General features: G+C 50.0%; 2 protein-coding genes and 2 long non-coding RNA genes across 4 annotated transcripts in view; all 4 read left to right on the forward strand.

Annotated features, from left to right (window-relative positions):
• Window positions 1-1,927: 1,927 nt before the first annotated feature.
• On the forward strand, window positions 1,928-8,447 carry LOC122375805 (the record flags this gene model as incomplete). The annotated part of the gene is made up of 7 exons (XM_043355345.1): window positions 1,928-2,052; window positions 3,697-3,829; window positions 4,145-4,237; window positions 4,421-4,587; window positions 5,633-5,753; window positions 6,112-6,240; window positions 6,802-8,447. Coding segments are annotated over 7 exons (1,068 nt in total), but the record flags the coding sequence as incomplete, so codon positions are not given.
• Window positions 8,448-9,025: 578 nt separating this feature from the next.
• On the forward strand, window positions 9,026-17,339 carry LOC122375807. The gene is made up of 4 exons (XR_006255462.1): window positions 9,026-9,788; window positions 14,737-14,864; window positions 16,580-17,030; window positions 17,213-17,339. It is a non-coding gene; the product is annotated as an uncharacterized LOC122375807 (long non-coding RNA).
• Window positions 17,340-26,394: 9,055 nt separating this feature from the next.
• Window positions 26,395-45,083, forward strand: LOC122375808 (zinc finger CCCH domain-containing protein 18-like). Its single transcript, XM_043355347.1, has 5 exons — window positions 26,395-26,541; window positions 26,789-26,879; window positions 31,303-31,582; window positions 31,759-31,885; window positions 43,427-45,083. Exons 1-5 carry the CDS (start codon window positions 26,395-26,397, stop codon window positions 43,721-43,723), a joined length of 942 nt encoding a protein of 313 aa, XP_043211282.1. The 3' UTR covers window positions 43,724-45,083.
• Window positions 45,084-46,268: 1,185 nt separating this feature from the next.
• LOC122375806 overlaps window positions 46,269-71,467 on the forward strand; it is a 25,347-nt gene continuing 148 nt past the window's right edge. The window contains exons 1-5 of the long non-coding RNA XR_006255461.1: window positions 46,269-46,465; window positions 67,562-67,735; window positions 68,444-68,537; window positions 70,494-70,620; window positions 71,162-71,265. This is a non-coding gene — a long non-coding RNA (uncharacterized LOC122375806). The remainder of the gene's footprint in view (window positions 46,466-67,561; window positions 67,736-68,443; window positions 68,538-70,493; window positions 70,621-71,161; window positions 71,266-71,467) is intronic.

Consider the following 71,467-nt stretch of genomic DNA (forward strand, 5'->3'; position numbering starts at 1 on the left):
ATCCACTTCAAAAGTAGTATTTGTATCATTTTCGGTATGACTTTTGTGCTTACTTGATAGCTCCACATTTATGCTGTCTTGTGTGAGGATAGTCATCATTCCTGGATATCAATATATAGTTGAAAGCAGGAAATAACGATGAAGTCTTGTAAAAAGTTGCAGTGTTTGCATGTATCATTTAAGGGGACTATCCCACCCTTAGCATGGGGTTTGAGTTGAGATAGCCAAGTTTGCGGCGAGGTTCAGAAACCACTATCTATCTAGGTTGCAACCCCCGCGGCCTCTTGGTGTTGAAGAAATTTGTTCCCTTCATTTGAAAATCAAAATGGGCCTTGCGCAAGGCCCTATCTTCAACATGGAGCGACCGTTAGTGTGATGTCACCTCGTTTAGTCACTCTGATTTAAATGAGTTTGTTCATTGAAAAATCGCTTAAAACTTGGTCTGAACTTTGTTGTGGTGCCTACAGAGTAAAAAGAATCAGCTTTATGACAGTAATGTGGCCTGGGGAAGGAGGTATTTTTGGGCTGTGACGTCACATATTTGAAAGTTTGTGTTTTGAGTATGGGAAGCCTAACATGTTTAATGAAAAATAAATGCCAGAACTGTGTTCCTGGTCATCCAATCTATAAAGTCGGGCACAATTTAACTGCTTTTAACAACATGAGAATATCGCCCAGGCTCCACTACACAATTTTCTGTGATTTTGCGATTTGCCATAATGCGATATCGCAATAATGCAAAAATAATCAACGTTCTGAACTTTCTGCGATAATGCGTGAGCGATATTGTGACATTTAGCAATGAGACTTCGGCAGTGTGGCTTAGTGCATCAGTTTGCACTAGATATACATTTTCTGGCATTGTGAATTGCATCTCATTCTCACGTTATTGTAAAAACGCAGGGAAAATTGTTAAGTGGAGCCTCAGCTTACGTTAATCCCGCACTGCCTCATGGGGAATAGGTATATGCCGTCACATACCTGGGGTTAACAAAAGATTGAGTGCTCTGATCGGCTACTTGAGTGTCAGCTTTGGAAATTGATTACTTCCCTGAAGTGTTCCCAACTGATATTGCATGAATATCAATGACCTTATTTGATTAACATTCTGATCCATGAGTTCTGTCTGTGTCCGACTGTCTGGCCCCTGCCTGATTTTGGGTCCGTGTCTGATAAGTGATACCCAGTCCGAGTCTGCTGTGTCTGCTGCCCGGACTGTCTGGTGTGTGCTGTCTCCACTGACTGTGCTGCTCGGTACTGACCAGTGCCCTGTTCTGCCAATCTGCAGGCTCTTACTCTGATGCTGGAGCAGCTCAAGTTTCCTGTTGAGCTCAGCCAGCTGAAGCCTCCAGGCTCACATCCGCCTTTGGATGGTGGGCCTTGCCTGGGCTGGCATGTGGACTGTAGTGCCAATGCCGGAGTGTGAGACGACTAGGAGAGGATTGGCCGCGTCACCTAGTCCCCAGGTGGACGGCCTGCTCATGCTCTCAGGTACTGTCGCCAGTAGTCCAGTGTGTTCCTTCATGCCCTTTCATTTCCAGTCAATCCCTTGCAGTGAAATATGTTTTATTGTAAATGGCCTAAAGGGAAGGCATGGCTTTGAACATTTACTCCTATTACAACAGGATTTCCAAAGCATACAACCTGAAGGCTGAATCTCATTGTCATAACCTTGTAGTGAATGTCTGCTTACACAAAACTTTTGTTGTCTTAACCACATATATGAGTGGAGCATTGAGCAGGGCATGGCAGATGTAATGATTGATGGTTGCTGGCTTAAGCTCGGCATTTATCCTGGCATAGTCTGTCATAACAGACTATGTGTAACCCCGTACAAGCACCTCAACCAGTTGTTACTCACGTGTTTGTTATCCCCTGCATTGCCCAACAAGAGCGTCTTATGACCCCCCCCCCCCCGTGTTCCCAGGTGGTCAGCGCTGTGGCCCGGCACCAGACAGCACCTGAACACGCCGTGGACGAGCCGGTCGCCGTGCGCCAACTGGGCGTGCTCGGCAGCCTCCAGTTCGTAGAGCAGGCGCGGGCGGCAGCTCAGTGAGTCGCCTGCTCAGGGGCACAGGGGAGCCGGCGCGACCACGGCCCGCCGCCGTACCCGCCGCCGCGCCGACCGCCCAACGAGCGCGCGATGGCGAGGCCGGCCACACCGGCGACGTTGAGGCCGATGACGGCGACGTCGATGGCCAGCGCGGTGCCGGCAGAGATGCCCTCGGCGGCGGAGCTTTCGTAGGCCATCGAGGTCAGCAGGGCGATCAGCAGCACTGCAGGTGAGGGTTCATGGCTGCCGGCGGGGGGGGGGGGGGGAGGAGGGTAGACGGACGGCCGAGGGACCGAGCGCAGACGACTGACGGCAGCGACACGTAGAAACCGACGGCTGACCTTACGAACCAGGATATCTCATAATTTCATTAAATAGTTCATACAACACCATCCATTTTAAACTGCCGTTATGATGAAAGACGGGACAGTGAAAATCCGTTTGGAGCCAATTCAGATTGATTTCACTTTTATCGGTAGGGTAGAACCCAGAGCGGCGTTTCTGCTGCGCGCCGTGGCTCAGCTGGTCGAACTGAGTGGGCGCTGAGCGGGGAGCAGAGCGGACGAGAGGACGGCACTGGGGAGGGCAGGCGGCGCCGCTCTGTAAATGCCGACCGGTGATCCCCCGCGGGACGCCTCCGCCCGCTGCCCAGGGCCGGGCTCGGCACCGTGGGGGCGCTGCGCCCCCGGCGGCCGCCAGGTGACGGCGCCGGCCGGTGTTGGGGTAGGACCGGCCGGCGGGGCGTGACGTCCCACACGCCCGGGTCAGACCCGCCGCCCGGAGACGTGCTCAGGACACGGACACTTGGATATCACGGACCCAGTTGGACACGGACACGGACACGGACTGGCTTCTGATCCTGTTGCACTCAGGCAGGCAGTGAAGTCCATTGTGAGTGTTCTACGTCCCTGCATTGATCGTTCCCGCATCTGATGCTTACACCCTGCGACACAGGGCCGGGTGATGTTTGGAGCTGTTCGGACTCCAAACTGATGACTGATGACCGGGCCGGCGGCGCGCGCAGCATATCTCGGGTCAGGACGGCGACGTCCCACCGAAAACGGGCGGAGACTGTGAGTTATGAAAAGTAGCGGGATATGAATTTTCTTTTTTGTCTGGTGGTGGGACACCTGTGTGGCAATTTTGAACGAAATCGAGAGGGGCTCCCAATGTACCAAAATAATTAAGATGGAAATTGATAATCTCCATGGAGTGTTCCCGACTGATTTAGCATGAATATCAATGAACTGACTTGATAAGCATTCACATTCAGACCCTTGAAGTATTGTCTGTTCTGTATCCACTGTCTGGCCCCTGTCTGATTTTGGGTCCGTGTCTGATACCCAGTCCGAGTCTGCTGTCCTGTCCGAGTCCGCTCACCGCCGCCCGGACTGTCCGGTATGTGCTGTCTCCACTGACTGCTGTTCGGTACTGACCTGTGGAGCAGCCCAAGCTTCCCATCGAGCTCTGCCAACTGAAGTTGCGCAAATGAAGTCGCTGTTAATGGCTCGTTTTCAGTGCGATCTCCCACCCGTTAAGAAGTTATCGTTGTCATCTGCATTAGAGCCCGAACGGGCGGCCTGTGAGGATCTGTCTGCATTTCTCAGAGGCTGTGACTGTCTGTCTGTGTGTGTCTGCTGCAGAGGGATGGTGTCGCGGCTCTGGATGGTGTCGACGGCGCTAGACTCGGCCGTGCCCGCTGGCTCGCTGTCCGGCGCCGCGGGCCGCTGGGCCAGCCGGAGCTCAGCGGTTCACCTCAGCAGGCCGGCAGGACACGTCTGTCAGTCAGTCACCAGACGTCTGGCCAGAAGCGGCCAACTCCGGCGGTGCCCTGGCGTGTCAACCGAGCCGCGGCCGGACGGCCGTCGCCCCTCGCCGCCAGTGCCGTCCAAGTTTGTCTGCAAGGAGATACGGGAACCGACTACGAGAGCGCCCTAGAGGGCGGCACCGGCGCGCCGGGCTCCCGGCGGGTGGAGTACCGCGCCGGCAGCGCCGGGTCCATCGCCGGCCGCGCCCGCTCGCCCACGCCGCCGTCCCGGTTCGAGTCGCCGGCGGCGGCCGGTCCCAGCCGGCTGACGGGGGACGCTCCAGACGGAGCCCGACTGTGAACCGGGGGGGGGGGGGGGGCGGCAGACGGCCGGCCCGAGCAGCCAGCTAGGCCGGCGGACCACCGCCGCCGCCAGGGTACGTGACTGGGTGGTAGCCGCAGTACGTAACCAGTGCTCCTAGTAGTTCTGAATGGAGACAGAACAGATCAATAATACTTTGCTACCTACTTGATGAGCATTTTGACGTTATTAATCTATGGTTCTCGCACTTATTCATCGATTGGAAAGCTCAATCATATGCCTGATCTAACGTTTTCAGATTCCCTCGCCAACGCCTCCGCGGCCCACATCGACGACCTCTAGCCAGCTGTGCCAGCAGGTCCAGCGGCAGCAGCTAACAGCAGCAGGAGCTACTGCAGCGGCAGCAGCAGCTGCTGCAGCAGCGGGGCACGGCGCCGGCGGGGAGCCAGCTCATCGAAGCGACCGGTGAGCGTGATCTCAGCTCAGCCCCCCCCCCCTCCCATTCGTTAGTGGCTGCAGAACCATCTGGTCATGTGGAGGACTGGGCGCTGAGCCGGCGACAGACGCATTACTCAGTCCGTTCTACACCTTTTCGCGTTGTTCGATGGCCAATTAGCCTAAACCAATTCGTCCGATCAGCACATAGGTGGCGCCAGTGAGAGGCATTTCGGCAAAACCTTCAGCATATGGGGCAAAATGGAATGCTGATCCCACTCCACAGCTCGTCAGTTGGTACTACCTTCGCTATTCGCCATAACTGATTGAGTTGCGGCAGAACCTTTGACTATTTGGATAAATGCTTCGTCATTCGTTAATATCCCTTCGTCGTCGTTCATCAAAACATCCCCATGCCAATTTCGGCATTTCTCATAACATTTCGTCAAAATTAAAAACAGATCGCCCCTTTACAGAGATATACATATAAATATGAGTTATGACCACGTTTATACAGTTAAGTGCGAGGCATAGGTGGCGAAACTCGTAGACCATTGATCCACATAAAAATCGGTAGCGTTCATGAGCGCCATAGGTGCAATGTAGATGGACGTAGCTGACATGTTATCGGCTGATTGGTGGACAGGCGACAGAACAACAGCTACACTTGGGGCCCAGACGGGCTGCCCAATCGCTGCCCAGCGTATGGCCGACTGGGGCCCATTCGTTGGCCAGCGTAAATGCTGGCTGCGTAAACTTCTATGGACTCGGGTCACGACCGAAGGTAGCTATTTCAGCCTATCGAGCTTGGATCGCGTTCGGATGTGTATGCCTTCGAAGTGCTTTGCATCATGTCAAAAATAGTATCATTTTTCATATGCCAGGATATTTGGCTACATTGTAAAACATCGTTTGTTTATATATTAATTTATGTATCCTTAGTTCCTGAAGCGCTAGAGCCTACACATGTTGTAGAACACATGGATCGCCTACTGTGTGATGGTGGGAGCATTTGCGCAGCTCTAGTTCCGATTGCGGCCGTCAGGTGTCACTGCTGTCTGTCGGCTGTTCGCAGGAGTATCAGTTGCCGCCTGGTGTACATACATACATACGGGCACTGCGGCCGTGGGCGGCGGGTCAGCCCCAGGCCCTATATACCGGTCAGCCGCGGCCACCCCGGTCAGCGCCGCCGGCCGGTATGTGTGGCAGCGCGTGATCCGTGCTATTACGGGGAGGCGAACATTGTAAAACCACACGCTACACCGCTGTGTAACGTGCCGGTACGGTGCCGGGTATTTTTTTTAGCAATGCTGGCAACACAGCTAATATTGCAAATGGCTAAATCTTCCATAGAGACAATGACTTGTACGTGTTCTGAATCGCCGTTTGAATCGCCAGCTAATTTTGCTCCGGGTCTATGAGATCTTTATGATTTTGCTGAGAGGTAGCCCTTCCAGAACCCATTGTGGACGGCAGTATCACCCCCTTCGCGTGAGTGTTTCACGTCCCTGCATTGATCGTTCCCGCATCTGATGCTTACATCCTGCGATACAGAGCCGGACAGTGTTTGGAGCTGTTCGGACACTGGCGTCAGCGGCGGCGGCGACTGATGACCGGGCCGGCGGCGCGCGCAGCATATCTCGGGTCAGGGCGGCGACGTCCCATCGAGACCGGGCGGAGACTGTGAGCTATGAAAAGTAGCGGGATATGAAAAGTTTTTTGTCTGGTGGTGGGACACCTGTGTGGCGATTTTGAACGAAATCGAGAGGGGCTCCCAATATACCAAAATAATTAAAATGGGAATTGATTATTTCACTGAGTGTTCCCGACTGATTCAGCATGAATATCAATGAATTGACTTGATAAGCATTCACATTCAGGCCGTTGAAGTATTGTCTGTATCCGTTGTCTAACCCCTGTCTGATTTTGAGTCTATGTCTGATACCCAGTCCGAGTCTGCTGTCCTGTGTGAGTCCGCTGCCCGGACTGTCCGGTGTGTGCGGCGTCCACTGAATGCTGCTCAGTACTGACACCTGTGGAGCAGCCCAAGTTTCCCATCGAGCTCTGCCAACAGACGTTGCGCAAATGAAGTCGCTGTTAATGGCTCTTTTTCAGTGCGAGCTCCCACCCATTAAGAAGTTATCGTTGTCATCTGCATTAGAGCCCGAACGGGTGGCCTGTGAGGACATGTCTGCATCTCTCAGAGGCTGTGACTGTGTGTCTGTCTGTGTGTGTCTGCTGCAGAGGGATGGTGTCGCGGCTCTGGATGGTGTCGGCGGCGCTAGACTCGGCCGCGCCCGCTGGCTCACTGTCCGGCGCCGCGGGCCGCTGAGCCAGCCGGAGCTCAGCGGTTCACCTCAGCAGGCCAGCAGGACACGTCTGTCAGTCAGTCACCAGACGTCTGGCCAGAAGCGGCCGACTCCGGCGGTGCCCTGGCGTGTCAACCGAGCCGTGGCCGGACGGCCGTCGCTCCCTCGCCGCCAGTGCCGTCTGCCAGAGTTTGTCTGCCATGAGATACGGGAACCGACTACGAGAGCGCCCTAGAGTGCGGCACCGGCGCGCTGGCAGCCCGGCGGGTGGAGTACCGCGCCGGCAGCGCCGGGCCGCCGCCGCCGGCCGAGGCCGCTCTCACACGCCGCCGTCCCGGTTCGAGTCGCCGGCGGCGGCCCGGTCCCAGCCGGCTGACGGGGGGCGCTCCAGACGGAGTCCGACTGTGAGCCGGGGCGGGTTGCGTGCGGCAGACGACCAGCCCGAGCAGCCAGCTGAGCCGGCGGACCGCCGCCGCCGCCAGGCACGGAGTGAGCCACCGATCCAGGGAACGAGTCTGTCGGTGGCGGTGGAATATAGAGAGGATCCGGACGGATGAAGGGTGGCCACGGAAGACTGGAGAGCCGCGGTGACGGCGCGCGGCGCTGGTTCACCGTGGGGGGGGGGGGGGGCTCGAGGGCGCCGATCGGGGGCACGTATTCCCGAGGACCTGCAGTGTGGCCACAGCTGGTACGACGGTCCGTGTCTTGTGCACTGCCACGGTGGGGATGCTCGCATTTCCTATTGTGCCGAACAGGTAGCACTGCAGGATCAAAGTGATGAACTCAACACAGGCCCTAGTACCGTAGGTATAGCCGACTGTTCGTACCACCTGATTAGAGTTAGCCTGCCGGCATTGATCGCAGAATATTGCGCATTGCATATCTAACTACATCGCTCAATAGCCCATTGAAGGCGACCGCTGGCCGCTGCCAGACCCGGGCTCGTGTCTTGCGGCACAGCGGGAGTTCAGGCGCTGTACTACTAGAGCCATCTAGGGAGAGGAGCGGCTACTCTGGCCGCTTCGAGTTCGACTTGTGGCGCAGCCGGCAGCTGGGTGCCGGAGTTGATACATAACCGTTTGAAGCAGGTTGATCAAGACTGCATGCATTTTCTTTGTTAGGTCCGATGCCTGGCTTTTGCATTGCTTCACATACAGAGTGAAACAGTAAAGACTTAAAGCCCTATCCGCTTACGTGCTCATCGTGTTTACGCTCATGGGCGGAGAATTGTCATAATCCCAGGGGGTGCTTTTCCAGCACCTGTCGAATGGAAGCGTCGAATTCTTGCATAGAAAAGCACATAACAGGGACGCTTTCCCAACAGTATCACTCTCCTCGCGAGTTACGCAAAGCAGTTCGGTCTCAGACGTAATTTAAGCAACCACTGGAGTGCTATTATATGGTGACCTTTGAATTTCAGGGGTTGCTCGAGCACCCCCAAAATTCCTAATATTCCACCCCTGTTTACGCTCCGTATGTGAAGCGGTCTTTAGGCAAACAATGCCGGCAGGCGGCTATTTTTCTGTTGGTAAAACTGGCCTCTGATCTATATATAAAACGACAATATATTAAAATATTTTTTAACATTTAAAAAAGCAGAGCTTTCGGTAATAAATACTTTGATCAAGGTAGGTATTTATTACCGAAAGCTCTGTTTTTTAACTGTGTATTTGAATAAATGGCCTCTGATCTTAGATCACCGATATCAAAATTCCGATATGTTTGTCCCAATCCATAGTTTTGTGGCACTAATTGACGTAGAAACACTTGGAAACTTGGTTTCAAATTTTGTGCATGGTGGGATCCACTCAGATCATAGTTGCATATTCTTGATTCCTATCATCAGATCCTATGAGATCATAGATCTAGGACAGACTTTTCATACCGGATCCGGTCGCCTGATAGATCCTAATCTGCAGTTTGTTTCGAGATCCACTGAGGTCTGAGATCATAGATCCATCACTGGAATCCATGCACATGTCTGCCGAAGAGCGAGGGCTGACTGACCGAGTGAAAAACTGGATTCTGAATTCGAACGAAGCTACCCTTTGGGCGTTTTCGTTCGGTCTTCTTATCTAATTTGCTTTTCGACATAAACTGGCGCGGCCAAATACGCTCTTCCCTCCCGCTGCCCCGCCCCCCCCGGCCGCCGCCCCCCCCCCGCCGGCCGCCCGACGCGTATCCACCAGCTGTGGCGTATAGGTATGGCCGGCTGAGAGACCGGCCGACCGAGTTTGGTTGTTCATCGGGTGTCCGTGTTTTGGCAACTGCTGATTATTAGCATAGGTTTGCAGCCAATTGTTCGGCCTAATTGTGTCTTAATCGTACACTGGCTGATGCTGAAAGGGAGTACTGCACATTGCAGGGCATTCTCTCCCAAAAAATCGTCCCAAATTATCCAGACTCCTCCAATTTGGGTACCTCATGCGTCGCTGAGATCGTGAAAGCAAGACCCTTTCTTCTAAAAATTGCTGTTTTGTTGTCAATTAACGGAAAGCGACAAATTTTGAACGATTTAGGAGGCTACCGAAGGGGTGAATGCACTAGATACCCCCTCCCTGTGAGATAATCAGATATTTTTGCAATCGATTTATCACACATTTCACTGTACTTTGACGGCGCGTATTCTGAAGCGGCCCGGTCGGCGGCGACCTATCAGGGGGCCGCCCGGTCACCGCTCCGCCAATCAGGTGGCCGCTTATTCTGACCAATCAGCGGCCGCCCCCGGTCGGCCCACAGCCGCCTGACCTCGAAATGGGCAACGGAGCGGAGACGTCACGTGCATTGTTTACGTTCATTGACCCGGCGGGCTATCAACGATGGAATTTTTCTGTTTTGATATTCCATGACTGACTGAAGAGTCGTGATAGAATCAAATACGAGCAACAAGCTAACCTTCATAAGCGTGCCTGCAATTTATAGGTAAGTTTAAAGTTATGCCTATGAGTGAAATTTTCCGCTAATGATGATTCGACTGGTGCATTCATGTGTAGTTTTGGTATCATGATGTTGCGAAGTGCCTACCGTGATAGCAGATTTTCGTCTTGCGCTTGCATAGGTGTCCGATTTTTTTTTGTGGTGGTTTCAACTTGCTTTACACGAAGACAATTAACAAATATGACGTTTTTCTGCCGAGTTAACCCTCGCCCTGGCAGGGGGGGGGGTCGATGCGACCCCCCCTAAGGTTTTTCGAAGATAGCGTAAAAACGGCGGCGCGCAGCGCCGCCAAATTTGGCACAGCCTATGGGGCAACCTTTTTACATATGACCTGAAAATTTCAGGTCCGGGTAACCTTAGGTCAGGTCACCAGGTCAGAAAAACCGGTACAAGGTCATGGTCAAATTTCTTTTTGCACCTGTCCAACTCACAGTTTTGCACTGATTTCCTTCAAACTTTCAGGATGTGCTAAGTTCACCGAGTTGTATAACATATAGTTCGGGTTTTTTGAGGTCACTGACCTGAGGTCAGTTAGAGGTCATTACGTCGTAATGTTAAGCCTATGGGAAAATACTAAATTCGGAAAATACTGGAGATATCCGCTTCGTTCTATCACTTTTGTGCTTTGAAACCACAGTACTCAACAGCAGGTCACTTGGTGCTTCTTTGTTTGGTGTACTTATCCATGGGTCAGGTCAAATGAGGTCAACTGAGGTCAAATGACGTTTTTGCCAATAACTTGGCACATAATGACGCTAGAGCTTAAAAAATGGTACCATTGTGTTCCTGGTGATCAGCCGAATCGAATGATATGCTATATGATGCAATTTGGTTAACTTTAACTTAATTTATTAATTTAAGTTTACTTAAAATTTAACAAAAACTTTAAGTACACTTAAGCAAGCTAAAAAGCATATCATTCGACGCGCCTTGACGTGCTGAGTTCACTGGTGCTTTTCCTTTTGCTCTATCTTAAGTAGATCAAAAGTTATAAGCGAAAAACTTTTGACCTGTTTTTAGCGAAATTTTTACATTTATACCCCCCAAAACCCCCCTAAATATTGACCTAGAGCAACCAAATTTGCACAGGGGCGAGAACTCCAGGGGGCCCACCTACCTACCGAATTTGGTGTTTCTAGGTGCCATAGGAGCCAATCGCGAGGGGGGGTCGCATCGACCCCCCCCCCGCCAGGCCGTGTTATGAAAAATGCCCTGCCAGGGCGAGGGTTAAAGGAAATAGTTCACTTTCCTGAAATTAGTATTTTGCTATGGATTTATGTTTTTTATGCTCAAAATGATCAGAAAATAAAACAAAACGCTTTTGTAAAAAGGATTATTTTCTATATTTTAGTATAAGAAGAACTATATTCTATATAAAATAATGTTTGACGCGGAAGCTTATTACGCGTTGACCAATCATATTGCGTAGGACAAACCCATCGGCTGTAAGCAGCATTCTGATTGGCTGACGATGACGTGACTGCATTCCTCAGCAAGGCACGCATTCCTCTGCAAGGCACTCTTTTCGGAACGAAAAATGGAATATCTTCGTCTAGGGTGATCGTTGGGCCGTAAAAGCTTCTGATTTGTGCTAGTCTCAGCGCAAGCAACAAAACTGCTATTCCAGTTTCAAACCCCATGTTAAAAGTGAACTATTTCCTTTAATGCATTCAGTGTCGTGACATGAATCTTCAAAGTTTATTGGACGGCGATTGGTGCGGCTATCAAAAACAGAACCCCCTGCCCCCCCCCCCCCCCCGCCCCCCTCCCAATAGCAATAGGCGGTCGATGGGTCGATGAGCTGTCTTACCGAAAAGCGGTCGGAAGAAACTCGAATGACGACAGCCGACCAGCTTTTCCGTGCTCAACTTCTCAAGTATAATCATCGACTGGATTTCTTTTCGTCAAACATGCACATCCCTCACTTATAAATATTTGAGCAATTGTCTGGTTCTAGCCCTACTTCTATCATGGACCGTGGTCCAAATTGTCATTTAACGTTGCTACAGTCAAATTTATATTCAATGCAATGTTCTGCTATTGATCAAATGCTGTGATGATTGATAGGTATTTAACAAAAATGATACCTAAAAGCCATGCTCATTGTTCAAAGAAGCGCGTATCATGACATTGCATCTCGTATCCACCTATCCCGCTGCCCCCCTCCCCCCGTCCCCCCCGGGGGCGATTCTGTGCTGACGGCGGTGGCTGCGGGCCGCGCGTCCCTTCGCCCGAGGCTGGCCGGCTCTTATGTTGGCGGTTGTATTCTGGGGCAATTCTGGGGCGGACTCTGATACTCCGACCGGCAGTCTGTTCCGATTTGGTTCCGATCGCGTCCACCCTGTCGCCGCAGCGGGGTAAGTAGACGGTGACCGTCCGCCGGGCCCGTCACCTCATCTGACGGGTCTTTTTGTTTGTTTATTAGGGCTTTAGAGCACGTTGACTGCGGTGATCATTTTGCGCTCGTAATGTTGGGTCTAATGGTGCTGACACGGACACGTTAGCCCGTGACCGCCGGGGGGGGGGGGGGGGGGGCGGATCCGACCCCCCTCTATTTTTCTGGAATAACTAACGAACCGCTTACGCTATCAACTTGAAACTTCGTACACCTTCTCGGTTATTAATTTTACATCATTTGTCATTTTATATAAATTTTGCAAAAAAATGTGATAGGTATGTCTATTTTATTGATTGAAATATATGGATTTTTTCGTCAAAATGATAAGTGTTTGAAAATCGCAAAAGATCAAGTTTTAAAGCAAAGTTCAAAATTAAGGACATGAATAAACGTAGCTCAATGAGTTCTTTAAAATGGCCATCTCGCATTTCTCATAAAATGCGTTTTCACCCCTAAAAATTCAAAACAGTTTTTGGATGACTGTTACTAGATTCCAAAATTTTCAAAATTAAAAAAAAAAAACGGAATATATGTTATAGAGACCTATTTGAACATTCCATGTTCCAAATTTCCACTTTCTATCTTGATTTTTACCCCCAAATTGTAAAAAATAGCTCCAACATGTATAGGGCATGGTGACGTCATGAGCATTTTCGTGTTTTTTTAGGCACTTCTGAACATCGCATGTGAAAATAAATGGCAGCATTAGATTCCTGGGACAAAGGTCGTCTAGAAAAGTGCCTTTTAATGTCAAAAATGGAAAAGAAAAATTGACTTTTTTTCTTGGCCCTGACATGTGTACTTATCAACCATTCAATACACACATATGACCAGGACAGTGACCTTGGGTCACGTATAACCATGACCAGACCAGACGTGCAATGTGCATGGATCCGAGTGATTGATCTATGATCTCATTGGATCTCTAAGCAAACTGCAGGTTCGAATCTATGATCCCACCGGATCCGGCGTGAAAAAATATCCTGGATCAATGAGCTCACAGGATCTGACGACTGACGGCAGAGACACGCCGGAATCGACGGCTGACCTTACGAACCATGATATCTCATAATTTCATTAAATAGTTCATACAACACCATCCATTTTAATCCTCGCCCGTATAGGGGGGGGGGGGGGTCGAACGGACCCCCCCCATGGTTTTTCGCGAATAACTCGCGTAAGAAGCGGCCGATCGCGACGAAACTTTCAGTACTCTCGCGTTAATCAATTATACACCTACTCTGAAAATTTCATGACCCTGACCCCAATGACCTTTGACCTGTGACCTACTTTTCGAGACCATGTTTGGCCGGAATCGCGATTCGGCGTATGTCGGCTCGCATTAGCCGCGCGTTTGCAGTCTTTTCGTGGTTTCAAGCGTTCAAACGTGATATGATGTTGCCCCCATGCGTTAGGGTGGGTGTCAAGGTCACTGAAGGTCAGGTCAGGTCATTGACCTTTGATGACCTCGGTTCACTTTTTCGAGTTTTACATGTTTCTAGGCCAGTTTTTGCAGCTGAATTAGAATTTAGCAACCATTTGAACATTTACGAAGTAGTTTTGGTGCCTTCGTAACATGTTACGAAGCTGTCAGAGGCGGTTGACACCTACTAGGAATACCCGGCAGAACCCCTACTGGTCATGACCTGACCTGACCTGACCCTACCTGGACTAAATGCACGAAGACATCATCTGTGATCAAAACTAACATGATATTCGTGATCAGCACCCCGAAAAACCCCGTGGCAGCCACACTTTACGACGTTCTAACAGGTCCCGATTTTCCCGACTTTTGGGTCATTGACCTGACCTGCAAGGTCAACCAATGACCTAGGACCTTAAAATTAGGTATCATCGACTTCTTCTCGTCACGGGCAACACGCTCGTTTTTTTCCGCGAAGCTCTAGCTCGATCAGGGGCGAAACAGCAAGGGGGGGGTCCGACCCCCCCCCCCCTTATACGTTCGCGGCTGGAAAAAACACCAATACGGGCGAGGGTTAAACCGCCGTTATGATGACGGGACAGTGAAAATCCGTTTGGAGCCAATTCAGATTGATTTCCCTTTTTCGGTAGGGTAGGACCCAGAGCGGCGTTTCTGCTGTGCGCCGTGGCTCAGCTGGTCGAACTGAGTGGGCGCTGAGCGGGGAGCAGAGCGGACGAGAGGACGGCACTGGGGAGGGCAGGCGGCGCCGCTCTGTAAATGCCGACCGGTGATCCTCCGCGGGACGTCCGCCCGCTGCCCAGGCCGGGCTCGGCGCCGTGGGGGCGCTGCGCCCCCGGCGGCCGCCAGGTGACGGCGCCGGCCGGTGTGGGGGTAGGACCGGCCGGCGGGGCGTCACGTCACACACGGCCGGGTCAGCCCCGCCGGCCGGAGACGTGCTCAAGGACACGGACACTTGGATATCACGGACCCAGTTGGACACGGACTGGCTTCTGATCCTGTTGCACTTCATGCAGGCAGTGAAGTCCATTGTGAATGTTCTACATCCCTGCATTGATCGTTCCCGCCTCTGATGCTTACATCCTGCTATACAGGGCCGGAAAGTGTTTGGAGCTGTTCGGACACTGGCGTCAGCGGCGGCAGCGACTGATGACCGGTCCGGCGGCGCGCGCAGCATATCTCGGGTCAGGGCGGCGACGTCCCATCGAGACCGGGCGGAGCTGTGAGTCATGGAAAGTAGCGGGATATGAAACGTTTTTCGTCTGGTGGTGGGACACCTGTGTGGCGATTTTGAACGAAATCGAGAGTGGCTCCCAATATACAAAAATAATTAAAATAGAATTCCATGGAGTGTTCCCGACTGATTTAGCATGAAAATCAATGAACTGACTTGATAAGCATACACATTCAGACCCTTGAAGTATTGTCTGTGTCCGCTGTCTGGCCCCTGTCTGATTTAGGGTCCGTGTCTGATACCCAGTCTGAGTCTGCTGTCCTGTCTGAGTCCGCTGCCCGGACTGTCCGGTGTGTGCTGTCTCCACTGAGTGCTGCTCATGGCTGACCTGTGGAGCAGCCCAAGTTTCCCATCGAGCTCTGCCAACTGAATGAAGTCGCTGTTAAGGGCTCGTTTTCAGTGCGAGCTCCCACCCGTTAAGAAGTTAACCCGCGCGGGGCTTGGGGGTAAATTTTACCCCCCCTCGCGAATTTTGGCAATATCTCAAAAACGGCGGCGCGTAGCGCCGCCAAACTTTCAGTACCTTTTCTTACATCAATTTGACACGTTCCCTGAAAATTTGAGCGAAATCTGTCGGACAATTTTTGAGAAATTGACGTTTTAGTGACGTTATGTTCGCCATTTTCGCCTCAAAAACGGCAAAATTTCAAACGCCGCTAACATCTTCATTTTAAAGGAATCAAGACTTAACAAAAAAGGTTATACGTAATTCTACTTTGTCTATCAAATGGTTATCTCGGTTTTTTGAAAATTTTGGATTTTGGCCCAAATATTTTTTCAAAAAACTGACTTTTGGGAAAACAGTTATAAAATCCAATTTTGAGTGTATCGAAAAAACCGGAATATATGTCAGAGAAGTGGTCTATGTGCACCTACATACCAATTTTTAGAAGAATCGGTTCAAAAATGTGGGAGTTATTCAAAATTTTATGACGTCACGACACACACAAAATTTGAAAAATGATTTTCTTGGATGTTTTAGACCTCGTACGGAAGCAAAAATAGCACCATTTGATTTGCCGTGAAAAACTGCATCAGATAGACACCTTTTTAGGCCTTAACAACCAACTTCAAAATTTGACCTCACTTGACCTGACCTTGACCTGACCTCGACCTGAAATTCATCCAGAGGTGGTCCATATCACTTATTGAGTGTGCCTATTGAATTCTATGAGTGAAATAACCCATAAAACATGTGTCGCACATGCCCTTTTCTATATTTTGTTTTTGGTGACCTGACCTGACCTGACCTTGATCTTGACCTTGACCTCTGAATGATATTGTATGCAACGAATATTGTCTTGGTAGCCTAAAAACACGTTTTGGGCAATCAGTCTCAGTCCATGACTCCATTCTTCGGCAACTACGGTGCAAGGCCGATACTGTAGAAACTTGCAATTTGTACCCTTGACCTGACCTTGACTTTGACCTCAAACTTTAAATTAAGTACATGTTTTTAGTTGTTCGTGATGAGATCTTTCGATTGGCCTTCGAATTTTCCAAATCATTAGTTCGGGAGATAACAGGGGGGGGGGGGGGTAAAATTTACCCCCCCCCCAGCCCCGCGCGTTCGGATGGAGACCCCAGCCCCGCGCGGGTTATCGTTGTCATCTGCATTAGAGCCCGAACGGGCGGCCTGTGAGGCTATGTCTGCATTTCTCAGAGGCTGTGAATGTGTGTCTGTCTGTGTGTGTCTGCTGCAGAAGGATGGTGCCGCGGCTCTGGGGGCGGCGGCGCCAGACTCGGCCGTGCCCGCTGGCTCACTGGCCGGCGCCGCGGGCCGCTGAGCCAGCCGGAGCTCAGCGGTTCACCTCAGCAGGCTGCTGCGGACGGCCGTCGCCCCCTCGCCGCCAGTGCCGTCCAAGTTTGTCTGCAATGAGATACGGGAACAGACTACGAGAGCGCCCTAGAGGGCGGCACCGGCGCACTGGCGGCCCGGCGGGTGGAGTACGGCGCTGGCAGCGCCGGGCCGCCGCCGGCCACGGCCGCTCGCCCACGCCGCCGTCCCGGTTCGAGTCGCCGACGGGGGCCGGTCCCAGCCGGCTGACGGGGGTCGCTCCAGACGGAGCCCGACTGTGAGCCGGGGCGGGCTCCGTGCGGCAGACGACCAGCCCGAGCAGCCGGCTGAGCCGGCGGACCACCGCCGCCGCCAGGGTACGTGACTGGGTGGTAGCCGCAGTACGTAACCAGCGCTCCGAGTAGTTTTAGTTCTGGATGGAGACAGATCAATAATACTTTGATACTTGATGAACGTTTTGACGTTATTAATCTACGGTTCTCGCACTTATTCATCGATTGGCAAGCTCAGAATCACGTGCACGATCTAACGTTTTCAGATCCCCTCGCCAACGCCTCCGCGGCCCCCATCGACGACCTCTAGCCAGCTGTGCCAGCAGGTCCAGCGGCAGCAGCAGCAGCTGCAGCAGCGGAGCGCGGCGGAGAGCCAGCTCATCGAAGCGACGGGTGAGCGTGATCTCAACTCAGCCCCCTTCCCTCCCAGTCGTTAGTGGCTGCTGGACCATCTGGTCGTGTGTAGAGATGGACGCTGAGCCGGCGACAGACGCATTATTCAGTCCGTTCTACACCTTTTAGCGTTGTTCGATGGCCAATTGGCCTAAACCCATTCGTCCCATCAGCACATAGGTGGCGCAAGTGAGAGGCATTCCGGCAAAACCTTCAGCATATGGGCAAAACGGAATGCTGATCCCAATCCACAGTTTGTCAGTTGGTATAACCTTCGCTATTCGCCATAACTGATTGAGTTCCGGCAGAACCTTTGACTATTTGGATAAATGCTTCGTCATTCGTTAGTATCCCTTCGACGTTCACCAAAACATCCCCATGCCAATTTCGGCATCTCTCATAACATTTCGTCAAAATTAACAGATCGCCCCTTTACAGAGAAATATAACCACGTTTATACATTTCAGTGCGAGGCATAGGTGGCGAAACTCGTAGGTTATTTATCCACATAAAAATCGGTAGCGTTCATGAGCGCCATAGATACAATGAAGATGGACGTAGCTGACATGTTATCGGCTGATTGATGGACAGCAACAGAACAACAGCCACTTGGGGCCCAGACGGGCTGCCCAATCGCTGCCCAGCGTATGGCCGACTGGGGCCCATTCGTTGCCCAGCGTAAATGCCGGCTGCGTAAACTTCTATGGACTCGGGTCACGACCGAAGGTAGCTATTTCAGCCTATCGAGCTTGGATCGCGTTCGGATGTGTATGCCTTCGAAGTGTTTTGCATCATGTCAAAAATAGTATCATTTTTCATATGCCAGGATATTTGGCTACATTGTAAAACATCGTTTGTTTATATATTTTAATGCGTCTTTAGTTCCTGAAGCGCTAGAGCCTAGAGGACATGGAGCGCCTACTGTGTGAATATGGTGGGAGCATTTGCGCAGCTCTAGTTCCGACTGCGGCCGTCAGGTGTCATTGCTGTCTGCCGGCTGCTCGCAGGAGATCAGCTGCCGCCTGGTGTATAGTCTCTCTTGAAAGTATCGCGTCATGGGCAGCGGCGGCTCGGCGAACTATTCCATTCAGTTTGAGGACCCCAACAGTGAGGTCATGGCCGGGCGTTTGATTTTTCCTTTCTGAAGATCCGTCAACCCGAGTTGTTTCCCTTTAACCCTCGCCCGTATTGGTGTTTTGCCAGCCGGGAACGTATAAGGGGGGGGGGGGGGGGGGGGAGTCCGTGAGCGTGTTGCCCGTGACGAGAGGAAGTCGAGATACCCAATTTTAAGTACCCATCGGTTGACCTTCCAGGTCAGGTCCCAGGTCAGGTCAGTGACCCAAAAATCGGGAAAATCGGGAGTCGGGACCTGTTAGAACGTCGTAAAGGGTGGCTGCTCTGGTTTTTTTCGGGGTACTGATCACGATTATAATGTTAGTTATGATCATAGATGATGTCTTCATACATTTAGGCCACGTCGGGTCAGGTCAACCAGTAATGGTTTTGCCGGGTATTCGTAGTAGTTGGCAACCGCCTCTGACAGCTTCGGAACATGTTACGAAGGCACCAAAATACATCGTAAATGTTCAAATGATTGCTTGATTCGAATTCAGCGCCAAAAACTAGCCTAGAAACATTAAAAATTCGAAAAAGTGAACCGAGGTATCAAAGGTCAATGACCTGACCTGACCTTCCGGTGACCTTGACACCTACCCTAATCAGGGCTGCGGAGTCGATGGATTTTCGGCGACTCCGACTCCGACTCCGACTCCGGCTTTCAAAAACCAGCTCCGACTCCGACTCCGACTCCGGGCAGAATTGTCGACTCCGACCGACTCCAACTCCCGACTCCGACTCCGCAGACCTAGCAGGGCTGCGGAGTCGACAGATTTTCGGTGACTCCGACTCCGACTCCGGCTCGGGTTTTAAAATCGACTCCGACTCCGACTCCGACTCCGACTCCGCAGCCCTGACCCTAATGCATGGGACTACTACCTAATATCTTGCGTTGGTCTTGTGAGCTTTTGACACATTGATTTCGGCCTTTTTTGCCAGTCTTACCTCCAGGGTTGTGCTCGACTAAAAAAAATTTGCCGACTCGACTCATCACTAAACTTCAGAAAGCCTTGACTCAACTCTGACTCAAACAAGGAGCTGATTTTGTTCCCTTGACTCGACTCATGACTCAAGCGGCTCAATGAAAATGTGAGTTGACTCAAACTTGACTCACATTTTTCGTTGAGTCAAGTGTGTTGACTCAAAATTGACTCAGATAAAAAAGTTGTTGAGCGGGGGGGGGGGGGGGGTGAAAAAATCTGGCAGCAGCTCCAGGCCTAAGTTGTTAAGCGGGGGGAGAATGAAAAGCTTATATATATATTGTTTCTAGAAAGATAAGTCAGCTGACTCATGTTCCTAAATGTTTTGACTCAACTCAATGTCAAAAGTTATTTTACTGACTCGACTCTGACTCAACTCAACACCTTTATATTTATGTCTGACTCAACTCTGACTCAACTCGACAGCTCAACATTTTATCCGACTCGACTCAAACCTGACTCATTTGAGTCAGAGTTGAGTCAAATCTCTGACTCGACTCATGAGTCAAGCACATCCCTGCTTACCTCCCACCTATCATGGAACATGTTGTTCGACGATGTACAGTCACCAGCAGTTGCTACCCATCACCCCCGGACGGCGGGGGAGCAAGCTACCACCGCCCCTGCGAGACTAGCGCCGCCATGCGCCAAGAAGTGGAAACACCACGTGACTGAGGCCACGTGAGGGCAGGGTCACGTGATGGAGGGGCGGAGCATAGTAGCTTTTGCGCCCGACACTAACTGAAATGCGGCGCTGTGATTGGGCGCCTTAGCATGAATGAAGCCCCGGCGCCAGAATCAGCCGTTCGCCTTATATGGAAAGTGAGCCTTTGCGTTTCACTGTTCTGTATTGGTTTGAGAGCCACGGCACCATACGAATTGTGAGCCCCTTTGAACGGGTCACCGCCCGAGGCACTGAGGCGACGGCTGTGCCGGGCAAAGTCTCGCCTGGTGGGAGAGGTGGGCCAGGGAAGGTGCGATCGAGCAGCCACTGAGACGTGGATTGGTATTATCCAACCGCGACAAACGATGTCAGCAGCCTCTTCTCGTGTCATAGACAGTGTCTATGACACGAAAAGCTAGACAGACAACGTGGGCAGTGCCCACTCAAAAGCTACTAAACGATCCAGTTAAGAAGTTGGCGAGGTAGCCAGACCAAATAAAAAGTTTTTAATTCGATTTTGGTTGACAAATGACATACATACAAGCCCGCTGTGATGGACCAAAAAAAGAGCTGAACAGTAACAGTTCATACAACTTCTAAAACGCTCAACGGTTTAACAATTCAAAAGTTAAATGTTAAAATTAAGCCTGCATGTTTAAACTCTGGTCCGGCGCGTGCAGGAAGCTTATATTGCCAGTTGCCACTTGCAATTCCACTACGTTGTAATATAACCAAGAGTTCTGTGAGAGCAGCAACTGAAAGCCCCGTTGAGGGGGAGGGCGGCGCGAAACGGCCCCCTCTCCTTTTCAGTCGATATCTCCTAAAGTATAGCAAATGTCGCCACCAAACTTTCAAGAACCCTCCGGGCATCATTTTTACACCTTGTGACCAAAATTTTCCAGAGCTCTTATGAAAGGCTAGTCACAAATGACGTGAGAGGGATGCCATGTTCTGTCATTTTCGACCCAATAAAAGGTTTAGCGGGAAGAGCTGTCACGCTTACAGTTTTGAAGATAACGAAAAATATTCAAGATAAAAAAGATGTAAAATAAACAGGCTACCAAACTGCTTACTCTTATTTCCAAACAAAAATTGATTTTGACCATCCAAACTATAGAAGTATAACACCCGAAAATACCAACAACTTTCAAAATTAAACCGGAATAGATGTGATAGAACTATCTGCTCTAGATATGCCAAACTTAAACTCGATAGCTCCATTTTTAGCAAAGTTATGGCAAAAAACTACTCAAAATTTATTACGTAAAATTTTTAATTCATTTTTTTTTTTTGCCGTCACAGAACACACAAAGCGAGCCAAAGGCCACCATTGGATTTCCTGTGATGAGCTGCATCGAATAGATATCCCTTTATGCAAAATATGAACTTTGAAATTTGACCTTCTTTGACCTGACCTTGACCTGACCTCCGCCAGAATGTAATCTAAACTGGCCCCAGTGGCCGTCTAGCTCACACCATTGAATTTTAAATGTAAAATTGGCCATAAAACATGTATCACACGACCCTAGCATAGTTGGGTTCATATTGTGACCCTTAGTGACCTGAGTCCTGACTTCTGTGAACTGACCTGGCATCAATGACCTCTTTAGGCAACATATGTATTAGACAACCAACGCTCCATCGATGTTTTTCGATAACATGCCTTTTATTTGATGTGTTAACTGACTGTAACGCATTCCTTAGACTAAATCGGTGAAAAAATGCGACCTTTGACCTGACTTGTGACGTCATGGGTTGCACCTAGGTCAACGAAACCTGGTAACAAGGTAGTTCCCTGGTGGGGCTATCAAACGCTCTTTGAATGTTTAAAATCTGTCGGTAACCTTCCGAGATCTCAGGTGGAGGGCGAAACGGCTGCACCACCCGATCAGGTGGCAGAGTCCGCCAATAGCCCAAGGGGGCCCGGAATATTTATTCACTCATACAGTGTCATTTATTTTGAAAACACCTTTCTCACGCCATGACATGGTCCTCTCGTAATAGAACTAGATGAGGAGTGTTTTCACGCCTCCTTATGCACGGCTCTAAATGTCATTGAGCTATCAACTGTCAGCGGTTTTCGGACAATGAAGTTCTTAGTTCTTACTGAATCCAATTTTATTTCAAACGATTGTCACTGTACTAGTTTTCTTCTTATACGTTTTTGAAAAAAGCGCTGAAGAAGTCTTTGATAGACGAAACCGGTCCGCTTATTCTTTTTCTAATTGTTTTTTGAATATATTCGTAGACTACTGGCTCTTTACTATAAAATTTGAGAATGTTTGGTATTACTTTGACCCGAACGATATGCAGCTGAATTTTTCCTCTTGAATGATTATGGACAGCTCGCGAAATTAACTTCAACCTAAACTACCGACAAGCAGAAGAAAATCCGATACAAGCCTACCTCAATCCTCTCACCTTATTGTGACCTTACCTCAGAAAAAAATCGAAAGCTTGTTGTAGCTACACCGACTGAGCGATCACTTTAAAACTTTCAGTAATTGCTTAGGGTAACAGTTATAAAATGGATACCTCGGATTTTTTTATGTCTGTGACCTAAGGTCAGGTCAGTTTTGCGACTGCTCCATTAGGTATAAGTCGATGGGAGAAAATTGAAATGCGCCTCTTTTGGACGAATTTCGTTCTACACCCTCTCAAGCATCGGTTCATAGGTAAACATGACACACTGAATCGGAAAATTGCACCTGTGACCCCTGTGTGTGCCCCTGAGGTCATTTTAGGACATAAAAGGTCTTCAGCAGTTTTTTGACTTTTGACAGAGACGTGCTAGAGCGGTGAAAACACCGTTGATCTGAGGTCAAATTTGAGGTCAATCAGAGCGGTGCCCTCTGGGGGCTAAACGGTTGATCTGAGGTCAAATTTGAGGACATGTTGGCTTAAAAGCGTTAAAAGAGCTATCGAATGCGCTTTTCCGCGCCGCTGTAGCTCTATTAATTCCCGAGTTAGCCGTCGGGTGTTCGAAATCGTTGAAATCAACAAAATTTGACCTTTGATGAACCCTGGTGACCTGACCTTTGCCCTGACCTTACAATGACCGAGTGTTTCCTCTTTATTTTTGACGCTCTTTCGATTGTCGCTTACCGCGTGTCGCTACGTGGTCCAGGAGCCGAGTTAGACGGAGGGGCGTAAAACGCCCCCCAGCACTCGATGGAAGACGGAGGGGCGTAAAACGCCCCCCCCAGCACTCGATGGAAAGTTCATGCCACCAACACGGCGCGGGTTAATTGTTCATGTTAGCTAGCTCCTGTTGTAAGCTGTGGAGTCGTGGACCTAACCTTGAAGGAACTGCAACTGGGCCTAACATTTTCATAGCAAACGTAAAAAAAATGTTTAATAGGTTGTGCAAAAAATAGCATCTTTTATGAAACATTTGCGAAGCCTTCAACATCATCCCCAGATCCCATTAGTGCCGAGCTCCCAACGACGACCATAAAAGCGTCCCCATCCCGTCATAGGCGGCGGAACGGGGAAGGCACCGGGGCACCGTGCCCCCCTTTGATTTTGGCATTTCAACATTAGCCCTATGAGCGTTGCATGGAAATAATAGGACCAAATTCGGCAGAGCCCCCCCTCCCTTAATTCAAGGTGTTCCGCCGCTACTGCATCCCGTCAACGTGGGTTTATCACAAGGATGCTAAGATTTAATTTCCAATCCGAAGCTGTAATGATGGAAAGCAAATTTGCATTTTACATGTGAAACAAGCTGACACAACTAAATATTTCCTTTCTCGCTCCCTCTCACTGATTTACCCATTGCCCTCATTCTCATTTTACCCTCTCTGGTTTTCCTTTTCAGTTTTCTCTCTCTCTTTTCTCTCCTCCTGTCCTTATCCCTTCCCTCCAGTCTTTCTTAGCTCTCTCTCTCTCTCTCTCTCTCTCTCTCTCTCTCTCTCTCTCTCTCTCTCTCTCTCTCTCTCTCTCTCTCTCTCTCTCTCTCTCTCTCTCTCTCTCTCTCTCTCTCTCTCTCTCTCTCTCCTCTCTTTCTCCTCTCTCTCTCTTTCTCTCTCTCTCTCTATTTCTCTCTGTCTCTCCCTCTCTCTCTTCCTCTCTCTTTCTCTCTCTCTCTCTCCCCCCTCTCTCTTTCTCTCTCCCTCTCTCTCTCCCTCTCCATCTCCCTCTCTCTCTCTCTCTCTCTCTCTACGCACTCCCTCTCTCGCTCTCCCTCTCTCTCTCTCTCTCTCTATTTCTCTCTGTCTCTCCCTCTCTCTCTCTCTTCCTCTCTCTTCCTCTCTCTCTCCTTCTCTCTCTCTCTCTCTCCCTCTCTCTCTCTCTCTCTTTCTCTCTTCCTCTCTCTCTCCCTCTCTATACCCCTCCCTCTCTCTCTCTCTCTCTCTCTCTTTCTCTCTTTCCTCACAATATTCTCGACTGTCACAGCGTTATAGGGCTTGTTTCCAGACAGGTCCAGGCGCTCCCCACTCCGCAGGCCCCAGCCCACACGGCCCAACCGCTCAAACACCCTCCGGCGGATGACCTCTGACCTCGGCGACCTGACCCCAGCCGACCGATCGCGTCCCCCTCCACGCCTCCGCCCCGCTTCCCCCACTACAGCTGCGTAGTAATTGTAGCGTGTGCAAAGGTCACGTGGCATTATTTACTTCTGCGGCTTGTTCGGCTGACAAGAGATGGCACTAGTGGTCTGTGGATCAGAGGCGGGGCTAGGTTCTACGACTTCTTGGGGCACACTTTAGGGCAGAAAAGAGGTTTTTTGGCTCCCCATCCCAAAATGCTTCGAATATACAAAAACAAGTTAGATATTCGAAAATCGGAGGACCAAATGCATCGTTTGACGTATCTTGGGCGACTGATAATTGATCGGTGTTCAAACTACTGAACAAAAACGAGGTGATTAGTAGCAAGTGCTGGTGACTGTACCGATGTCAAGGTCAGGGTCAAGGTCAACCTAGGTCATCTAAAAACATTGTGTTTTAGGCAAGCTGAATTTACTTTTCGTGAAGTTTATTTGACTGTATTTTTGATAAAAGCTTCTCATTTCATGATTTCATGTAATATGGACACATAAACAATCGGTGCAAACGTCAGTATACACACAGACACACACATCCAAAAAGTCATCGGATTTCATCCACTATTTTTTGGAGGGGGCCCAAATAAATTTAAAAAAATATTTAAAAATGAAAAAATGTTAGAACTGAGGGGCAAGCAGTCCATGGGTCCCTGCTAGATAGGCCCACGAATAGCTTCACAGAGTCGCTCAGCCGGTTCTGAAGGCGGTCTTGAGGGCCCCGTAGGTCGGATGAGGGTCCTTCAGAAATCAGACCGCCAAAGGCCCCTACAGCCCATGAGAGCCTCGTAAGCCGTCTGAGGGTCATGTAAGCCGTCTAAGGGCAGGGGCGTAGCCAGGATTTTCTTCAGGCGGGCCAATCAGACCGAAAGCGAAGGGGCCCAACATTTTCTTAATTTCATGACGTAGTTATTTGCTTAACTATCTTAAAATTACGAAGGGCTCCTGCGAACCCAATGGAGAGGGCCCCGAGGGGCCCAGGGGCAAAGCCTCAGACCCGAAGGGACCTTTTATAACCAATGAAGAGAGCCCAGAGGGCCCTAGCGGCAAGGTCTCAGGCCCGAAAGGCCCCCACGAACCCAGTGAAGTGTCCCGAGGGGCTCTTACGCTACTTTTATTGTGCCCCTTACCGTACTTATGACACCGCGATGGGGGCCCTTTTGGGCTCCAGGGGGGGGGGGGGGCATGGCCCCTATGCCCCCCCTTGGCTACGCCCCTGCGTCCCACAGAGACCGGGCGGAGACTGTGAGTTATGAAAAGTAGCGGGATATGACGTTTTCCGTCCTGGTGGTGGGACACCTGTGTGGCGATTTTGAACGAAATCGAGAGGGGCTCCCAATATACCAAAATAATTATAATGGAAATTGATAATCTCCATGGAGTGTTCCCGACTGATATAGCATGAATATCAATGAACAGACATGATAAGCATTGACATTCAGACCCTTGAAGTATTGTCTGTGTCCACTGTCTGGCCCCTGTCTGATTTAGGGTCCGTGTCTGATACCCAGTCCGAGTCTGCTGTCCTGTCCGAGTCCGCTGCCTGGACTGTCCGGTGTGTGCTGTCTCCACTGACTGTGCTTCTCGGTACTGACCTGTGGAGCAGCCCAAGTTTCCCATCGAGCTCTGCCAACTGAAGTTGCGCAAATGAAGTCGCTGTTAAGGGCTCGCTTACAGTGCGAGCTCCCACCCGTTAAGAAGTTATCGTTGTCATCTGCATTAGAGCCCGAACGGGTGGCCTGTGAGGATATGTCCGCATTTCTCAGAGGCTGTGACTGGGCGCTCCAGACGGAGCCCGACTGTGAGCCGGCGCCGACCGGGCCGGGCTCCGGGCGGCAGACGACCAGCCCGAGCAGCCGGCTGGGCCGGCGGACCGCCGCCGCCGCCAGGCACGGAGTGAGCCACCCAAGGCCACCCAAGGCACGGAGTGGGGACGAGTCTGTCGGCGGCGGAGGAATATGAAGAGGATCCGGACGGACGAAGGATGGCCACGGAAGACTGCAGAGCCGCGGTGACGGCGCGCGGCGCTGGTTCACCGTGGGAGGTTGGCCGCCGCGCTGTCCGTGTGCTGGATGCAGCGGTGTACCGTGCACCGCTCCGGAGCCGGGCTAACCAGGACCGGTACCGGCCCGCACCCGCCCAGGGCGGCACGCTGCCAGCGCCGCCCGAGGAGAACGAGAGCAGCGGCAACACTGGCGGGCCTTGGAGCATCGGTGGCCACGCCCGGCTCCAGAGTAGGTGCTCGGACTCGGGGCCCTGTTTCACGGCCGCTGCTAGCGCGCTGCCAGCACACGTGTCCAATTGAGTTTCCATGGAGACATCAACAAACTCGTATCTCCAACACGGCCACAGTTTGTGACGTCAGGTCGCGAAATGCGCCGGCAGCGTGATAGCAGCGTCCAGTGAAACACCGCTCTGCAGTCACTGAGACAGAAAGAATAATATTCGAGCATCGATAAATGCACCATTAGTAACCCTGAAAGAGGAATAGTTTATTTTGTTTTACGGTGAATAAAACATAGGCAGTTGAAAATACACATAAGTGTATTATTTAATTTTAGGCTTGTCTCGCCGTACTGTACCTACCTACGTCCTACATACAAGTCATTCGCCATCCGGGACGGGATCAATTGCGAAATCCCGTTTCCAATAGATCGGCCTCAGCCGTGCCGGTTGCACCATATACCGGCTGGCCGGCGCCGCTCTCCGCTCGGCTGCCCTCTGTCAGTAACTTCTGTCATCTGTCAATATCGCACTGGTCAGAGGGTGTCAGCCTCGGGCTGACGGGTCGCCGCTCGAGGGCGCCGATCGGGGGCACGTATTCCCGAGGACCTGCAGTGTGGCCACAGGCCCACAGCTGGTACGACGGTCCGTGTCTTGTCCACTGCCACGGTGTGGATGCTCGCATTTCCTATTGTGCCGAACAGGCAGCACTGCAGAATCAAAGTGATGAACTCAACACAGGCCCTAGTATGTACCGTAGGTATAGCCGACTGTTCGTACCGCCTGATTTAGAGTTAGCCTGCCTGCATCGATCGCAGAATATTGCGCATTGCATATCTAACTACATCGCTCAAAAGCTCATTGAAGGCGACAGTTCGCCGCTGCCAGACCCGGGCTCGTGTCTTGCGGCACAGCGGGAGTTCAGGCGCTGTACTACTAGAGCCATCTAGGGAGAGGAGCGGCTACTCTGGCCGCTTCGAGTTCGTTGTGGCGCAGCCGGCAGCTGGGTGCCGGAGTTGGTACATAACCGTTTGAAGCAGGTTGATCAAGACTGCATGCATTTTCTTTGTTAGGTCCGATGCCTGGCTTTTGCATTGCTTCACATACAGAGTGAAACAGTAAAGGCTTAAAGCCCTATCCGCTTACGTGCCCATCGTGTTTACGCTCATGGGCGGAGAATTGTCATAATCCCAGGGGAGCGAATGGAAGTCGAATGGAAGCGTCGGAATAAATGGCCTCTGATCTTAGATCACCGATATCAAAATTCCCATATGTTTGTCCCAATCCATAGTTTTTTGGCACTAATTGACGTAGAAACACTTGGAAACTTGGTTTCAAATTTTGTGCATGGTGGGATCCACTCAGATCATAGCTGCATATTCTGGATTCCTATCATCAGATCCTATGAGATCATAGATCTAGGACAGACTTTTCATACCGGATCCGGTCGCCTGATAGATCCTAATCTGCAGTTTGCTTCGAGATCCACTGATGTCTGAGATCATAGATCCATCACTCGAATCCATGCACATGTCTGTCGAAGAGCGAGGGCTAACTGACCGAGTGAAAAACTGGATTCTGATTTCGAAGCTACCCTTTGGGAGTTTTCGTTCGGTCTTCTTATCTAATTTGCTTTTCGACGTAAACTGGCGCGGCCAAATACGCTCTTCCCTCCCGCTGCCCCGCCCCCCCCCCGGCCGCCGCCCCCCCCCCCCGCCGGCCGCCCGACGCGTATCCACCAGCTGTGGCGTATAGGTATGGCCGGCTGAGAGACCGGCCGACCGAGTTTGGTTGTTCATCGGGTGTCCGTGTTTTGGCAACTGCTGATTATTAGCATAGGTTTGCAGCCAATTGTTCGGCCTAATTGTGTCTTAATCGTACACTGGCTGATGCTGAAAGGGAGTACTGCACATTGCAGGGCGTTCTCTACAAAAAAATCGTCCCAAATTATCCAGACTCCTCCGATTTGGGTACCTCATGCTTCGCTGAGGTGGGCTGAGGTGGGCACTGAGCGGGTAGCAGAGCGGACGAGAGGACGGCACTGGGGAGGGCAGGCGGCGCCGCTCTGTAAATGCCGACCGGTGATCCTCCGCGGGACGTCCGCCCGCTGCCGAGGCCGGGCTCGGCGCCGTGGGGGCCGCTGCGCCCCCGGCGGCCGCCAGGTGACGGCGCCGGCTGGTGTGGGGGGGTAGGACCGACCGGCGGGGCGTGACGTCACACACGGCCGGGTCAGCCCCGCCGGCCGGAGACGTGCTCAAGGACACGGACACTTTGATATCACGGACCCAGTTGGACACGGACTGGCTTCTGATCCTGTTGCACTTCATGCAGGCAGTGAAGTCCATTGTGAATGTTCTACATCCCTGCATTGATCGTTCCCGCCTCTGATGCTTACATCCTGCTATACAGGGCCGGAAAGTGTTTGGAGCTGTTCGGACACTGGCGTCAGCGGCGGCAGCGACTGATGACCGGTCCGGCGGTGCGCGCAGCATATCTCGGGTCAGGGCGGCGACGTTCCATCGAGACCGGGCGGAGCTGTGAGTCATGGAAAGTAGCGGGATATGAAACGTTTTTCGTCTGGTGGTGGGACACCTGTGTGGCGATTTTGAACGAAATCGAGAGTGGCTCCCAATATACCAAAATAATTAAAATAGAATTCCATGGAGTGTTCCCGACTGATTTAGCATGAAAATCAATGAACTGACTTGATAAGCATACACATTCAGACCCTTGAAGTATTGTCTGTGTCCGCTGTCTGGCCCCTGTCTGATTTAGGGTCCGTGTCTGATACCCAGTCCGAGTCTGCTGTCCTGTCTGAGTCCGCTGCCCGGACTGTCCGGTGTGTGCTGTCTCCACTGAGTGCTGCTCATGGCTGACCTGTGGAGCAGCCCAAGTTTCCCATCGAGCTCTGCCAACTGAATGAAGTCGCTGTTAAGGGCTCGTTTTCAGTGCGAGCTCCCACCCGTTAAGAAGTTAACCCGCGCGGGGCTTCGGGGTAAATTTTACCCCCCCTCGCGAATTTTGGCAATATCTCAAAAACGGCGGCGCGCAGCGCCTCCAAACTTTCAGTACCTTTTCTTCCATCAATTTGACACGTTCCCTGAAAATTTGAGCGAAATCCGTCGGACAATTTTTGAGAAATTGACGTTGTAGTGACGTCATGTTCGCCATTTTCGCCTCAAAAACGGCAAAATTTCAAACGCCGCTAACATCTTCATTTTTAAAGGAATGAAGACTTAACAAAAAAGGTTATACGTAATTCTACTTTGTCTATCAAATGGTTATCTCGGTTTTTTGAAAATTTTGGATTTTGGCCCAAATTTTTTTCTTCAAAAAACTGACTTTTGGGAAAACAGTTATAAAATCCAAAATTTTGAGTGTATCGAAAAAACCGGAATATATGTCAGAGAAGTGGTCTATGTGCACCTACATACCAGTTTTTAGAAGAATCGGTTCAAAAATGTGGGAGTTATTCAAAATTTTATGACGTCACGACACACACAAAATTTGAAAAATGATTTTTTTTGGATGTTCTAGACCTCGTACGGAAGCAAAAATAGCACCATTTGATTTGCCGTGAAAAACTGCATCAGATAGACACCTTTTTAGGCCTTAACAACCAACTTCAAAATTTGACCTCACGTGATCTGACCTTGAATTCGACCTGAAATTCATCCAGAGGTGGTCCATATCACTTATTGAGTGTGCCTATTGAATTCTATGAGTGAAATGACCCATAAAACATGTGTCGCACATGCCCTTTTCTATATTTTGTTTTTGGTGACCTGACCTGACCTGACCTTGACCTTGACCTCTGAATGATATTGTATGCAACGAATATTGTCTTGGTAGCCTAAAAACACGTTTTGGGCAATCAGTCTCAGTCCATGACTCCATTCTTCGGCAACACCGGTGCAAGGCCGATACTGTAGAAACTTGCAATTTGTACCCTTGACCTGACCTTGACTTTGACCTCAAACTTTAAATTAAGTACATGTTTTTAGTTGTTCGTGATGAGATCTTTCGATTGGCCTTCGAATTTTCCAAATCAGACCATTAGTTCGGGAGATAACAGGGGGGGGGGGGGGTAAAATTTACCCCCCCCCCAGCCCCGCGCGTTCGGATGGAGACCCCAGCCCCGCGCGGGTTATCGTTGCCATCTGCATTAGAGCCCGAACGGGCGGCCTGTGAGGCTACGTCTGCATTTCTCAGAGGTTGTGACTGTGTGTCTGTCTGTGTGTGTCTGCTGCAGCTGAGGGATGGTGTCGCGGCTCTGGGGGCGGCGGCGCTAGACCCGGCCGTGGCTCCGCTGGCTCGCTGTCCGGCGCCGCGGGCCGCTGAGCCAGCCGGAGCTCAGCGGTTCACCTCAGCAGGCTGCTGCGGACGGCCGTCGCCCCCTCGCCGCCAGTGCCGTCCAAGTTTGTCTGCAATGAGATACGGGAACCGACTACGAGAGCGCCCTAGAGGGCGGCGCCGGCGCGCCCGGTTCCCGGCGGGTGGAGTACCGCGCCGGTAGGGCCGGGCCCGCCGCCGCCGGCCGCGCCCGTTCTCCCACGCCGCCGTCCCGGTTCGAGTCGCCGGCGGCGGCCCGGTCCCAGCCGGCTGACCGGGGTCGCTCCAGACGGAGCCCGACTGTGAGCCGGGGCCGGCTCCGTGCGGCAGACGACCAGCCCGAGCAGTCGGCTGGGCCGGCGGACCACCGCCGCCGGCCAGGGTACGTGACTGGGTGGTAGCCGCACTACGTAACCAGTGCTCCGAGTAGTTCTGGATGGAGACAGATCAATGATACTTTGCTACTTGATGAACATTTTGACGTTATTAATCTACGGTTCTCGCACTTATTCATCGATTGACAAGCTCAGAATCACGTGCACGATCTAACGTTTTCAGATTCCCTCGCCAACGCCTCCGCGGCTTCCATCGACGACCTCTAGCCAGCTGTGCCAGCAGGCCCAGCGGCAGCAGCAGCAGCTGCAGCAGCGGGGCGCGGCGGAGAGCCAGCTCATCGAAGCGACCGGTGAGCGTGATATCAGCTCAGCCCCCCCCCCCCCTCCCAATCGTTAGTGGCTGCAGAACCATCTGGTCGTGTGTAGAGATGGGCGCTGAGCCGGCGACAGACGCATTATTCAGTCCGTTCTACGCCTTTTAGGGTTGTTCGATGGCCAATTGGCCTAAACCCATTCGTCCGATCAGCACATAGGTGGCGCGAGTGAGAGGTATTTCGGCAAAACCTTCAGCATATGGGCAAAACGGAATGCTGATCCCACTCCACAGTTCGTCAGTTGGTATAACATTCGCTATTCGCCATAACTGATTGAGTTCCGGCAGAACCTTTGACTATTTGGATAAATGCTTCGTCATTCGTTAATATCCCTTCGACGTTCACCAAAACATCCCCATGCCAATTTCGGCATTTCTCGTAACATTTCGTCAAAATCAAAAATAGATCGCCCCTTTACAGAGAAATATAAATATGACCACGTTTATACATTTCAGTGCGAGGCATAGGTGGCGAAACTCGTAGGTTATTTATCCACGTAAAAATCGGTAGCCGTTCATGAGCGCCATAGGTACCTACAATGTAGATGGACGTAGCTGACATGTTATCGGCTGATTGGTGGACAGCAACAGAACAACAGCCACTTGGGGCCCAGACGGGCTGCCCAATCGCTGCCCAGCGTATGGCCGACTGGGGCCCATTCGTTGCCCAGCGTAAATGCCGGCTGCGTAAACTTCTATGGACTCGGGTCACGACCGAAGGTAGCTATTTCAGCCTATCGAGCTTGGATCGCGTTCGGATATGTATGCCTTCGAAGTGCTTTGCATCATGTAAAAAATAGTATCATTTTTCATATGCCAGGATATTTGGCTACATTGTAAAACATCGTTTGTTTATATATTTTAATGCGTCTTTAGTTCCTGAAGCGCTAGAGCCTAGGACACATGGAGCGCCTACTGCATGATGGTGGGAGCATTTGCGCAGCTCTAGTTCCGACTGCGGCCGTCAGGTGTCACTGCGGTCTGCCGGCTGCTCGCAGGAGTATCAGCTGCCGCCTGGTGTATAGTCTCTCTTGAAAGTATCGCGTCATGGGCACACCGTTCCGTGCTTCTATCCTCAGGATACTGAAATCCTTCTCCTCCACGCCGCAACCCCCCTCCGGGCTGGACAGGCAACTTTATCTCATGCGGGCTGCTCCCTTGGAGCGGCACCGCTGCTCCCGAGGGAGCGCACCCCGTAGCCGGGTGCAGTGAGTGCCTTGGGGCTGGGTGGCCTGTCCTCTGGACGGGCTCAGCCCCGGCGACTCACTAGGGTGCCTGCCCAGACCAATGTCTCCCCCTAATTCCTATCATCCTTCCGGCTCTGCAATGGTCTTGTCGACCGAAAGGGCCTAACCCAACAAAACAAACAAACAAACAAAGTCATGGGCAGCGGCGGCTCGGCGAACTATTCCATTCAGTTTGAGGACCCCAACAGTGAGGTCATGGCCGGGCGTTTGATTTTTCCTTTCTGAAGATCCGTCGACCCGAGTTGTTCCCTTTAACCCTCGCCCGCACATGGGGGGGGGGGGTGGTTGCCACCCCCCCAGGCAGTCTTTCTGCTCTGCACTCCACATTTTTAAAGCTAGAAGGCTGATTTTTCGTATAGCTGCTCGTCTATCCTTTCTTGATGTCCACTGAAAATTTCAAGTTTCTGTGATTTTTGGTTTCGGAGATACGACCTTGTTTTTCAGGTCATGTCATGACCCAAATGGCCAATTCTCAACATCTTGCGTTTGCCATGGGCCTTGTGAGCTTTTGACACCCTGATTTCGGCCTTTTTTGCCAGTCTTACCTCCCACCTATCATGGAACATGTTGTTCGACGATGTACAGGGGTCAAGGTCAGGGTCAAGGTCAACCTAGGTCATCGAAGATAATTGCGTTTTAGGCAAGCTGAATTTACTTTTTGTGAAGTTTTTTGACTGCATTTTTGGTAAAAGCTTCTCAGATCATGATTTCATGTGATATGGACCCAAAAACAATCGGTGCACACATCTGTATACACACAGACACACACAGACATACAAACACATATAATTGACCTTGACCTAACTTGACCTGAAATGACCTCAGCAGCAAAATTCTGGTCGGATAGTGTGACAAAGAGGTTCTAGCTGGCTTGGCACCAGAAAACAGCATCGTCATCGGTATTTGATAAGCAGCGCACTTGATATCCAACGGTGACCCAAAACAGCAACATTTTTTAGTTTGACCTGACCTGGAAGGTCAATGACTGACCTGAGAAGGTAAAACTGGGTATCATTGGATTCGTCTCTTCCCAAAGAATCTTTTTGGTCTTTACTGCTAAGCTCTATCTCCAACAGGAACGAAATGGCGCGGGGGGGTGGCAACCACCCCCCCCCCCATGTGCGTTCTAGGATGGGAAAATGGCATGTGCGGGCGAGGGTTAACCCTTGCCCGTATTGGTGTTTTGCCAGCCGGGAACGTATAAAGGGGGGGGGGGGTGGAGTCCGTGAGCGTGTTGCCCGTGACGAGAGGAAGTCGAGATACCCAATTTTAAGTACCCATCGGTTGACCTTCCAGGTCAGGTCCCAGGTCAGGTCAGTGACCCAAAAATCGGGAAAATCGGGACCTGTTAGAACGTCGTAAAGGGTGGCTGCTATGGTTTTTTTTTTTCGGGGTACTGATCACGATTATAATGTTAGTTATGATCATAGATGATGTCTTCATACATTTAGGCCACGTCGGGTCAGGTCAACCAGTAGGGGTCGTGACGGGTATTCGTAGTAGTTGGCAACCGCCTCTGACAGCTTCGGAACATGTTACGAAGGCACCAAAATACATCGTAAATGTTCAAATGATTGCTTGATTCGAATTCAGCTCCAAAAACTAGCCTAGAAACATGTAAAACTCGAAAAAGTGAACCGAGGTATCAAAGGTCAATGACCTGACCTGACCTTCGGGTGACCTTGACACCTACCCTAATGCATGGGACTACTACCTAATATCTTGCGTTGGCTATGGGTCTTGTGAGCTTTTGACACCTTGATTTCGGCCTTTTTTGCCAGTCTTACCTCCCACCTATCATGGAACATGTTGTTCGACGATGTACCGACGTCAAGGTCAGGGTCAAGGTCAACCTAGGTCATCTAAAAACATTGTGTTTTAGGCAAGCTGAATTTACTTTTCGTAAAGTTTCTTTGACTGTATTTTTGATAAAAGCTTCTCATTTCATGATTTCATGTAATATGGACACAAACAATCGGTGCCAACGTCAGTATACACACAGACACACACATCCAAAAAGTCATCGGATTTCATCCACTATTTTTTGGAGGGGGCCCAAATAAATTTAAAAAGATATTTAAAAAATGAAAAAAATGTTAGAACTGAGGGGCAAGCAGTCCATGGGTCCCTGCTAGATAGGCCCACGAATAGCTTCACAGAGTCGCTCAGCCGGTTCTGAAGGCGGTCTTGAGGTCGGATGCCCCATAGGTCGGATGAGGGTCCTTCAGACCGTCAAAGGCCCCTGCAGCCCATGAGAGCCTCGTAAGCCGTCTGAGGGTCATGTAAGCCGTCTAAGGGCAGGGGCGTAGCCAGGATTTTCTTCAGGGGGGCTAATCAGACCGAAAGGGGCCCATGTGAGCGAAGGGGCCCAACATTTTCTTAATTTCATGACGTAGTTATTTGCTTAACTACCTTAAAATTACGAAGGGCTCCTGCGAACCCAATGGAGAGGGCCCCGAGGGGCCCAGGGGCAAAGCCTCAGGCCCGAAGGGCCCTTTTATAACCAATGAAGAGAGCTCAGAGGGCCCTAGCGGCAAGGTCTCAGGCCCGAAAGGCCCCCACGAACCCAGTGAAGTGTCCCGAGGGGCTCTTATGCTACTTTTATTGTGCCCCTTACCGTACTTATGACACCGCGATGGGGGCCCTTTTGGGCTCCAGGGGGGGCATGGCCCCTATGCCCCCCCTTGGCTACGCCCCTGCGTCCCACAGAGACCGGGCGGAGACTGTGAGTTATGAAAAGTAGCGGGATATGAAAAGTTTCTCGTCTGGTGGTGGGACACCTGTGTGGCGATTTTGAACGAAATCGAGAGGGGCTCCCAATATGCCAAAATAATTAAAATGGAAATTGATAATTTCCATGGAGCGTTCCCGACTGATTTAGCATGAATATCAATGAACTGACTTGATAAGCATTCACATTCAGACCGTGGAAGTATTGTCTGTATCCACTGTCTGGCCCCTGTCTGATACTGGGTCCGTGTCTGATATCCAGTCCGAGTCCGCTGTCCTGTCCGAGTCCGCTGCCCGGACTGTCCGGTATGTGCTGTCTCCACTGACTGCTGCTCAGTACTAACCTGTGGAGCAGCCCAAGTTTCCCATCGAGCTCTGCCAACTGAAGCTGCACAAATGAAGTCGCTGCTAATGGCTCTTTTTCAGTGCGAGCTCCCCCCACCCGTTAAGAAGTTATCGTTGTCATCTGCATTAGAGCCCGAACGGGTGGCCTGTGAGGATATGTCCGCATTTCTCAGAGGCTGTGACTGTGTGTCTGTCTGTGTGTGTCTGCTGCAGAGGGATGGTGTCGCGGCTCTGGGGGCGGCGGCGCCAGATTCGGCCGTGCCCGCTGGCTCGCTGTCCGGCGCCGCGGGCCGCTGAGCCAGCCGGAGCTCAGCGGTTCACCTCAGCAGGCCGGCAGGACACGTCTGTCAGTGTGACCAGACGTCTGGCCAGAAGCGGCTGACTCCAGCGGTGCCCTGGCGAGTCAACCGAGCCGCGGCCGGACGGCCGTCGCCCCCTCGCCGCCAGTGCCGTTCAAGTTTGTCTGCAATGAGATACGGGAACCGACTACGAGAGCGCCCCAGAGGGCGGCGCCGGCGCGCTGGCAGCCCGGCGGGTGGAGTACCGCGCCGGTAGGGCCGGGCCCGCCGCCGCACCGTGGGGACTTATGCCATCCTAGCACGCATTAAGTGGCAAGTTAAAGTATTTCGATTTCCACTTTTTTGTTATTCATTCCACGTAGAATTGTCCAGCGCATCCGAATCACACCTTAAATCGTCTGTAAAATGATTGTTTATGCCTCAAAAAACCTCTCAAAGTGTAGCTTCGTCCTGACCAGCGTCGTGCTACCTGCATACAGCGAAAAAGCACACTACAATAAAACGCCCTCTCACTCGTTTCCCTGAACAGCAGGTTATAGTTGCGACATGTTTTCATTATCTTTGACTTATAAGGAAGATGATGGTATGCACGAAAATTTCCAAAATTCATCCAAATGCATAATTTTTGACCGAACTGCTAAAAATGCTAAAATGCTTCTTGATTCAGAGAGTTGACAAGCAAACTATTGCCTTACAAAGTTTGATACGCGGTGTTACGCGTGGAAATGTATATCAAAATGTTCTCCAATAATTTCTGCATCGGGGGCAGCTCTCATTTTTTGCCGAAATTTGCCGAAACCAGTCACTATGAGACGTCAAAGCAGACGGTGCCGCGTGGTTTCTTACGCCCCGCCGGGCCGCGCCGCGGCGGGTTACCCGACCGCAGCACACCGCCTGGGGGTTTCCGGCCAGTATAGGAGTTGGGAGGAGGGAGGAAGGGGGTGATACCATGTTGACATTATTTTTCTATCGCCAAATGTTCTTTTTGAACAAAACAACAACATCCTTGCAACGCTGCGTCCATTTTATTGGCTATCGCCGCCAATATTCACCTTATTGAACTTCAGTACAGAGCTTTGATATAGGTAAATCGAAAAATGCTGTAACTTTGTTAAGTGAGGTTGGAGGTTTTTGGGGTGCTAATCACGAATTTCAAGCTAGTTTTGATCAAGGATGATGTTTTCATGCTAGGCCGGGTCAGGTCAGGCCCGAACAGTAGGTGTCTTGCCGGCTATCCATAGAAGGTAGGCGTCGATTACCTTTGACGGCTTCGTAGCATGTTCCGTTAGGCACCAAAACTACTTAAATCTTCAAATGGGTGTTAAGTTCGAAATAAGCTCCAAGCACTTATCTAGAAAATTCGTATAACTTGAAAAAGTCAACTATAGTCATCTAAGGTAAATGACCTTGATTTGACATTAACGTGACCTTAAAATGCAAAGAACAAACAGCATTTCATACCTTGGAGAGTTAACAACCACAACAAGACTGAAAACGCGCCGATAATGTTCGCTGATAAGCGCCAAATCGATATCGGCCTGACATGGTCTGGTGAGACAGGTCACAGGTCAAATTTTTATTAAGGTCAAGGTCATAAAACTTTAAGTGTGTGAGTAACATTGATCGAATCGAAGGTATAGAAAGTTTCGTCGTGATCCGCCACGTTTTGCTTGAGTTAGTTGCGAAAAGTCGAGGACAGAAGTCTGTGCGACCTCCTCCCCCTTTAAGTGCAAGGACTAACAAAGTGCAAGGTTAAGCCCGAAATGCCTTTTGGTGATTGGGCTAGACATGAACAAATATCTACTTCTAAAACGATTGTAGTTTCGTTCTACTTTTTTAACGCTTCCACGCCCACGATACATTGCTAACCGAAAACGCTTCAGTGCTAAGTCCGTGGGGAGGGGGCGGGGGAGGGATGTGGTCAAGCAGGAGAGCCAACCATGTTGTCAGGGATCATACACCCTAAGCCTAACCATTTGAAGGTGAAATAAAATTAGTTAAGGTAGCGGAGGATGCGATATAAATAAATTCGTGCTAGGATCGATAAAAACCCCACAGTGCGCCGCCGGCCGCGGCCGCTCTCCCACGCCGCCGTCCCGGTTCGAGTCGCCGGCGGCGGCCCGGTCCCAGCCGGCTGACGGGGGTCTGCCGATCCAGGGGACGAGTCTGCCGGTGGCGGTGGAATATGAAGAGGATCCGGACGGACGAAGGATGGCCACGGAAGACTGGAGAGCCGCGGTGACGGCGCGCGGCGCTGGTTCACCGTGGGAGGTTCGCCGCCGCGCTGTCCGCGTGCTGGATGCAGCGGTGTACCGTGCACCGCTCCGGAGCCGGGCTAAACAGGACCGCCCGGTGGGCCCGCACCCGCCCCAGGGCGGCCCGCTGCCAGCGCCGCCCGAGGAGAACGGGAGCAGCGGCAACACTGGCGGGCCTTGGAGCATCGGCGGCCACGCCGGGCTCCAGAGCAGGTGCTCGGACTCGGGGGCCCTGTTTCACGGCCGCTGCTGGCGCGCTGCCAGCACACGTGTCAAATTGAGTTTCCATGGAGACATCAACAAACTCGTATCTCCAACACTGCCACAGTTTGTGACGTCAGGTCGCGAAATGCGCCGGCAGCGTGATATCAGCGTCCAGTGAAACACCGCTCTGCAGTCTGCAGTCACTGAGACAGAAAGAATAATATTCGAGCATCGATAAATGCACCATTAGTAACCCTGAAAGAGCAATAGTTTATTTTGTTTTACGGTGAATAAAACATAGGCAGTTGAAAATACACATACGTGTATTATTTAATTTTAGGCTTGTCTCGCCGTACTGTACCTACATACAAGTCATTCGCCATCCGGGACGGGATCAATTGCGAAATCCCGTTTCTAATAGATCGGCCTCAGCCGTGCCGGCTGCACCATATGCCGGCGGGCCGGCGCCGCTCTCCGCTCGGCTGCCCTCTGTCAGTAACTTCTGTCATCTGTCAATATCGCACTGGTCAGAGGGTGTCAGCCTCGGGCTGACGGGGTCGCCGCTCGAGGGCGCCGATCGGGGGCCCGTATTCCCGAGGACCTGCAGTGTGGCCACAGGCCCACAGCTGGTACGACGGTCCGTGTCTTGTCCACTGCCACGGTGTGGATGCTCGCATTTCCTATTGTGCCGAACAGTCAGCACTGCAGGATCAAAGTGATGAACTCAACACAGGCCCGAGTACCGTAGGTATAGCCGACTGTTCGTACCGCCTGATAAGAGTTAGCCTGCCTGCATCGATCGCAGAATATTGCGCATTGCATATCTAACTACATCGCTCAAAAGCTCATTGAAGGCGACAGTTCGCCGCTGCCAGACCCGGGCTCGTGTCTTGCGGCACAGCGGGAGTTCAGGGGCTGTACTACTAGAGCCATCTAGGGAGAGGAGCGGCGCTACTCTGGCCGCTTCGAGTTCGTTGTGGCGCAGCCGGCAGCTGGGTGCCGGAGTTGGTACATAACCGTTTGAAGCAGGTTGATCAAGACTGCATGCATTTTCTTTGTTAGGTCCGATGCCTGGCTTTTGCATTGCTTCACATACAGAGTGAAACAGTAAAGGCTTAAAGCCCTATCCGCTTACGTGCCCATCGTGTTTACGCTCATGGGCGGAGAATTGTCATAATCCCAGGGGAGCGAATGGAAGTCGAATGGAAGCGTCGGAATAAATGGCCTCTGATCTTAGATCACCGATATCAAAATTCCCATATGTTTGTCCCAATCCATAGTTTTTTGGCACTAATTGACGTAGAAACACTTGGAAACTTGGTTTCAAATTTTGTGCATGGTGGGATCCACTCAGATCATAGCTGCATATTCTGGATTCCTATCATCAGATCCTATGAGATCATAGATCTAGGACAGACTTTTCATACCGGATCCGGTCGCCTGATAGATCCTAATCTGCAGTTTGCTTCGAGATCCACTGATGTCTGAGATCATAGATCCATCACTGGAATCCATGCACATGTCTGTCGAAGAGCGAGGGCTGACTGACCGAGTGAAAAACTGGATTCTGATTTCGAAGCTACCCTTTGGGAGTTTTCGTTCGGTCTTCTTATCTAATTTGCTTTTCGACGTAAACTGGCGCGGCCAAATACGCTCTTCCCTCCCGTTGCCCCGCCCCCCCCCGGCCGCCGTCCCCCCCCCCGCCGGCCGCCCGACGCGTATCCACCAGCTGTGGCGTATAGGTATGGCCGGCTGAGAGACCGGCCGACCGAGTTTGGTTGTTCATCGGGTGTCCGTGTTTTGGCAACTGCTGATTATTAGCATAGGTTTGCAGCCAATTGTTCGGCCTAATTGTGTCTTAATCGTACACTGGCTGATGCTGAAAGGGAGTACTGCACATTGCAGGGCGTTCTCTACAAAAAATCGTCCCAAATTATCCAGACTCCTCCGATTTGGGTACCTCATGCTTCGCTGAGATCGTGAAAGCAAGACCTTTTCTTGTAAAAATTGCTGTTTTGTTGTCAATTAACGGAAAGCGACAAATTTTGAACGATTTAGGAGGCTGCCGAAGGGGTGAATGCACCAGATACCCCCCTCCCTGTGAGATAATCATATATTTTTAATTTTTGCAATCGATTTATCACACATTTCACTGCTTGACGGCGCGTATTCTGAAGCGGCCGGGTCGGCGGCGACCTATCAGGGGGCCGCCCGGTCACCGCTCCGCCAATCAGGTGGCCGCTTATTCTGACCAATCAGCGGCCGCCCCCGGTCGGCCCACAGCCGCCTGACCTCGAAATGGGCAACGGAGCGGATACGCCATGTGCATTGTTTACGTTCATTGACCCGGCGGATTATCAACGATTGAATTTTTCTGTTTTGATACTCCACGACTGACTGAAGAGTCGTGATAGAATCTAAGCCGAGCAACAAGTTGACCTTCATCGTTACTCTCATCAGCGTGCCTGCAATTTAAAGGTAAGGTATGCCTATGAGTGAGATTTTCCGCTAATGATAATTCCACTGGTGCATTCATGTGTAGTTTTGGTATCATGATGTTGCGAAGTGCCTACTGTGATAGCAGATTTTCGTCTTGCGCTTGCATAGGTGTCCAATTTTTTTGTGGCGGTTTGAACTTACTTTACACGAAGACAATTACCAAAAATGACGTTTTTTTCTGCAGAGTTAATGCATTCAGTGTCGTGACATGAACCTTCAAAATTCATTGGACGGCGATTGGTGCGGCTATCAAAAACGGAGCCCCCTGCCCCAATCAACGCCCCAATCAACTGGGCGTGCTCGGCAGCCTCCAGTTCAGGCGGCCGCAGCTCAGCGAGACGCCGGCGGCCGCCTGCTCAAGGGGTCAGGGGTGCCGGCGCGACCACGGCCCGCCGCCAGCGGTGGCCGCCCAACGAGCGCGCGATGGCGAAGCCGGCCACGACGGCGACGCCGATGGCCAGCGCGGTGCCGGCCGAGATGCCTTCGGTGGCGGAGCTGTCGAAGGCCATCGAGGTCAGCAGGGCGATCAGCAGCACTGCAGGTGGGCGTTCATGGCTGCCGGCGGGGGGGGGGGGGGGGGTACGCAGGAACCGACGACGGACCGGGACCTTATGAAGTACGAACCATGATATCTCATAATTTCATTAAATTGTTTATACAACACCATCCATTTTAAACTGCCGTTATGATGTAGGCTGTATGGTATATAGTGGTCTATGGTTGTTTCAACGGGACAGTGAAAATCCGTTTGCAGCCAATTCAGATTGATTTCACTTTTTCGGTAGGGTAGGACCCAGAGCGGCGTTTCTGCTGTGCGCCGTGGCTCAGCTGGGCGAACTGAGGTGGGCACTGAGCGGGGAGCAGAGCGGACGAGAGGACGGCACTGGGGAGGGCAGGCGGCGCCGCTCTGTAAATGCCGACCGGTGATCCTCCGCGGGACGTCCGCCCGCTGCCCAGGCCGGGCTCGGCGCCGTGGGGGCCGCTGCGCCCCCGGCGGCCGCCAGGTGACGGCGCCGGCCGGTGTGTGGGGGTAGGACCGACCGGCGGGGCGTGACGTCACACACGGCCGGGTCAGCCCCGCCGGCCGGAGACGTGCTCAAGGACACGGACACTTGGATATCACGGACCCAGTGGGACACGGACTGGCTTCTGATCCTGTTGCACTTCATGCAGGCAGTGAAGTCCATTGTGAATGTTCTACATCCCTGCATTGATCGTTCCCGCCTCTGATGCTTACATCCTGCTATACAGGGCCGGAAAGTGTTTGGAGCTGTTCGGACACTGGCGTCAGCGGCGGCAGCGACTGATGACCGGTCCGGCGGCGCGCGCAGCATATCTCGGGTCAGGGCGGCGACGTCCCATCGAGACCGGGCGGAGCTGTGAGTCATGGAAAGTAGCGGGATATGAAACGTTTTTCGTCTGGTGGTGGGACACCTGTGTGGCGATTTTGAACGAAATCGAGAGGGGCTCCCAATATACCAAAATGATTAAAATAGAAATTGATAGTTTCCATTGAGTGTTCCCGACTGATTTAGCATGAATATCAATCAACTGGCTTGATAAGCATTCACATTCAGACCGTTGAAGTATTGTCTGTATCCGCTGTCTGGCCCCTGCCTGATACTGGGTCCGTGTCTGATACCCAGTCCGAGTCTGCTGTCCTGTGTGAGTCCGCTGCCCGGACTGTCCGGTGTGTGCTGTCTCCACTGACTGCTGCTCGGTACTGACCTGTGGAGCAGCCCAAGTTTCCCATCGAGCTCTGCCAACTGAAGTTGCGCAAATAAAGTCGCTGTTAATGGCTCTTTTTCAGTGCGAGCTCCCACCTGTTAAGAGGTTATCGTTGTCATCTGCATTAGAGCCCGAACGGGTGGCCTGTGAGGATATGTCCGCATTTCTCAGAGGCTGTGACTGTGTGTCTGTCTGTGTGTGTCTGCTGCAGAAGGATGGTGTCGCGGCTCTGGATGGTGTCGGCGGCGCTAGACTCGGCCGTGGCTCCGCTGGCTCACTGTCCGGCGCCGCGGGCCGCTGGGCCAGCCGGAGCTCAGCGGTTCACCTCAGCAGGCCGGCAGGACACGTCTGTCAGTCAGTCACCAGACGTCTGGCCAGAAGCGGCCGACTCCGGCGGTGCCCTGGCGTGTCACCGAGCCGCGGCCGGACGGCCGCCGCCCCCTCGCCGCCAGTGCCGTCCAAGTTTGTCTGCGATGAGATACGGGAACCGACTACGAGAGCGCCCTAGAGGGCGGCACCGGCGCGCCGGCAGCCCGGCGGGTGGAGTACCGCGCTGGCAGCGCCGGGCCCGCCGCCGCCGCCAGCCGCCGGCCGCGACCGCTCTCCCACGCCGCCGTCCCGGTTCGAGTCGCCGGCGGCGCCCGGTCCCAGCCGGCTGACGGGGCGCGCTCCAGACGGAGTCCGACTGTGAGCCGGGGCGGGCCGGGGCGGGCTCCGTGCGGCAGCCGACCAGCACGAGCAGCCAGCTGAGCCGGCGGACCACAGCCGTCGCCAGGCACGGGGTGAGCCACCGATCCAGGGAACGAGTCTGTCGGTGGCGGTGGAATATGAAGAGGATCCGGACGGACGAAGGATGGCCATGGAGGACTGGAGAGCCGCGGTGACGGCGCGCGGCGCTGGTTCACCGTGGGGGGGGGGCTCGAGGGCGCCGATCGGGGGCACGTATTCCCGAGGACCTGCAGTGTGGCCACAGCTGGTACGACGGTCCGTGTCTTGTCCACTGCCACGGTGGGATGCTCGCATTTCCTATTGTGCCGAACAGGCACCACTGCAGGATCAAAGTGATGAACTCAACACAGGCCCTAGTACCGTAGGTATAGCCGACTGTTCGTACCGCCTGATTAGAGTTAGCCTGCCGGCATCGATCGCAGAATATTGCGCATTGCATACCTAACTACATCGCTCAAAAGCCCATTGGAGGCGGCCGCTGGCCGCTGCCAGACCCGGGCTCGTGTCTTGCGGCACAGCGGGAGTTCAGGCGCTGTACTACTAGAGCCATCTAGGGAGAGGAGCGGCGCTACTCTGGCCGCTTCGAGTTCGTTGTGGCGCAGCCGGCAGCTGGGTGCCGGAGTTGATACATAACCGTTTGAAGCAGGTTGATCAAGACTGCATGCATTTTCTTTGTTAGGTCCGATGCCTGGCTTTTGCATTGCTTCACATACAGAGTGAAACAGTAAAGACTTAAAGCCCTATCCGCTTACGTGCTCATCGTGTTTACGCTCATGGGCGGAGAATTGTCATAATCCCATGGGGTGCTTTTCCAGCACCTGTCGAATGGAAGCGTCGAATTCTTGCATAGAAAAGCACATAACAGGGACGCTTTCCCAACAGTATCACTCTCCTCGCGACTTACGCAAAGCAGTTCGGTCTCAGACGTAATTTAAGCAACCACTGGAGTACTATTATATGGTGACCTTTGAATTTCAGGGGTTGCTCGAGCACCCCCAAAATTCCTAATATTCCACCCCTGTTTACGCTCCGTATGTGAAGCGGTCTTTAGGCAAACAATGCCGGCAGGCGGCTATTTTTCTGTTGGTAAAACTGGCCTCTGATCTATATATAAAACGACAATATATTAAAATATTTTTTAACATTTAAAAAAGCAGAGCTTTCGGTAATAAATACCTTGATCTAGGTAGGTATTTATTACCGAAAGCTCTGTTTTTTAACTGTGTATTTGAATAAATGGCCTCTGATCTTAGATCACCGATATCAAAATTCCGATATGTTTGTCCCAATCCATAGTTTTGTGGCACTAATTGACGTAGAAACACTTGGAAACTTGGTTTCTAATTTTGTGCATGGTGGGATCCACTCAGATCATAGTTGCATATTCTTGATTCCTATCATCAGATCCTATGAGATCATAGATCTAGGACAGACTTTTCATACCGGATCCGGTCGCCTGATAGATCCTAATCTGCAGTTTGTTTCGAGATCCACTGAGGTCTGAGATCATAGATCCATCACTGGAATCTATGCACATGTCTGCCGAAGAGCGAGGGCTGACTGACCGAGTGAAAAACTGGATTCTGAATTCGAACGAAGCTACCCTTTGGGAGTTTTCGTTCGGTCTTCTTATCTAATTTGCTTTTCGACATGAACTGGCGCGGCCAAATACGCTCTTCCCTCCCGCTGCCCCGCCCCCCCCCCCGGCCGCCGCCCCCCCCCCCCGGCCGCCGGCCGCCCCCCCCCCGCCGGCCGCCCCCCCCCGCCGGCCGCCCGACGCGTATCCACCAGCTGTGGCGTATAGGTATAGCCGGCTGAGACCGGCCGGCCGAGTTTGGTTGTTCGTCGGGTGCCCGTGTTTTGGCTAATTGCTGATTATTAGCATAGGTTTGCAGCCAATTGTTTGGCCTAATTGTGTCTTATTCGTACACTGGCCGATGCTGAAAGGGAGTACTGCACATTGCAGGGCATTCTCTCCCAAAAAATCGTCCCAAATTATCCAGACTCCTCCGATTTGGGTACCTCATGCTTCGCTGAGATCGTGAAAGCAAGACCTTTTCTTCTAAAAATTGCTGTTTTGTTGTCAATTAACGGAAAGCGACAAATTTTGAACGATTTAGGAGGCTGCCGAAGGGGTGAATGCACCAGATACCCCCCTCCCTGTGAGATAATCAGATATTTTTGCAATCGATTTATCACACATTTCACTGTTTGACGGCGCGTATTCTGAAGCGGCCCGGTCGGCGGCGACCTATCAGGGGGCCGCCCGGTCACCGCTCCGCCAATCAGGTGGCCGCTTATTCTGACCAATCAGCGGCCGCCCCCGGTCGGCCCACAGCCGCCTGACCTCGAAATGGGCAACGGAGCGGAGACGTCACGTGCATTGTTTACGTTCATTGACCCGGCGGGTTATCAACGATGGAATTTTTCTGTTTTGATATTCCATGACTGACTGAAGAGTCGTGATAGAATCAAATACCAGCAACAAGCTAACCTTCATAAGCGTGCCTGCAATTTATAGGTAAGTTTAAAGTTATGCCTATGAGTGAAATTTTCCGCTAATGATGATTCGACTGGTGCATTCATGTGTAGTTTTGGTATCATGATGTTGCGAAGTGCCTACCGTGATAGCAGATTTTCGTCTTGCGCTTGCATAGGTGTCCGATTTTTTTGTGGCGGTTTCAACTTGCTTTACACGAAGACAATTAACAAATATGACGTTTTTCTGCCGAGTTAATGCATTCAGTGTCGTGACATGAATCTTCAAAGTTTATTGGACGGCGATTGGTGCGACTATCAAAAACAGAACCCCCTGCCCCCCCCCCCCCCCGCCCCCCTCCCAATAGCAATAGGCGGTCGATGGGTCGATGCTGTCTTACCGAAAAGCGGTCGGAAGAAACTCGAATGACGACAGCCGACCAAATTGTCATTTAACGTTGCTACAGTCAAATTAATATTCAATGCAATGTTCTGCTATTGATCAATTGCTGTGATGATTGATAGGTATTTAACAAAAATGATACCTAAAAGCCATGCTCATTGTTCAAAGAAGCGCGTATCATGACATTGCATCTCGTATCCACCTATCCCGCTGCCCCCCTCCCCCCGTCCCCCCCGGGGGTGATTCTGTGCTGACGGCGGTGGCTGCGGGCCGCGCGTCCCTTCGCCCGAGGCTGGCCGGCTCTTATGTTGGCGGTTGTATTCTGGGGCGGACTCTGATACTCCGACCGGCGGTCTGTTCCGATTTGGTTCCGATCGCGTCCACCCTGTCGCCGCAGTCAGTGTAAGTAGACGGTGACCGTCCGCCGGGCCCGTCACATTATTTGACGGGTCTTTTTGTTTGTTTATTAGGGCTTTAGAGCACGTTGACTGCGGTGATCATTTTGCGCTCGTAATGTTGGGTCTAATGGTGCTGACACGGACACGTTAGCCCGTGACCGCCGGGGGGGGGGGCGGATCCGACCCCCCTCTATTTTTCTGGAATAACTAACGAACCGCTTACGCTATCAACTTGAAACTTCGTACACCTTCTCGCTTATTAATTTTACATCATTTGTCATTTTATATAAATTTTGCAAAAAAAAATGTGATAGGTTGAACTATTTTATTGATTGAACTATATGGATTTTTTCGTCAAAATGATAAGTCTTTGAAAATCGCCAAAGATCAAGTTTTAAAGCAAAGTTCAAAATTAAGGACATGAATAAACGTAGCTCAATGAGTTCTTTAAAATGGCCATCTCGCATTTCTCATAAAATGCGTTTTCACCCCTAAAAATTCAAAACAGTTTTTGGATGACTGTTACTAGATTCCAAAATTTTCAAAATTAAAAAAAAACGGAATATATGTTATAGAGACCTATTTGAACATTCCATGTTCCAAATTTCCACTTTCTATCTTGATTTTTACCCCCAAATTGTAAAAAATAGCTCCAACATGTAGGGTAAGGTGCCTAATTAGCGACCCTTTCCGATTTGCGACCTACCTCCCTACAGAAAAACTGGCAGGAGAAAACGGGGTAAAAACATCGTCAAATGGTCAGCCATACTTTGGTTATCAAATTAAATTATTTTCCGGTCGCCGATGTTTCTTGTGGGACGTTTCAGGTGAGTTTAAATAAAAATGACGAGTTTCTTATCCAAAACGTGTGTATTTGGGCCCTCTCTGACAAAAAGCGATGCACATTAGGATGATGCACCTTCTTTATTCTTAATCGACATTCCTTTTCTAATTGATTGCCGTTTTCCCATAGTGAATCGCTCAACTGTGCACAGCATGGCGGTTAAAAATGTGTCGCAACTCATATTTCCTATTTGCGCCTGACATGGTCGCAAATAGCTCAAGAAGGGAAAGAAAGGGGAAAAGAGAGAAATGAAAATGAGGTGTTGGTGAAGCTTGCAATGTGTGGCAGGAGATGCCAAATGTCGTCACCGACTGCAGGGGTGCCGAATTCAGCGCGGACCTCGAATATCATACAAGATAGCCGGCAAATTTTGGGTTTCCGCCTTCTTTTCGCCTTCGGTGCATCACGTGATCAGTTTTTACTTACGTACCTAAATGTGTTGGATAAACGTTCCTGTTCGAGTGATTGAGTGCTTTGCGTATAGGCTACCTTTTTTTAGATCATATTTCATCTTTTCAGGCGTCGCATTTTTTGCCATTTTTAATATTGGGAAACCCATAGACTTATTAGCGACCCTCCCCGGTCGCTAATCGGGAAGAGTTCCCTATTAGCGTTTTTTGCAATGTTTTGCCAAAATGCTCACTACAAATAAGTTAGTGAATATTGGGGCAGAAAATGACTATATTTTAATAAAAAAATGAACGATCTCTCCGAAAATCAAGCCAGTAACACAGTGGCACCTACAAGGGTGAGCAATGACGGTTCAAATTAAGTGGGTCGCTAATTAGGCACCTTACCCTATAGGGCATGGTGACGTCATGAGCATTTTCGTGTTTTTTTAGGCACTTCTGAACATCGCATGTGAAAATAAATGGCAGCATTAGATTCCTGGGACAAAGGTCGTCTAGGAAAGTGCCTTTTAAAGGAAATAGTTCACTTTTTAACATGGGTTTTGAACTGGAATAGCAGTTCCGTAGCTTGGGCTGAGACGAGCATAAATCAGGAGCTTTTACAGCCCAACGATCACCCTAGGCAAAGATATTCTATTTCTCGTCCCGAAAAAGGTGTATTGCGTTGAGGATGTGTGCCTTGCATATATTCGCATCCAGTATGAAAAGAGCATGGGTCCCGAAAATTCTTCAGAAACTAGTGAAATTATCTACGAGAACTCAAGAGAAATTCTCGTACTGATCAATAAGGACATTCAGCAGCAGCAGATCGCCCAAATGCCGGTGGCCGCGATAATTTCTCTAGTTTCTGAAGAATTTTCGGAACCCATGCTCTTTTCATACTGGATCGACTGTGCCTTACAGAAACTGAAAAGTTCTTCTTATATCAAAATATAGAAAATAATCTTTTGTTATAAATAGGTTTTATTTTCTTTGCTGATCATTTTGAACATAAAAAATCATAAATCCATTGCAAAAAAAATAATTTCGTGAAAGTGAACTATTTCCTTTAATGTCAAAAATAGAAAAGAAAAATTGACTTTTTTTCTTGGCCCTGACATGTGTACTTATCAACCATTCAATACACACATATGACCAGGACAGTGACCTTGGGTCACGTATAACCATGACCAGACCAGACGTGCAATGTGCATGGATCCGAGTGATGGATCTATGATCTCATTGGATCTCTAAGCAAACTGCAGGTTCGAATCTATGATCCCACCGGATCCGGCGTGAAAAAATATCCTGGATCAATGAGCTCACAGGATCTGACGATAAACCAAGAACGTGGATCTATGATCTGAGTGGATCCCACCAGGGCTGCGGAGTCGGAGTCGGAGTCGGTCGGAGTCGGCAGTTGTGACCGGAGTCGGAGTCGGAGTCGGAGCTGGTTTTTGAAAGCCGGAGTCGGAGTCGGAGTCGGAGTCGCCGAAAATCCATCGACTCCGCAGCCCTGGATCCCACCATGCACAACATTTGAAACCAGGTTTCTAAGTGTTTCTATGTTTTCTAAGTGCCGTAAAATTATGGATTATGACATGCTATCACATAAAATCAAAAAATAAGACCGTTTGTGAGTTACAATGAGTGATTTTTGGGATATCTGTGTTGACAAAGAATAAATGAGGATTTATGATCTCACTGGATCTCAAGCAAAAATAATAGAATCGGATCTATAATCCCTACGGATCTCTCGATAAACCAAAGAGCTGGATCTATGATCCTGACTGATCCGAGATCAGGATCCGTGGGATCAGATCCCAGATCCATTTTCTCGGATCCGTGCACATGTCTCACCATGACCATCAGATTCGGCGTGAAAAATAACCCATAAAACATGTGTCGCATGCCCACGTAGCAGAAAATGAGCTACCGTGACTTTTCGTGACCTGACCTGACCTTGACCCGTGCTTAGTATGACCAGTATACGCACATGGTACCTTCACTAAGTCGTTGAGGTCAATTTTGGTGAGCTTTGAGCAGGAGCTATCGATTTTTTCGATCATGTTTGACCGAAAGTTGACCTCAAATCTTAAAATCTTAAGAGTGCTTTCGAAAGGTCTCGTAGAGACATTTCGAACGCCGCCGCGCGGGGCTCTATACTTTCTATTACGGTCGGATTCGACCCCCCCCCCCCCCCGGCTGTCGTGGGTACGGAAATAGCCCAGGCGGTGCCGGGTTAAGGCCCTATTCTGGACACGGGCTGACCAGGGACGTAACCGATGGGGAGGGGGTTCACGATTACGATTGGCGAACCCCCATTTTTTAAGACCGGGGGTAAATCCCTCATATGTGAAAAGCACTTTTACCAATTACGGCTACCAATAAAACCAAGATTGCACGAACATGTTTTTGTCCGAAACTGCTGGGCGATCGTCAACAGGGGCGGATAATTGTCATCCCAGACGGTGCTTTTCTAGCACCTGGCGAATGGAAGCGACGAATTCTTGCATAGAAAAGCACATATAGGTACAGTCCACAGCAGAAGTATCAAGTAATGTGGGGTTTCAGTCATGGGTATGTTCTGCTTCTGAAGCTTAGGAACGATTAACCAGACTACAATGAAACTTTGAATGTAGCTTATATGTATCGTCACCCTTGCAGCTGCAACTTTAGCTATTGACATCTTCTTTTCGATCACTCCGCATTAAACAATCGCCAGTCAAAGCCAACCGTTGAGATTGGTAAAACCCTACATTACTTTAGCGGTGGGCTGTACGTTTTCCCAGCAGCATCACTCTCCTCGCGACTTACGCAAGGCAGTTTGTGTCTCAGACGTAATTGAAACAACCCTGGAGCACTATTATATGGTGACTTGTATATTTCAGGGGGTGCTCGAGCACCCCCAAAACACCTAATTCTCCACCCCCGATCGTCAAAATTCAAACGGCGTCTCAGCCTTGGAACATCTGTCGAGTTAAAGCTAATTTCAATCACCTGGGGGTCACGGATGACGTCACAGGTCAGATCAAAGCAAAAATTATCGGCATTTTTGTTTGTTTACGATTTAGGCTCTGACCGCCGGCTAACAGGTCTGATCACGCTCATTTTTGGTTTCCGCACTCCTTGCCCTATGCCTTAGATACCCTAAGGTTACCTACCAAACTTGTACTTTGACTTTTCAGGTTAGCCAGGTCATCTTAGGTCACGTAAATTATATATCATGTATCTGTCCGATGTTCTACATTCAGTCATAGCTTTCGAAAACAGTATCGTTTAAGTTATTTGAGGTCATTTTCAGCTGTATTTATCTGAGTTCAGGTCACTTTCAGGTCAAATAAGATCAGCTTTTTAAAATAATGTTTTTTTTTTAACAAAAAAAGATGTCTATCAGATGCAGTTTGAGCTCAGGAAAACGATGGTGTTATTTTTATTACTGCACGATGTCAAAAACGTACGGGAAATTGAATTTGAAAAATCTAAAATTGCGAAATCTATCTTACTATTTGAGGAGGGCGTAGTTTCTGTCTATTACGAAGGTCGCGACATGGTGCTACGTAGCGCGGGTTACAGATCACACCGTTGCACCTACCACGCTGAAATTTGCGCAAGTTATAGAACAAGGATGGACAACGTGCCTTTGAGCGGTCTCGGCTCGATCGGATCGATAGCCAGCGCGTGGCGCGTGCCCAAAAAGTGCAAATTCGCGTCATAGACTTTACATGTATAAATCGGCTGGCAAAAACGGGCGAAAATGGCTAAATTTGCCCGACACGGGTCCGTTCCCCGTGCAATATCTCGGTAGCCGTGCGCCCGATCGGCACGGGGAAAACAGCATCGTGTAGAGAATCGAACGGGCTATCGAATGGTGTGCGGTGCAGGGGTTGGCACGCGCCACGTGCACCGGGGAGGACACTTTCTTTTGAAAAATGGACGTTTTGGACGGATTTTGGAATTTATATTAATTTCAGGTGATCGTCAGACGGAATGAGTTGAAACAGCGCCTATTAGCAATAAAAATGTACCGTCTCTCATGGAAAAATTGTGAAAAGCTAATTGATCAAAAACAATGTGGAAAAAATCGCTGAATTAAATGGTATTTGTCCAAAATGTGCCACTAAATAATTACACGGATTTTGTTGCTTAACCTGATACGTTTGACAATTGAAAATACTATCATTAGAAAGAGCATTCAATTCTCTCCAAGATCCAATCATCATGTTTGCATGACAAGCAACAATATTCTTTAAAATATTAATGTTTCAAGCCTCTGCAAAACCATTTTTAGCGAAAATTATCTACGGCTTTCATTTGTCATAGAACTACGCACCTAAATTATAAAACACACTTGACAGTTTCTGAAGTAGAAAGCATGCTTATCAGACACGGGCACCTCGACGCGATGGATATTATTTCCAAGCCAAAGCGTTTAGCCGTCAAAAAAGCAATCGACCGAAATGGATAGCTAACCCAACCGACACAAGAACAAACAAACACCCACCGATCGAAAAATACCCCTTTTCGCGTTGCGGAGCACGCGGGTCACCCTAGTTTGGACTATACCTAATGCGTATAACTCAGTCATTTTTGAAGATATTGGGCTAAATCTTTCTAGAATAGTGTATCGGTGGGAGTATTATCATCCCTTTTTTCAAGTCAACGTTTTTGAACATTTTTTTTTGTAATTGTAGATATAGTTAGGTATAAATGTTTTCCGAGATTTTCATAAATTGTAAAATCCGAGATAGCAGTTTGATAGCCACGTATATTTGCAGCCCATTCAAGCAAAGAAATTGGATTTAGCTAATAACCTGAGCTTTTGGGAGCGATTAACGTAATTCAATGTTGTGCAACAAAATCGATCGACATCATGACGCCACTCTGACGTCATTTTCGGTCGACCTATTGTAGCTACCTACTAATTAGCTCTAAATTAGCTACTAAAAAATAATTACAGTAGAATGTTTTAATTTGAACACAAGGTGTCAAATTGATGCCGCTGAAGGTACTGAGAGTTTCGTGTTGATACGTCCAGCGATTTGGAAGATATTGCAGGAAAACGAGATGGGGCTCTGAAGAGCCCCCCCATTTATGCGCGGGTTAAGACAATGCCAGTGATTTTTGCAAGATCAGTTGGGGAAACTACGAGGCGCCGAACTTAACTTTGATCAGCCAATCAGCGGCTAGAGTGGGCGGGGTGATGACCATATATGGTACGTAATAAAATCAGAAAACTTCATCTTTTCCATACATCCTAGCATTCAAATGAAAAAAAAATAAGGCATAAGAATGTTTTTAACCACACAAGGCCTACACTCACCCAGTGCACGATCACCTGACGGTTCTAAATCGCTGAGTTGCAATGCAAGGTCGATCAGGGATTGGCAGACATGGCAGATTGAAACAAACACGCCAAAAAATGTAAGCAGCACCATGGTTTTGAAATGTCATTATTTTTATAATTTTTATGTTTTTTCAAATTATGGTTACATTATGATTTTGAAATTAAATACCTTCATTTAATGTAATGATGTTAAATCTTTTAACAATTCCTTTCATAATATCGATCCATTTATGGAATGGCCAGCTGATTGTGACGCCCGGAACCTGCAGAAATGCCGTTTTCCATTTTCGCTTGAATTCGCCGAATTTTATCAACTAGCGTTATACCCTCCCGGCAGGGGCGGATCCAGCCGATCCGTTTGGGGAGGGCAAAAGTTTCCGACCTATCCGACGACCCCTATCCACCCCCGCACTGGGAGGAATGTAAGATAAATTTTGGATGGGGATGCAAAGTTTTCTCAAGGGGCCCCACTAAAGGTTTTGGGCCCCTTTACTTTTTCAAGCTGTCAATCATCGATTTATAAAAACCAAAAGTTAAGGAAACAATCCATACAGGAAGTTATCCAAAATGTTTGCATATTTCAGTGAACCTCACAAAATCACAGTATATACCTAAATAAGTGAAATGCGACATGAAAATGTTTTTTTTTTACTGGGTGATTTTTCTTATGCTAACCACCACCCGCAAGCCTCAAACCACTTTTCTGGATCCGCAGTGGACCTTTGAGAGCCCTACGGGTCCGCTCTTACTTAAGACCGTTAAAAAACCTTTGGAAACTGAATGACTCAATGGAGGCTCCTCCAGAGACCTTCACGACTTCTCAGATTGAATGAGCCCCCGACCAGGGTCGGTTCCTCAGAAGGTGCTGAAGGGTTTCAGAAAGCAGCGTAGGCTCGAGAGTCTTTAAAGTTCTTCATAGGGTTCTTCATAGGCCAGCGTGGGCCCTTGGAGCCTTCGTTACAGGACTCTCAGAGGTCAGCATGACCCCTGCAGTCTGCCTGCATTGAGGCCCGATCAGAGGCCGTCGTGGGGCCCTCAGACGCCAGCGTGGGCATTTGAAGCTTGCGTTGGGTCCTAGAGGTCGTCGTGAGGGCCCATAGATGATAGAGGTCGTCGTGAGGGCCCTCGTGAGGCCCCCGTCGTGAGGCCGTCGTGGGCCGTCTAAAGCCCGATGGGCACTCAGACCTGAGATAGGCCTAGGACCGTGTCACGAGGGCCCTCAGAGACCGCCGTGGGGGCTCTCAGAGGCAGCGTAACCCCTGGAGTCTCCTTGGGGTCCTCAGATGCCGCCATGGGCCACCAAACGCGGTTCGGGACACTCCTAGCCGGTGAGGGCCCCAAAGACCAGCATAGGGCGCTCCTGACCAACAACTGGACGTCTGATGATCGGTGATCCCACATGATCGTTCGTTTCCCAATCACTGGTCTTTAGGAGAAAATGTATTTGGTGGTGTGACAGGCCTCTTATACGGCTTTTGGGGGGTGCAAAAAGCTATGTTTGCACTCCAATGTTTTTCCATGGGTCTGGAGCTGAAACCCCTGCACCCTTTATCCGGATTTCCGCTGCCCTTGAGCACCGAGATGACCAAGCGACTTTACAACGCCACACTATCTACATGCAATCAGTTCAGGGAGTTCGATCTATTAACAGCATTCTGGCATAAATCATCAGCAGCGAACGTCCAGCTCCTTCCTTCGGAATGGCCGTCACCGAAAGTCCTGCTTTTCGTCCAGATAGCCCTCGACGCCGTATTCAATTTTATCATCTCTACATGCTTTGGGAGGGGCAAAAGAACAGTCTTGCCCACATGATTTAGCTTTGGAGAGGGCAAATGCCCATTTTGCCCTCCCCTGGATCCGCCACTGCCTCCCGGTTCGACCCGGCGTTGGGTCGGGCGCCGTGTGCGCGCGCCAGTGTTGTGCTGAATCTGGTGTGGCGTGCAGCGCGGACGTGCGTTCACCGTGCAAATACAGTGTGGATAATGAACCGACCACCTTTATGATGCTGGCCGCAGAAACCGCACGCGAGGCACGTCTACGTATAAGTCAATGGAGAAAAATGAAAATTGCTATTCTGGCGCCGGGAACGATCTCTAACTATCTCAAGCACAGAGAATCGTGATTTGATGCACTCCTTGCAAGGTCATCAAGGTCATATTAGTTTTTCGTCAATAACTCCCGATCAAATTGAGCTAGCTAGTCGGGAAAGTCACCAAGGGACTCAGGAAGACCTGCCGAATCGAATGATATGCGACATGACCTCTTTCGACCAACTTCGTGACCTTGGGGCGCTGACCTGACCGTGACCTGAGGTCAACACCCAAAGTTGACCTGACCCAAACAAAAAGTATAGGTATCATTCGACGCGCCTGAGCGAGGCGAACACGATGCTGCCAAAATCGCGGCTCTGCGGCTGTTTTTGCTAAGTTATTCACCAAAAACTGAACCGTACCTTGGGGCACTTGACCTGACCTCAGAGGTCACCGGTTGACCTAGGAGCCTAAAATCGGGTACCAAGTTTTAGCCCAATCGGGCTAACAAGAGGCACAAAACTAGCCGCGATTCGTCAAATAGCCTCAGGGCAAATTTCGTATACGGCGCATGACTTTATACCTATTACCAAGAAGGATTTATTTCTTTTTAAACAACAATTTCCCCAAAAATATTTTTACGCCACTTATTGTCGATACTATGATACATCCTCTGCTAAATTTTCGTCAGCATCCGAGGTACAGAACATGGTCAAATTCAAAAATACTCAGTTTGACCTAGTCAGGTCAAAGGTCGTTGAAAGGTCATCGACAAATACAAAATTATTTATAAAACCTGGATCAATTGCCTCTCTAATGGGGTTTATCGCAGCTTCCCCGCACTCTTAATTACAGAGCAATGGGCATTTTAAACCTGCAATGTCGGCAAAAATCGTTGACCTTTCATGACCTATAACTTTGACCCTAGAGGTCACCCAGGCATAGGCGTAGGAACAGGGGGGGCCGGGGGGGCCATGGCCCCCCCACTTTCGGAGGTGGGGGGGCCAGCAATGTTAACTGGCCCCCCCACTTTTTGCTGACTTAAGTGTCTGTCTGTACCTAGGTACCAGTGCTACCACCCGGTAACTTGACAACAATTCAGCTTGCCCTTTAATGAAGATTCCCTTTTGTTTCTACAGCATTATTGACCGCAATTTCCTTCACTCAATGAAGGAAACCATATCAGAGACAAGACTGTGGGTCCTAGTGACAGCATTTTGTTGAATACGAGGCACGGGGCAGCGAGCACTGAAAAGGTATAAGACAATACTAGCACGGTGCAGGAGAATGCGTATACAAGCGACCAACGCTTGACCGGATCTGCTTGGGGTCGGCATAGTTCGTCAAAGGCGTACTAGCTGGGGGCCAGGGTGACCATGCCCCCGCCTCGGCTCAAACAGGCTGGGGGCCAGCAATGTCTGTATCTGCCCCTTCCCTTCCACTTTCAGTGCAGTGGCGCTGGCGGTCGCAGAGGGGGGATCAGGGCCATGCCCTTCCCCCTCCAAAGGCTAATCAGGGGGCCATCATATCATTTCCCCCCCCCCCCAAACAACCAATGGGCCCCCATGGGCGTATGGGGCTCTGGCCCTTATTCGATTGTCACGAGGCTCAAGAATCCCACGCTAGCTATTAACAGCTCCCAAGCCAGTCTTTGAGGGTCCTACACTGATCTTGGAGGGCACTTCAGTGGCGGTCAAGCGCCGACATTGACCGCTGAGAACCCACATTGACCTCATTTGAGGGCCCCTAAACCGGCCTCAAGGGCCCAGTCGGCGTCTGAGGGCCTCACACCGGCCTCTGGTGGCCTCATTTCTGTCTCTGGGGTCCCAAGACTAACCCTCTAAGGTCCGCATCGGCCTCTGAGGGTCCATCTTGGCCTTAGAGGTCCAACGCCGGCCCATGCCGGTCTTTTAGGGCCCCACACTGACCTCTAAGGGCCCATGCTGGCCTGTAAGGACCCGTCATTAGCCTATGAGGGCATTGTACAGTGGGTCTATTTAAGATCTCCAGAGCCACCACGTGGCGCTACGGTCGGGGTAGGGCGAGTCCAAATCCCGAGGGAAGTGAGGTCACCGGTCATTGTGGGGGAAGGAGGGAGGGGGAGTGAGGCGGTATCACGGCGCATGGGGCGTGCGTAGCGCCGGGAGTGGTCCGCCCAGGGCCGCCCGCCACTGCGCCGAGGCTGAGGGGAGGGGATGATAGCTGCGGGTGCGTTCACTCCGGTATGGTGGTATCCTGTTCATGTGGAACCGGCAAGAACGCGACTGAAGGGAGTCATTATCTCAAACAAACGGGCAAGCCAGAGGCAGCGTCGGTTCCAGCCAAAATGTTGAACAATGATAATTGAAATCTAGGACGTATTCATAGCATGCAACTTTTCAGTCGATAGTTGCATGATGCTTTTCATGATGCATGATGAGGCTTTTCTAAACTGTTATTTGAGTTAGATATTTTTCATTTGGCACGTTCAGTTTAGGTGGGTTTTATCGGGTCGAAAAGAATCAGAATAGAAAAAAGAGTTGAAATGGCTCCAGACAAATGACAAAAAATATTTTCTAAAAAAAAATAAAACTTAGCTAAACGTTTATAACTTATAAGCGATAATTTTGACTTTTGGGGAGGATATTGGGGAAAGATATTGGGGAAAGATGTCATCGTGCTTAGGTGTGTTGCAGTAGAAGGAAAGATTTTGGTTGTGTCTAGATAAAACCAGACCCGGGAGTGGGGCTCGAACTCACGACATCGCGTTCAGCTCACAGGTTACCCAACCTAAACGCTACGAGCACCTATCGCCCTGCGCAGCTTGCTCAGTGTTTTGGCTAAAGTTCGGCCAAAGTGTCTGACGTCTGTCAATGTCACGAGGCGAAACCCCAAGGTAAATGTCCGTCCCGGTAGCTCGGTCGGTAGAGCGTTGGACTCCATGTGCCATGTGGTGAAGGCGCACGTCCCGGTTGCAAAAGTCCGGGTTCGAAACACGACGTGTGCTTGACGTTTTTTGAGCCTCCTGACGGGTACGGTTGTGGTTGGTGGCAGGCCGCTGCAAGGCAAAGTCGAGGGCCTGAGGGGACCGGCCGTGCGCGGCTATGTGCGCACGTTAAAATTTGGACTCTAAACCATAGACCATTTTGCCATAGACTAAACCTCAAAACCATAGTCTGCAATAGACCAGGAATTGCTTGATCGGAGGGTAGATGGCAGGGTCAACACTTAACAAGCTCAGCTTAGCGGGGACTCTGTCCTTGTGATTCCTTCCATCCAAAAGGTTCCGGCCAAATTTAGATTAAAAAAGGGGAGCCGAACCAGGTTGGGCCCGAGTTGAACCAGGCTGGACCGAGGTCATACATGCAATCATGGTCAGACAAAACAGAAGTTTATTTCGGGTCAAATATTTTTATTAACTGATCTTATTGTTTTTTTAGCTTACACGCATAATAACTTTTAGCTTTTTTAACTCGAGACTTCATGCACAGAAATGTAGCGTTCGTCCACTTTTCCTCATCGTCTCTTAGCGACTTGATTTCATGTGGCGGCGGAACGGGGGGGGGGGGGATCGGGGCACCGTGCCCCCGTTTGATTTTGGCATTTTAACATTAGCCCTATGGGCGTTGCATGGAAAGAATGGGACCAAAAGTCGGCAGTGTCCCCACTTCGTTAAAGCTGTTCCGCCGCCACTGCTTGATTTGACCCTAAAGGCGTCTTACCAGCAAAAAAAAAAAAAAATCACCTGCGTTATACCTAAATATTTGCCCAAGGACGCTCTACGCAAGAAACGCCAGCTGGCCAAAAAACTGGCGAACGAATACGATCTTTCTATAAGTGCTTGAATTATATTCAATGAAAATTTCAGGAGACATAAATAATCTTAATCCTTATAGCTAGGCGCTGGCGGAGCAGTCGCTAGCATTCCATTGCCAGCTGTATTATCAACGCCACATTTGCATTACTTTGGGTGCATCATAAGTAACAATAGGTGAACCCAGGGGGGTGCGCTCCGGGCTTTTAACATTACGAAAAGTGGAGACACCTTCGCTAGCGCTGTCAGCATCGTAAGCATTCTAAACAACAACTGCAGTAATCCCACCAATCAGCGTAGGACAATACTCGACGCTCATTGGCTGATAAGCCAGTGACGATTTTGGGGGCCAGAGCGTTAGAGGTAACCTATAGCAGCACGGGCCGCTAAGTTTAGGACTTGATTTTGATATTATTTAGGCCAGTCTGATAAAAACTCTGGTCGGTTATGAAAACTGCAATTCATTCTAGTAGTGGTCCGACAAGTCTTTTTGCTTTTTTCTAAAACAATTCGTTGAAAAATGAGTTATTAGATGCGTACTCATGCCAAATTTGCCCCGTTACCATGGCAACCTGAGTTTGTTTGGTCCCGAGAGTCGCGGTTACTAAATTCATTGTTGTCCCCAGTTTTTCGTCGGGAGCGTTCTACCTGGTTTACATAGCCTTGGGTGAACCGGACACAGCAAAACCATGCCTCATTATCCTTTCCTTCCAAGCTGCCAAGCTAACCGGCCGCCCGGCCCACCACCGCGATATGGAACAACGCTGGAGTGCGCCATTTGCCTACGGCAGTGCCCCACCGCGCCGGGGCTGTTTGACAGGTCACCCGCACCGTGACCTCGCCACCCGTCCCCCCCCCCTCCCCGCCCACCTCCCAATCGGGCCCAGCTCGGTAGTGACCTCTCCTTGAATTTGACATGGACTCGACTAAGGCTCAACGCCATCTAGTTACGTCTGGAGATCCTAATAAGATCCACTGTACGGGATTCTGAAGACCTGATGCCGGCCTCTGAGGCCCATCTTTGTTTTTGAAGGTCTTCTGCTGGTCTCTGGGGTCCAACACCGGCCCATGCTGGTATTTTAGGGTCCCACATTGACCTCTAAGGGCCCCGCACTGGATTCTGAAGATCCTATGCCGGTCTCTAAGGGTCCGCATCGGTCTCTGAGGGCCCACCTTGGCCTATGAGGGCCTTCCGCTGGTCTCTAGGTTCCAGGTCCCGCCCATGCCGGTCTGTTACGGCCCCACACTGACCTCTAAGGGCCCATGAGGCCTGTAAGGACCTGCATTAGCCTCTGAGGGCCTTGCACTGGATTCTGAAGACCCGATGCTGGCCTCTGAGGCCCATCTTGGTTTTTTAGGGCCTTCTGCTGGCCTCTGGGGTCCAACACCGGCCCATGCCGGCATTTTAGGGTCCCACACTGACCTCTGAGGGCCCATGCTGGCCTGTAAGGGCCCACATTAGCCTCTGATGGCCCAAGTCGGCATCTAAATGTCTCATCCTGCCCTTTGCAGGCCCTGTACTGGTCTCTGAGGGCCTCAACCCTCACCGGCCGATGGGGGGGGGGATGCCGCCCCTCCATAGTTTTTTTTTTCGCGATAGCTCCGAACACGCCGGTGATAGAGAGCTGAAGCTTTGCATACCTGACCTTTGAATCAAGCCGGATCTTTTGACACCAACCGCATTTTCGGGTCAGATCAGGTCACTGACCCATGAGGTCATAAGTGAACCTCTGCACGGTCTTCAGATGTCGCAACTTCGCAACGCCCTCACTGCCAGAGGAGATTTCACAGGGAAATGAACCTTGGAGGACCTAGTATCCATTAGGAGTCTCACAACTTGTACATCTCGGATTTTTCCTAAGGTCATTTTCGTGACCTCACTATTAGGTACAAGTCAATGGGGATAAACTGAAAACTTTTTCTGGCGCCGTAAACGATCTTCAACTATCTCAAGCACACTGAATCTTTCATGCACTCCTTGCAAGGTTCGATGCGTCACTTTTGCAATGTTGACCTTGCGCGACGTCATTTATGAAGTTATAAGGGTCATATAAGTTTGTCGTCAATAACTACCGATCAAATTGAGCTAGCGAGTCGGGGAAGCCATCAATGGACTCAGGAAGACCTGCCGAATCGAATGATATGCGACATGACCTCCTTCGACCAATTTCGTGACCTGGGGGCGCTGACCTGACCGTGACCCGTGGTCAACACCCTCAGTTTACCTCACCCAAACAAAAAGTACATCATTCGACGCGCCTGAGAGAGGCGAACACGATGCTAGCAAAATCGCGGCTCTGCGGCCGTTTTTTGCGAAGTTATTCAACAAAAACGGAACCGTGCCTTGAGGTACTTGACCTGACCTCAGAGGTCACCGGTTGACCAAGAACCTTAAAATCGGGTATCGATCTCTGCGTCTTGTAACGGCGCACACGCTCGTTTTTCCGCGACGCGCTAGCTCAACCTGGGGCGCAACGGCGAGGGGGGTCGTACCCGGTCCCGCCCCCGGCCCCTCGGCCGGCGCGTATGTAGAAAACCTATAGGTCCGGTCCGGCGAGGGTTAAACTGGCCTCTGATGGCCCAGACCGACCTCTAAAAGTCCCACACCGGCCTCTGATAGTCAATCAGCCCAGTTGCAGTGGTCGCTGATATAAAACCTCTTAAAAACGTTATAGGTCTGGCTGAGCCTAGCTGGGCCGTTCATGCTGATTTTTATAGGTATATTGAAAAGACTCGCTTTGCACGTTTCACGCTTGCTCGAGTCGTAATGAAAAGTTGCTGGATGCCTCTGGAATTTGCATGGGTGCCAAAGGCTGCGGAGGACAGGGGAACGCGTCCATCAGTTTGAGTTTATGGACGAGAGTCTCCCTGAAATTTTAACAAATTCTGTTTTTGTTTTTGTCTCGATTTTTTTTATCTCTGATCATGTTTGCGAAAACAAAGTGGCCGAAATCCGAGGAGAAATCGGATTTTGGGGGTAGGTTAGGTTTTGGACCTCTGGGACCTTGGCCCCCCCACTTTCGAAAACGTTCCTACGCCTATGCACCCAGGTCTAAAACTTGAAGGATGTATTTGTTTTCACAGGTGTTAAGAGCCTACCAAATTTCATCCAAATCGAAGGGGTCGGGTACATTCGTGATGGTTTTGACATTGAATGACCCATGGGCAATACGCTCGTTTTTTTTTTCTCGCGAAGCTCTAGCTTAAAGGTAGTGTGCCAGCTTTTCTGGACCGTATGGAGTTAATGGCCCAGGTAAGGAGAACCGGATTTTTAGAACTTATCCATACCTTCAAAACTCATGGAAACGTCTTAAATTCTTCAAATTTTGAGTACCCCAGTGCGAAATTCGCCCCGACGGGTTGTCGGTCGTACCCCAACCACATTTCACACCACTATGAACAATAAATGCACACACTGAAATCGCTATTACCGATATGCTCATCCAATCAAGTTTGGATAAACCCGTTCATCATCATCTCCTGCGGTTTCGAACACGCCTGTTAGGTGGTGCGGTAGACCGCGCCCAAAGCCAGGGTCCCGGTAACGTGAGGTAGCCGAGTCAGGGCAGCGTGCGCTGACCCAAGCCGGGGCCGCGCGTCCTCCCGGTGTCATGTGATAGTCCGGGGCTGCCCGCGGGGATGCGGTAGACCGCGCCCAAAGCTGCGGCCCCGGCTTGGGTCAGCGCACGCTGCCCCGACTCGGCTACCTCACGTTACCGGGGCCCTGGCTTTGGGCGCGGCTTCTTCTCATACTTTGTGGTGCGGTGGTGGTGCGTCGGGCCGCGCGCTCTGACTTCGGCCAAGAAAAATGCGTCAGCTGATCATTGTCATTTCTGCCACTTGCGTGTGGTGAAATGGGGTCATAACTTAAGAGACGGCTTTTTTATATCAATTATTTTACATAAAATCATATTTCAAACCATAAATAATGTTCGACAGCCAAATAAAAGAAACAATACCAATACAGGCTTACAGTTTTAGGCTCGACATTGTGTTGTCTACGATTAGACAGCTGATAACTCATTCCCGTACGTCGTAACTCTATAATGACCTTTGCTTATTGTCACATGTGCGCCGCATTCGCGATTGTTGCCGACGCCTATTTGCAGGTCAGCCCACTACAGTTGTTATACATATCGAAAAACCGATAAACTTTTAGGCGAAAAAGGCACTATTCCAGGCCCATTTTTGATTTTTTTTTTGCGATATTAGGTAAAAACAGAAGCTTCTTATCCTAGGAAAAATAAAATGGGAAATCTTTCAAAGGTGGCACACTACCTTTAACCCGCGCGGGGCTGGGGTCTCCAGCCGAACGCGCGGGGCTGGGGGGGGGGGGTAAATTTTACCCCCCCTGTTATCTCCCGAACTAACGGTCCGATTTGGAAAATTCAAACGCCAATCGAAAGCTCTCATCACGAACTACTAAAAACATGTACTTAATTTAAAGTTTGAGGTCAAGGTCAAGGTCAGGTCAAGGGTACAAATTGCAAGTTTCTACAGTATCGGCCTTGCACCGTAGTTGCCGAAGAATGGAGTCATGGACTGAGACTGATCGCCCAAAACGTGTTCTTAGGCTACCAAGACAATATTCGTTGCATACAATATCATTCAGAGGTCAAGGTCAAGGTCAGGTCAGGTCAGGTCAGGTCAGGTCACCAAAAAACAAAATATAGAAAAGGGCATGTGCGACACATGTTTTATGGGTCATTTTACCCATAGAATTCAATAGGCACACTCAATAAGTGATATGGACCACCTCTGGATGAATTTCAGGTCGAGGTCAGGTCAAGGTCAGGTCAAGTGAGGTCAAATTTTGAAGTTGGTTGTTAAGGCCTAAAAAGGTGTCTATCTGATGCAGTTTTTCACGGCAAATCGAATGGTGCTATTTTTGTTTCCGTACGAGGTCTAGAACTTCCAAAAAAGTCATTTTTCAAAAAATTTGTGTGTCGTGACGTCATAAAATTTTGAATAACTCCCACATTTTTGAACCGATTCTTCTAAAATTTGGTATGTAGGTGCACATAGACCACTTCTCTGACATATATTCCGGTTTTTTCGAAAGACTCAAAATTTTGGATTTTATAATGATTTTCCCAAAAAAATCAGTTTTTTGAAAAAAATTTAGGCCAAAATCCAAAATTTTCAAAAAACCGAGATAGCCATTTGATAGACAAAGTAAAATTACGTATAACCTTTTTTGGTACGTCTTGATTCCTTTAAAAATGAAGATGTTAGCGGCGTTTGAACTTTTGCCGTTTTTGAGGCGAAAATGACGAACATGACGTCACTAAAACGTCAATTTCTCAAAAATTTTCCGACGGATTTCGCTCAAATTTTCAGGGAACGTGTCAAATTGATGTAAGAAAAGGTACTGGAAGTTTGGCGGCGCTGCGCTCCGCCGTTTTTGAGATATCGCAAAAATTCGCGAGGGGGGGTAAAATTTACCCCCCCAGCCCCGCGCGGGTTAATCAGGGACCGAACAGCAGGGGTCTCACCGACACTTCCCGGCCCGCATGGGCGTAGGAACGGCTGGAACATTGCGGCTGCTATGTGGTTTTCCGGGGTGCTGATCACGAATATCGTGTTGGTTTTGATCAGAGATGATGTCTCTAACCCGGCAGGCGGTGGGCCTCCCGGCCACCTTCCGCGCGGTGGGGGGGGGGGCATTTTATTGCCCCCCCGTATCTCCGAAACTACTGGACGGATCCGGAAAATTCAAACGGCGTTCGATAGTCCTGTCAAATTTGTTGAAGGAAACCAAATTTCATTGACCTCGGGGTCACCGATGACGTCACAGGTCAGGTCAAAGATAAAATGTTTCACCGTTCACGAGGCTTCTAGTGAAAGCGCTATAACACCGAGTAAAACGCATTTTGTCGAAAATCAGCGTTAGGGCGTCAGCTGTCCAGTACATATGTTGCTATTAGAGGTCACTGGTCATGCCAGGTCAGGTCACAGGTCAGGTCACCAAAGGTCACCAAGGGTCACCACATGAACCCAACTTTACTAAGGTTGTGCGATGCATGTTTTATGGCCAGTTTTTCATTTCCAACTCAATGGCGTTGGTTATAAGACCATCAGGTACGGTTTAGGTCACTTTCTGGTGGAGGTCATGTCAAGGTCAGGTAAAAAAAGGTCAAATTTCAAAGTTGATATTTGTGCATAAAATGGGTATTGATTCGATGCAGCTCGTCACGGGGAGTCTAATGGTGGTATTTTTTTTTGCGCTACGAGGTCCAGAATTACTAAATTGAGTTTGAAAATTTGACGTCATCAATTTTGAACAGTTTTTCCCTATAACTTGGCCAAAAAAGAGGTGATCTCAAATTTGGTATGTAGATAGAAGGCGGTAGGGACTATTACATATATTCCGTTTTTTCGAAATTCAAAAACTTTTTGGATTTTTCGGCTATTATATTCAAAAAACCTATTTTTTGATTTTTGGGGGTCAAAATCCAAAAAATTCGGAAAACCGAAATAGCAGTTTTGTAGCCCTCTTGATTCCACACCTTTTATATCTGAAACATTTTTCTGTATCTCTAAAGCTGTAGGCCTGACAGCTCTTCCCGCGAAACCTTTTTTTTGGGTCGAAAATGGCAGAAATGACGTCACTCTGACGTCATTAGCGGCCAACCTATCATAGCCTATGGAAAATTTTTGGTCACCAAGTGCGCTAGCTACTCCCGGGAGGGTACTGAAAGTTTGGTGACGATCGGCGCAGTGGTTCTCGAGATATATCGAAAAAACTAAAGGGGAGCAAAAAATGCCCCCCCCCCACCGCCTGGAAGGTTAAGCATTTAGACCAGTTCGGGTCAGGTCAGGTCAGGTCAACCGGTAGGGGTTGTGACGGGTATTCGAAATACGTGTCAACCGCCTCTGACAGCTTCGTAACATGTTACGAAGGCACCAAAACTACTTCGTAAATGTTCAAATGGTTGCTAAACTCGAATTCAGCTCCAAAAACTAGCCTAGAAACATGTAAAACTCGAAAAAGTGAACCGAGGACACCCGAGGTCATCAAAGGTCAATGACCTGACCTGACCTTCAGGGGACCTTGAAAACCAACTTATGTATGTAAGCAACATCAAATCACATGTTTGAACGTTGAAAACCACGAAAAGCTTGCAAACGCGCGGCTAATGCGAGCCGACATACGCCGAATCGCGATTCCGGCCAAACATGGTCTCGGAAAAGAGGCCACAGGTCAAAGGTTATTTGGGTCAGGGTCATGAAATTTTCAGGGTAGATGTAGAATTGATCAATGCGAGGGTACTGAAAGTTTCGTCGCGATGGGCCGCTTTTTACGCGAGCTTTTAGCGAAAAACGAGGGGTTCCGTTCGACCCCCCCCCCCCCTATACGGGCGAGGGTTAAATCTGACTCACGACTGGTTATTGCCTGTTCATCATTTCCCACAGCCTCCACTCCCGACGGAAGAGTTATTCTGAGTTACACATCTAAAAACAAAAAGTACGGGATATAAGATAACTGAAATGCATAATCAAATGATATCATATCCTACTCAATATTGTATTTATTTCATTGCTGCAGTATAAAATTCGAATTTAATGCGATTTCTGCTGAGAAGAGAAAGATTCTGTGTTGTCAACGTTTCCTGACCTCTGAAAATGTCTTAGAATGAAGTGGATGAAAATATTTGGACACATATACGGTTACCAATTGCGTTTTTTTCCTCCACTTTAGTTCTTAGGTTACCAGATATGGCTTCATATCAGTAATAAACGTCTATCTTCCTTCTTGGCATGCCTACTCTGTGATCTTTTGTGCTAGATAATTCTACAATAAAATAACACCTTTTGCTAGTAAGTAGAGAAGGAATGAACATGCGTCACTTCTCTGTCGCCCCCTCCTCCGTCCATGCTCCCCCGGATTTCATGCCTGGCGCCGCCTCTGACTGCCACTGCCGCCCACCCCAGTCGCGGTGCCTGGCGCCGCCCGTGCGTCTGTCGTGCCCCCGGGCGGCGGCCGGTCGGCCGGAGCGAGGCTGACCGTCGCGCGCGCGACCTCTTCGCTACCAGCGCTCGGTGAGGGCGGGCGGCACTCGGTGTGGTGAAGAATTTTAGTTGAAATACCGCTGTTGTCTTTGAAAGGTAAGGAAGCCGAGATTTTTTATTGATTGAGAGGCAGTGTGGTGAACCATGTTGAGCTGTTTTGAAAATAATTTAGCATTTTGTGACCGGTACAAATTACGCAATAGCTGTACATTATGGACCAGTAGGTACCTAAAGGAATGATGTAATATTGCATGAAAGTCTTACGATGCAGTAATTCCAAGTTCATTTATTTGCTGATAAATAAATAGGAGACATTAATGAACAGGGTATCAGATTTGATAACTTAAAGGCATTTTTATATTCGTTATAATATTTTTTATGATATCTTCGTTATCATATTTTCGTGTCTCAAACTATGCGACTGCGCTTTGTTTTTGTTTTTAAATAATAATTTCAAGTATTGTTTGTGGCTAACGAGGTGACAAATATAGCCAAGAAACTGTCCGGAACAGCTGAGCGTACCCAATTTTCGTAACGGTATTGATATTTGTTTCCAGCTGATCCACACCTCGAATTAACGGACGCCGGTGAAAACAGGGCGCCGGAGGGCATATTGATTATTGCGTCACGTGACTATTAAAGAACTTCTCCCCCTCTGTATGCCTTCCACATGCTATATGTCACGCGGGTTGTGCGAGTGAATTTCAAGAGCCTTGATCAGATGGCCCCGGTCGCCCTGTTTTCGCCGCCTTCCGAAGTCACCACGCCCCAGTGGGTGACTCGCTGCCTCTCCGGTCGTTTCAGTGCCGGCCTGTCTGATCAGCCGTCAGGGGCGGCGCCGCCACCCCTCTGTCCCCGGGACGGCCCCATGTCACACCGACCTCTCATACTCGCAACGGTGAGTTCCTGGGGCGTGATATGATCAACTGCGTGTCTGTGTACCCTTGTTATGAATTCTGCTGTCTTAACCCGCGCCCCGCTGGGGGGGGGGGGCAGAATCTGCCCCCCTCCCGTTCTTCGCCAATAACTTCTAAACGTGTTACGCCAGCGACGTCAAACTTTCAGTACCTTATCATACATCAATTTAAGACGTTTGCTGTAAATGTGAGCGAAATCCGGCAGAAAATTTGAGCGAGATCCGGCGGATTTTTTTTTTGTGAGAAAATGACGTTTTAATGACGTCATGTCCCGTGTCCGCCATTTTCGCCTCAAAAACGGCAAAATTTCAAACGCCACTAACATCTTCATTTTTAAAGGAATCAAGACGTAACAAAAAGGTTATACGTGATTCTACTTTGTGTATCAAATGGCTATCTCGTTTTTTTTGAATTTTGGCCCAATTTTTTTTTCTTCAAAACTGATTTTTTTGGGAAAATAAATATAAAATCCAAAATATTGAGTGTATCGAAAAAAAATCGGAATATATGTCAGAGAAGTGGTCTATGTGCACCTACATACCAATTTTTAGAAGAATCGGTTCAAAAATGTGGGAGTTATTCAAAATTGTATGACGTCACGACACACAATTTTTTTTAAATAAAGTTCTAGCCCTTGTACGGAAACAAAATAGCACCATTCGATTCGCCGTGAAAAACTGCGTCAGATAAGCACCTTTTTAGGCCTTAAACAACTTCAAAATTTGACCTCACTTGACCTGACCTTGACCTAACCTCGACCTGAAATTCATCCAGATGTGGTCCATATCACTTATTGAGTGTGCCAATTGAATTATATGACTAAAATGACCCATAAAACATGTCTCGCACATGCCTTTTTCTATATTTCGTTTTTGGTGACCTGACCTGACCTTGACCTTTGCATGATATTGTATGCAACGAATATTGGCTTGGTAGCCTAAGAACACGTCTTGGGCAATCAGTCTCAGTCCATTCTTCGGCAACTACGGTGCAAGGCCGCTACTGTAGAAACTTGCATTTGTACCCTTGACCTGACCTTGACCTGACCTCTGACCTAGCTAAGCAAAAAAGTTTGTGCTCTTAAGATCCGCCTTGTTGAGAGCTTTCGATTGCCGTTTTCCCCGTCTTTCTACGACCATCGGTTCGGAAGTTAGGGGGGTAGAATCTGCCCCCCCCCTCCAGCAGGGTGCGTATGGCTGAATAGTCCAGCGGGGCGCGGGTTAACAACCGTTACTTAACCCGCGCCCTGCTTGAAGGGGGTGCTTGAACACTCCTCCCCCTGTGGTGTTTCTCGAATATCTCAAAAACGGCGGTTCCACCTCATAAAAAGTTTCAACGTCTGCCATAGCTACACCGAGTGACCGATCGCTTTGAAACTTTCAGAGATTGCTAAGAGCAATAGTATTTACAAAATGTATATCTCAGAATTTTGATATAGATGGCCAGCCCAAACATGATCCCAAGAAATAGGTCACAGGTCAAAGGTCACTCGGGTCAGCGTCACAAAATTTTCAGGGTAGGTGTAAAATCAACTCGAGGGTACTGGAAGTTTCGTCGCGATCGGCCACTTTTTACGCGAATTATTCGCGAAAAACCGAGGGGGTCCGTTCGACCCCTCCCCCTATACGGGCGAGGTTTAAGCTGTCACAACCTAACAATTCTTTATTTTCGCCGTCATATTTCTCCAACTCTGCATGTAAAAGGCTGCCAATTGTCGACCAAAGCTCTGTGTTATACCAGCCGCTGGAGGCTTTGCGGCGCATCATAACTTCAGGCGTCGTACGCTAGCGACATCTATGAGCGGGATTGTAACCATACGGCGCAGCATATTTTCAGGCGCTGTATGCTAGCGACATCTATGGACAGGATTGTATTGATGTGGCACAACGTGTTTTCATGTCCAAGTGAGTGACTCGATGCCTCTTCTGTCGTTTCAGCATTGCGTTGTTGATCAGCCGTCTGGGGCGGTGCCGCCACCCCTCTGTGTTCGCTGGACGACCACCGCGGGAGAGCGAGCCCCCGGTCCGGTGTCGGACCGACCTGTCAACAAACAGACTCGGAACGGTGAGCGCCTGGGGCCGTGATATAATCCACTTTGTGGCGGCGTAACCGCGACAGGAATTTAAATATGTATTCATAATCTGTACATAATCTGGCTTAGGCTGTGGTACTTGTCAGTATGGCGGCGATTATTTTGTGCGAATTAGTTTTTGGTACATTCCTTTGTTTTGAATTAAAATGAACAAACTAATAGTGAATGGGACGCAGCGACAAGGGACGCCGGTGAAAACAGGGCGCCGGAGGGCATATTAGTCACGTGACATTTGGAACTTCTCCCCCTCCGTGGGCCTTCTAGATGCCAAACATCACGTGTAATTTTCACGAACCTTGATCAAATCGCCCCAGGCGCCCTGTTTTCACCGTCGTCCGCGACAAGGGGTGTGGCACTACTTTGTAAATCATATTGCAGTCCATATTTGCGATCGCTCTATCAAACAATCGTCGACATAATCATTATAGTATTTTCTTCATGTTTTGTTTCTTTTTCTTGCGGTGGGACGGCTATTTTACTTCAATTTATAACATCGTGTCATTTCTTCCACAGCTCTGTGCGGCAGTACGTGCGCCGCCGTTGGTACCGAGACTAGAAACGTCCATCTGCCGGTCAAAACTGGACTGCGGCCGACGGGAACTCCAGCTCTCTCCCAGGTATGACATACACCTATACTTATGAGTGAACTGAATTCACACGAAGAACACTAGATATGGGCGCCGTAAGACCACGGCAGTTGGTGCGCCCTAAAACCACAATTAACTTACACTTTAGATCTGGGCGCCATATGGCCATTGCAGTCGGTGCACCCAGCAGCCCCAGTAAGCTAGATAAACACACTTTTGATTGTCACTAGGC

The sequence above is a fragment of the Amphibalanus amphitrite genome, unplaced genomic scaffold (assembly GCF_019059575.1).
Source record: "Amphibalanus amphitrite isolate SeventyFive unplaced genomic scaffold, NRLGWU_Aamphi_draft 001926F_arrow, whole genome shotgun sequence".
NCBI classification, from domain to species: domain Eukaryota; kingdom Metazoa; phylum Arthropoda; class Thecostraca; order Balanomorpha; family Balanidae; genus Amphibalanus; species Amphibalanus amphitrite.

Excerpts from the sequence above, each read along its gene's own strand:
- LOC122375808 (XM_043355347.1), top strand. The coding sequence starts at position 26,395 with ATGTCCGCATTTCTCAGAGGCTGTGACTGGGCGCTCCAGACGGAGCCC. Across the intron at positions 31,583-31,758 it reads GACCACCGCCGCCGGCCAGG|ATTCCCTCGCCAACGCCTCC; the intron begins GTACGTGACTGG and ends TAACGTTTTCAG. Across the intron at positions 31,886-43,426 it reads CCAGCTCATCGAAGCGACCG|AAGGATGGTGTCGCGGCTCT; the intron begins GTGAGCGTGATA and ends TGTCTGCTGCAG.